We start from the raw sequence: 60948 nt of genomic DNA on the forward strand, positions 1-60948 counted from the left end.
ATTCTTTGAAAATAAGAAATTAAAACAAAATCTTTTTAATAAAAGGATATGACGCATGAGGCTCTTTTGATGTCGAGATGCAGCTCTTCAGCTCTATGCAAAAATATTAATAACGAGACAAATGGCCCGTTGAGGGAGAGATACAACGGGCGCTAGGTTGATAATGTCTTTTCCTCTAAATCGAAACTAAAAACAAAATCATCACCTCAACTTTAATTTTAACCAGAAACGAAAAATGTCATTGAAAACGGATTTCTGATCAGAATCGGCATTATTACCGGAATTAAGCTTGATCTGCGCGTAGTTATTGCTGCATATTGATACTAAACATAGTCGAAGTCATACCCCTAAACCTTGCACCTTTTGAATTTTCAAATCCCTCAGTGAGCTCATACTTTGTTTTGTTTATAGTAATGCTGAAGTAATTAATGTTAATAGTAGCGTTGGTTATTTTTCGAAATAAAGTAATTTACCGCTCTCTGTTTTTTCAACAAAATTAAGTAATTTTATTTTAACACTTTTCATGCATGGCATATGCTGGGTTTTCCTTTCTTTGCAGTTTTACATTTACCTCGTTTACTTTGTGATATAAAAAAAAATAATTAAAAAATCAGACGAACATAGAATAATAGGATACAAATTGTTAAGAGTGAGAAAGGGATATTCTAATCTTAATTGTTTTTAAAAGACAGAGGCCTAAAAGAAATAGGTTTTTTCTACTAATGAGTCAGTCTTTTGACAAATGTTAAAAATACAACGGAACTAAATGATTATTCAATTGGGATCTTAAAATTTTTCGATTAAGGCTAAAAAAGCAATGATTTCATTTTTATACATCTACCTAGACTGGAGGTCTCGTGTTCGAATCCTTGGTTCAAGTAAGTAGAACATCCCTGAGTCTAACCAGTGCTGATGGGTACCTAACTCACGATAACGTAGTTAAAGGCGGCTGGGCAAAAGATCGTTTGATCTAAAGAGGAATATTAACCAAAAGTAAATCTTTTAAAATGTAGCAGGCCTATCATAACAATCATTTAAAAAATTAAAACATACGACTTGATTAAAATAAGGCACTGAATTTAAAAACTAATGTAGATTATATTTCTGTAGTATTCAAATTTAAATCAACAATATTTTGATAGGTAAATCATAAAAGTCTATTTAAAAACCATACGAAACATATACTCGTAAATAAGCCGGGGTTTGTTACAAAATGAAAATAAAAATATAGACAATAGAATTATAATAATTTCTGATACGGACGTAAATGATTTCTTAAAATATCTGCGAACGAGAACATAAGACATCACCCCCATCTAACCCTTATGATGTAGCAATTTGAGCTCGGTAAATTGTCTTGAGTGTAGGCGATATTTTCCTGAAAACACACGAATAATTTCATGGATTGCCTAATTAAGAGCAGTTAATTACCTCCCATATTTAAATATAACAATGTTAAAGTGAAAGGTAAAATTATTCTCGGTAATATTTAATTAACACTTCAAAAAATACAATGCTTATATAAAGTTTATAAGTCTAAGTACTTTTTTATCAACAAAAGAAACATTTTGTTGTTTAATTTAGTAATAAGAGTATTTTGTGTCCAAAATTAATTAACAAAATGACAATATAAGAAAACAAAAAACCTGATGATTTTTTACATTATTATTGTTTAAAATTAAGCGATACAATTCTAAGTGCGAATGGTCTCCGTTGTTCGCTAATCAACAATTTTTTTTAAATCTTCAAATACAACAAGGGTTCCCAACCCTGTGCCCGATAGAGACAGAATTTTTTTCAAAAACATTATTTTAAATTATGATTTATTTTTTTATTCATTTGTTACAGTTTTAATTTTTTTAACTGCCTAGGTTTATTAAATATGTTCGATACTTGTCCCAACTTGTCTAGCGGCGAGCCAGACTGCACCATTTACGTTTTGTAAATACATTTCTCTGTGTGTGTGCAATTTGAAAAAAATACCAAATAATTTTATTATTTTGAAACATTTTTGTTTATCATTTATTAATACATTATGACTATAAGAAAATAAGAAAATAAATAAGGGAAAATGACAAGTTATGGAAGGAGTTTGTCGATTTAAAATAGGTGGTGTCCGCCACCCTACCGATATTTTAGAATGTGCTCTAGAGTAAAAAAAAAGGTTGGGAACCTCTGAAATACAAAATAGCATTCATACAAAAAAAGAAAAAAAAACTAAAAAGGCACTACAAACTAAGTATATTTCAATTCATATTAATAACATTACTAGTTAAATAACCAATTTAAAAACCTTTAAAATAATGAAAATAAGAAATTAAATCAAACTCTTTTTAATAAAAAATAATGTTGCTAAAATATGTACTTTCACATCTCCCATTATTGCATTTATTTTCATGATCAAACAAATAATCAGAAGGCTGTAGTCCCAAATTTACGCATTAGAAGTTATCTCACTTGAATGTCGGTGGTGTAAAGGTTAGCATGGTTGCCTTCAAAGCAGTCGATCCGGTTTCGATTCCCGACTAAGGCATTGATTTTTGATAAAATGTTGATTCCCAAATGCTATAAAGGGAATTTTAAAACATTGGTTATCCTACAAGAAAACAATAACGTTTTGTTGAACGTTCAACCTACAGATAATTTTAATTTTACATCATTTATTTAAATATTTGACTGATTTTATTTAGCTTTTTACCGCTTATCTGTCAAAATCATCTTTTTTTTTTTCATCTGCCAATGACAATAGTTGTCTTCCAGCGTGCCACTGGAAACACTGACACCACCCCCATCGCCCCTCCCCCGCTTCCCCACGCCCACCCTGTAACTGACGAATATGTGGGGAAAAAATTAAAACCTGCCATTTTTATCTTAGACCATGTCAAATGTTCACCTTATTCCAGACTAATGTTAAACAGTCTAATCTCAGTGTAGTCCCGTTCTAGTGTTTATGTCACCAGTAACCTACTTTACTAGGTCTCCTTCAACCTCTCTATTGTCAAATCAGTCCTCCATCCGCCCTTGTCACACATAGTCCAAAAACGTTTATCCTCCATTCCCCATTGTCACAAATAGTCCCAAAAAGTCAGTACCCCATTCCCCATTGTCAATTATAGTCCCAAAAACTCAGTCCTCCATCTCCCATTGTCACACATAGTCCCAAAAACTCAGTCCTCCATCTCCCATTGTCACATATAATCCCAAAAACTCAGTCCTCCATCTCCCATTGTCACATATAATCCCAAAAACTCAGTCCTCCATCTCCCATTGTCACACATAGTCCCAAAAACTCAGTCCTCCATCTCCCATTGTCACATATAATCCCAAAAACTCAGTCCTCCATCTCCCATTGTCACATATAATCCCAAAAACTCAGTCCTCCATCTCCCATTGTCACACATAGTCCCAAAAACTCAGTCCTCCATCTCCCATTGTCACACATAGTCCCAAAAACTCAGTCCTCCATCTCTCATTGTCACATATAATCCCAAAAACTCAGTCCTCCATCCCCACTTATGCAGTCACACCTCAGCCTATACCCCCACTATGCCTGCAAATCGCTATTCAAAAAAAAAATCAAGTCCTTTCTTAAATATATTATGAGCTTAATCAACTACAACTATTAAATTTTACGAACATTTCTTTTTAAAAGCGAGTTAATAGCTCAGTATCAAGTTTCAAAATTTACTTTAAAAAAAAAGTGGTCCTCAAAACAACCATTCCCTACAATTCAGATAAAATTAAGTCACACGTCAGCTAACATCATCTCTCTTTCTCTTACTCAACATCCCCCTCCCCCATACACACCCACCTTTAAAAGTGCCGTTTTTGTTTTTTAATTAATTATTTAATTGATTTATTTCTAACATATTGACTGAGCTCTACTATCAACAATGAGTATATTAATATGAATCAATTATCGCTTATACATCCGATAGTGTCAATTGTTGATTTGCAAGAACTTGAAACTTCAAGTATAATATATATATATATATATATATATATATATATATATATATATATATATATATATATATATATATATATATATATATATATATATATGATCGTCGTCATCTTTGTAAAAGCCTATATTTGTCGGGTGTGATTCTCAATAAACGTACAGGTATATTCTCAAATGAGATTAAGGGAAATAATATTTCAAGTCCAATCGGGCGATAAAAATATAGATCTAGAAACTGGTAACAAAAAATCGCTAGTTTTTCCAAGAAATAGAAACACATAGAAGTGGAAATGTCTGAAAGAGGTGGAGAAAGTACAACTTCCGTGTTTCGGAAATTGCTCAAAAATGGATTGAAAATCTTTGATAAAAAACTAATATAATTAAAAAGTTCGTTCAAATAAATAAAAAGGTACTCAATTTATCGTGTTTACAGATGAACACAATTAGACTAAATTGCTACTTAATCAGGTGAAAAACAATTTTAGCCCTTTTTACAAGACGTCTTCTATACTTGAAACTGCGTAAACGACAGGGTTAAGAATGTTGAATCTTTTTGGAGATTCAACTTTGAACGATGCAATTAAAAAATGTGCGTCAGCAGGGAATCGAACTTGGATCGACTGCTTGGAAGGCAACCTTGCTGACCTTTACACCACCGACGCCGATGCACGTTACCAAAACGGAAAACAAAGAAATGTGGAATTAATTCACGAAGTGTGATCACTGATCAGGGGTAGAGGGAAGGGGGGGGGGCACTTTGCCATTTTAGAAAGTAATATTTGGAACTGAATTTCAGCATTTATTTTACTTTTTGAAAGACTGTTTTTGTAAACTGTAATAGAATTGTGTAACCTATTAGTGTTAAAGAGCTCAGCCTATATTTCAGAAAGAAATCGATATATTAAAAACAAAACTGCAATTTCAATGCGATGGTTGGGTGAGGGGGGTGGGCAAAACTGGTTTGCTTAGGTATGACGACATTTTATGGAAGGTGTGGGGGGGGGGGGGGTCCAATTCGGGACTTTTTATCTACGTGATAACGGGCGTTGATGTTATTATATTTCCTAGTATCATTAAAAAAAAATTAAAAATTACGATTCACGACTTTTGTAAAAGTAAAAATGAAAATTGCGTCAGCCGGGAATCGAACCCGGAACGACTTCTTGAAAGGCAACCATGCTGACATTTACACAACCGACGCCGATACATAGCTACGCTCAATTCCATTCAAATTCAAATCGGATAGTAAATTAGTTCGAAGAGCCTGGTATGTCGGACTCCCAAGTCCCCTATATGATAATGAGCCAGGAGATTTGTCCGCACTAGACGGGTGAATCTCTGTTGCTTGCTCCAAATAGCGTGGGGGAGGAGAGGTGCAATACTGCCGGGAACCAAGAAGGGTTTTGCTCTCGCCCCTTACCAGATGTCTTGACTTTAAGCTGCGGCCTTCACGTGGCTTCGGATGTGTGCCACTAGTCGGACCTAGCTCATGACCCCCCTAGTGGGTGCGGGATGGCTAGTGGTAGCCAACAGCAGCTAGAGGTTTTTGATCTTGCCGAGTAGAACTGCTGTATGCGTTCGGCTCTTCCCAAGAGCCTGGTACGTCGGACTCCCAAGCCCCCCACATAACAGCGTGGGGGAGGAGAGGTGCAAGACTGCCTGGAACCAAAAGAGTCCGCCGCCAAATCTTTCTTTTGACTTTAAGCGGCGGCCTTAACGGGGCTTCGGAATAATGCCACTGGTCCGACCAAACTCATGTCCCCCCTAGTGGGTGCGGAATGGCCAGTGGCAGATAACAGCAGCTAGAGGGTTTTGATCTGGCGGAATGCCCCCCCCCCCCCCCCCCCCACGATCAAGCTGGGTACCAGGCGGTTGGACGACGTCCCACGTCTGGTGGGTGGGGAAGGAAAGCCCGGTGAGAGCCCACGGAAGTAGCGACCGAGGTGTGGGGAACTCTCTCGGGGTTTGCCACACTGAGGCCTGCCTGGCTAATGGAAGTGAACATTCTGAGCCGGTTTCCGTATAAGGAAGGAAGTAAATAAGCCGTCTTTGTTACAAAATGAATATAAACATATAGACAATACAATTATAATAATTTTTCGATAGGGACATAAATGATTTCTCCCCCATCTAACCCTTACGATGTAACAATCTGAGCGAGGTAAATTGTCCTTAGTACAGGGGATATTTCCTGACAACACAACAAATAATTTCAACGAGCCGACCCGCTACGTATCCTACGCCGCTATTTAGTTGGTTTTTTTTTTCTACTTTTCAGTAATTTATAATTTGTGAATTCGACAGTACCAATGCTGCCACTGAAAATATTTGCTTATAAACACTATAAGTAGCTCGTTAAGGACGATAACCCCCCCTCACCCCCCTCCTCCCCCCCCTTCTCCCCCCCTCATATATAGATGATTGTCTAAGTGCAGTCAATTATCTCCCATATTAATATACAACATTGTTAAAGGGAAACTAGAAACGTATTTTCATTAATATTTTAATATTAATACGTCGCCAAGTCCAATATTTATATAATATTTATGAATGTTTACTTTATTAACAAAAACACTATTTGGTTGTATAATTTAGTAATTGGAGAATTTTATTTTTGAAATCAATAAACAAAGTGACTACATACGAAAACAAAAACGCGTTGTTTTATTGCATTTTTATCCTTATAAATTAACACGATACGCATTTTCAGTTGATGGGCTCATATCTCAAAATGGAGTGCTAATACATTTGTTTTAAACTACAAGTAAATATACGACATCTTAATCAAACAACAAGCGACACCCTTATACACGAGAATTAGTTGGGCCAGGGAACACAATATAATAGACATTAAAGATACATTTAGAAACCTACATAATAAACGCATTACACCAAAAGAAAGGGAAATAGCATACAGACTGATTTTTAACACAACTCCAGTTTCACGAAATACAAAGTCAAATCAAAATGTTAAAATAACATATCAAACGTGTAAACAAAATATACAAGAAACTGAGAAACACATTTATTTAGATTGTATATTAGTACAGAAAACAAAGCAAACACTTGCGAAAATATTAAACACCACCAATCAAACAGCCACAACAAATAAAGCAATCAAACTTAATTTAATTAACACGACTAGACAAAGAACAGAAGACGAAAACAGACTAGTAGCAATGGCTATTTATAGATCGACTATATGGCAAATTAGGAATAAAGTCAGATATTTTTTCACAAAATACACGGACATCGAGTTAAAAGAAATATTTCAAGCAAAGCTAAGACATAGACTGGGAACTCTCACTTAACTGAGAAAAAAAAGAAATATACAGGAAAGAAATAAATAAAGTATTAATTTTAATTTAGACAGTCTCAAGCCAAACATCACTCGATCAGCCCCCAAGTAAATTAACATTAGAACAGTCTTCTGTTTCCCGGGCTTTAAAATGCACAACCTGAATGGTAGAAAGAGATACCCACCTCAACCCCCCTCCAAACACACACTTCCCCCCCCCCCCACTCAACCGGACTGGCGGACATTTCGAGGTAGCGTGCCCTCATTGCCAAGGGTCAATTTTATGTCATGGAAAGTTTTGGAATGATAGATCAGTACGTGATTACAGAGACCCTTCTCCTACAGTCGTTTCTATTTCTGTCCATGGCTACAGTGTGAACTTTTGACTCCGCAGCACACTAAACTAAGCAGTGAAGAGAAACCTAGTTTGCACACCTTATTTTAATCTAGTTCTTATGCCATTTTATTTTTTCCCTTTGATTATTATATATGCAATTGATGTTCATTGTTCATGTCTTTGATGCTATGTAAAATCTATCAAATATATTATTATTACTGATTTAAATGTTTAAAACAATTGAATTAATAAAAATAAAAATAAAAAAAACTACCCCCTCCTCTCTCCCCCTCTATCCACTTTACCCCCAGACATGATAACCCCACAATCCCTTTAACTGTTCCAACGACCCCACCACCCACCGCAACATCAATATCCAGAACTTATTTAAAGTTCTAAATCTTGTCTCTTTCCCCTCATCTTTCACACTGCAACCTTTTGAAAACTCAATGCGACCACTACAACACCCTTTCAACTAGTCAACTTAAGTTGTTTCACTACATAGAAAATGCTTCACTGTCCCATTGACCCTCTCTGAAAAATTTCCTTTCCTCTCCCCACCAAGACTTCTGACACTTTCATTTGACCTTCACCTCTTTTACAGTCATCCTTTGCAATTTTTATAATCAAATACATGACATCATGTAAATATTCATCATGTACATTTGCAAAACCTGTCGTTTTCATTTGGTGTTCAAAATTATGTTAAAAAAATTGATGTTGATGTACTTGTTTTAATTGCAAATAAAAGTATTAAAAAAAAAAAAAAAAAAAAAAAAAAAAAAAAAAAAACAGCCACAACAAAACAATCGCGTTATCAACAAATATTAACTACTTTATTATATAACAAACTTTGTATATGCAATTAGAATAAGAAATTAAAACAAACTTTGTCCTTTTAATAAAAGCTTGTGTTGCTAAAATATGTAATTTCCCATTTTCCATTTTAGCATTTATTTTGGTAAACAAACATTTTATTAAAAACAGTTCGTCAGCCGGGAATCGAACCCGGATCGACTGCTTGGAAGACCCCATGCTGACCTTTACACCACGACACTATGGGAAAAGATAATTTCTAATGCGCAAATTTGGGAATACAACCTTCTTGTCATTTGCTGACGGTGATTGAGTATTCTTACCTTCAATTGACGTCACACGCCTTTAAGTCTAGCTGAAGTGTACGTACGACTACAGACTAGAGCCATTGAACAACTAGAAATAGAACTTTACTGTGTTACCAAAGTGATTGATTTAGACAATGACGACATCAATACACCACTGAAAATATCAAATTCTTGAAAAACAACCATTGACACTTCCAGACGGTAAAACGATGATTTCTATTGACCTGTTTGGGGTCAACCAAAAACCATATCACACTAGTGGGGGATAGGGAGGTAAATTTTAAAAAATACTATTCGTCAGCCGGGAATCGAACCCGGATCGACTGCTTGGAAGGCAACCATGCTAACCTTTACACCACCGACGCCGATATTAAAGTGTGGCCTCCCTTTGACTTATAGGAAAACCAATCAGTAGCTATAGACATACAACATTATAATCAGTCGTTGACAGTGATTGATTTGAGCATTTACGTCGTCAATAAACCACGTCACATTTCATGGCGGGCGGAGGGGCTGGCGGAAAATTTCTCAAATCATAAAGTAATGTATGAATCTGATTCTCAATATGTAGGTCGATTTTTTTTAAAACTATTTTGGTAATAAAGAAATTCTGCATCATAATATACTCAATGTTGTCGGAGCTCAGTCAATATTTCAGAAAGAAATCAATTTATTAAGAAAATAAACTCTGCAGGGGTGGAGTTGTAAGCATCAGCGTGACGTAACTTTATGGGATGGGCAAGATGGGGGGTGGGAAGTTGGTGGAAGGCGTTTTGGGACTATAGGGCTTCGTGTTAATAGAGTGAAGGTTCTTGCTTTTTTTTTAAACACGTTTTTCTTAACTCAGCTTCGCGTTTGTGGATTTGTTTGTTTGTTGTTAAAATTGACATCGAAAATTAGCCCACTTCTGATTGCTCTATAGATCTGAAATTTGGCATGCAGGCTACTTTCGCCTAACAATTTCAGATGCAATCATAAAAACTAGCAATTAGAGACCGTAATTAGCTTAATTTAATTACGCCCCAAGGACCATAAAATTGAGGACATGATTTCTAAAGATACCGACAAGACTGGAGGCCTATTGACACAGTTACTTCGGCCCCAATCGATGTGAGCGCGCTGGCCGTGATCGTATAGTGGTTAGTACTACGCGTTGTGGCCGCGACAACCCAGGTTCGAATCCTGGTCGCTCAAGATTTTTAGTCCGTGTATTTATAAACACTTTCAAGTCATACTTAATCAAGTCATTAGATAAAGTAGAAAATAAACTATATAAAAATCTTTCTTAAAAAACACGTTTTTCATGTGTAACGGACTAAAAAGGAGAAAATAAAATACTTAAAAAAAACTTTTTAAAAAACCACGTTTTTCTTGTGGACTAAAAAGTAGAAAATAAATTTTTCTTTTGTGCTTCCTCGAGCTGTGCAGATTCTTCTGATGACTGACAAAAAACGTGGGTCGGGCAGATGGGTCGGGAAATTTGATGGTGAACGTAAAGTTGTGATATATTATAATAAAAAGAAAATTTGATTATTTTGAAGAAACTATCTATGCAATTATTAAAAAAAAGAACGCCTTATAATTCACAAGTATCAGATGCGTAGCGATGTGGGGGGGGGGGGGGGATGCGGGCCGCACCGGGTATTTATTGATGCATTTATTGATTATTTAATGCATTGATTTATATAGTTGTTGAATTTGTTTTCATTTAACATCTAAATTTAAATTTAAAAAAAGAAACATTTTTATTACCATGTGCCTTTGAAAAAGGAAACCCACTTTATTTTACTGGCTCAACGCTTTGTTACGTTAACTAAAAGAATTTATTCTCTTAAAATACTTTCTTTAGTTTTACAGTCTATGGGAAACAGCCGCGTAAAATTGCGTAGCTCAAAAAAGTATTATATCCCTCCCCTATAATTGGTAACATTTTACATCTGTCGTTTTCGAATGCAGTAGGCCTATCTAATCATAAAGTTATTGAGATAATCTCATTGAATGATTTTCTGGATATGCTTGTATTTTTGTTTGATTGTTTTAGCTTAAAAAATAAAGTTTTACTTAAATATCGAAAACAATAGAATTTCAGACGATACAAAAAAAAGCGTTAACTCAGTGCATTGAGTACAGATTATTCCTTTGGCAAAATAGCAGTAATCCAAGAGATTTACTTAATTAATTGCCAATTATTTACTAGACTCACCATGTGATGTTTACATTAAAAGTTGACGAGCTTAATTAAACGTCTTGAGCGACTTCGCGTATGTCCGTGCATTTAACACGTTTTAGCAGTGAGGTTGTTATCATGAGATACAAGGGTTTAAACTAAAAAGGTAACCAAAAAAATAATTTAAAAACTGTGAAGAATGAGAAAGGTATATCATATTATTAATTGTCTTCAACAGAAAAAAATACTTTGTGTTTTGTTAGTGAGTCAGGAATTTTAAAAACTAAGTCTTTAAACAAATGTTTAAAATGTAACGGGATTCAATTGGGATCTTTCATTTTTTTCGATTTAGGCTAAAAAAAGCAACGATTTGTTTTTATACACCTGCCTAGTGGTAGGGCACTAGACTACTAACCAGAAAGTCTCGTGTTCGAATCCGGGTCAAAGACAGTGGAACACCCTGAGTCCACCCAGTTCTGGTGGGTAACTCACATTAGGGAAAGTAAAGGCGGCTGGGTATAGTGCTAACCACATTATCCCTTCATATGCCGAGGTCAAGAAACATATGAACTCTACTTCATCTGCCCAATGGATCGTTTGATCTAAAGAGGACATATTTACCAAAAGTAAATCTTTTAAAATTTAATAGGCCTATCATAACCAACATTTTAAAGAGCAAAACATACGACTTAATTAAAACAATGCACTGAATTTAAATACTATCATATATTTATTTCCTTTGTATTACAATTTAAATCAACAATATTTTTATTTAAAAACCATACGTAACATATACTCATAAATAAGCCGTCTTTGTATAATAATTTATAATAATTTCTGGTACGGACGTAAATGATTTCTCAAAATATCTGAGATCGAGACGATAAGACATCTCCCCCATCCAGTGGCGTAGCGAGGTCGGTGTCACCCGGTGCGGAACTTAATGGTGTCACCCCCAGAGACGTAGCGACCCTTCCCGGGGACAAACTTTCAATTTTCAATTTGCACCCCAACCTCAAGCTTTCGATTTGCACCTCTTAAAAGACTATTTAACACTCTAATTAATCACTTCATTAAGTGGAATTATCATTTTTCTCTATATATTTTGCTTTTTTTTGCCTTGGTGTCACCGACCTAAATGGTGTCAACCGGTGCGGTCCGCACTCCCCGTCCCCCCCCCCCCCCCCTCGCTAAGCCTCTGCGCCCATCTGAGATGGGTTAATTGTCTTGAGTGTAGGCGATATTTTCCTTGACAACACAACGAATAATTACAATGATTGCCTTACCACGAATAAATTTATTATCTCCCATGTTAGTGTGTAACGATGTTAAAGGGAAGCTGAAATGTATTCTCGTTAATATTTTAATTAATACTTCGGGAACTATAAAGCTTATATAAAGTTTATAAGTCTAAGTGTTTTCTTTATTAAGTAATAAAAAAAGTTATGTTGTTCAGTTAGTAATTAGAACTTTTTGTCTAACATCAATAAACAGATTGACCATATAAGAAAACAAAAACGATGTTGTTTTATTACATTTTTTAATTGTGTTCTTCAGCGTTGTCGAATAGTCACCAATTCTCTTTTATCTTCAAGCAAACAGCCACTAAAAATAAAGCACATCTCAATTCATTTTAATAACATTACTAGATTCTAGTTCAGGGGTCGGCAACCTTTTGAAGCGGAAGAGCCAAAAGTTACAATTTTCAAAATTTCCCTGGTTTTATAGAGCCACTAACATTTTTTTATTTCAAATATTTTATTTTTTGATTAAGATTATTAGTATTTGTGCAAGGAGCTGGAGAGCCGCATCTTGATATCAAAAGAGCCGCATGCGGCTCGCGAGCCGCAGGTTGCCGACCCCTGTTCTAGTTCAATAACCATTATAAAAACCTTATAATAACAAACTTTTAGCATGCAATGAAAATAAGAATGTAAAACAAACTTTCTCTTTTAAATAAAAACATATGTTGCTAAAATATCTAATTTCCCATTTCCCATTATTGCATTTATTTTGGTGATCAAACAAATCATCTGAAGGCTTTAGTCCCGAATTCACGCATTAGAAATTGAACTCATATTGAATGTCGGTGGTGTAGAGGTAGCATTGTATAAACTAATGGAGTAGTTTGAAAAGATCAGTTGTCAGTGAAGCAGAAGTAGCCGAAATGTCATGGAGCAAACTTGGAGGAATCGCCCTAAAACCTACTGAGATGGAGAGATATAAATGTGTCCATTTTCCACAAGGGGCCTCAGGGATGATGATGATGATAATGATGATGATAATGATGATGATGATGATAATAATGATGATGATGATAATGATGATGATGATAATGATGATGATGATGATGATGATGATGATGATGATGATGATGATGATGATGATGATGATGATAATGATGATGATGATAATGATAATGATGATGATGATGATAATGGAGTAGTTCTCACACCTATCATGGACAAGCCAACACTTGATGTTATGGGATGGCATGGTTTGGTGGTAGAGCGCTTGACTGCTATCCCAACGGTCTCGAGTTTGTATTATTTTTACTTGACAAAATGACAAAACATTACAAAACTGTTGAAAGAAGTGGCATATAAAATACTTAAAAAAAACTTTTTAAAAAACCACGTTTTTCTTGTGGACTAAAAAGTAGAAAATAACTATTTACATACATTTGATGACAAAAAACGTGGGTACGTTCACCATCAAATTTCCCGACCCATCTGCCCGACCCACGTTTTTTGTCATCAAATGTATGTAAATAGTTATTTTCTACTTTTTAGTCCACAAGAAAAACGTTATTTTTTTTAAAAAAAATTTTTAACTATTTTTTTTTCTCCTTTTTAGTCCGTTGCTACACATGAAAAACGTGGTTTTTAAAAAAAGTTTTTTATATAGTTTATTTTCTACTTTATCCAATGACTTGATTAAGTATGACTTGACTAAGTGTTTATAAATACACGGACTAAAAATCTTGAGCGACCAGGATTCGAACCTGGGTTGTCGCGGCCACAACGCGAAGTACTAACCACTATACGATCACGGCCAGCGCGCTCACATCGATTGGGGCCGATTAACTGTGTCAATAGGCCTTCAGTCTTGTCGGTATCTTTAGAAATCATGTCCTCAATTTTATGGTCCTTAGGGCGTAATTAAATTAAGCTAATTACGGTCTCTAATTGCTAGTTTTTATGATTGCATCTGAAATTGTTAGGCGAAAGTAGCCTGCATGCCAAATTTCAGATCTATAGAGCAATCAGAAGTGGGCTAATTTTCGATGTCAATTTTAACAACAAACAAACACACGCGAAGCTGAGTTAATAAAAAACGTGTTAAAAAGTAAACAGCTATCATTACCCTACGTCAATAACCTCCTGAGTACATTGAATCAACTTCTAATCAGCTTTAAAAGATGGTGTAGCAACCATCTATATACACATTCTAGAACAGTGGTTCTTAACCTTTTTGGAGGTACCAGTTTCATAAGCGCATTCACCGAACACTTGGGTTTCGATCGAACTCAGGTTAAGAACCACTGCTCTACATTGCAAAAGATAAACTTGTTCAGAAAACTGCATTTGTTATAGTTAAATGATGTACGTAGATATTTATGTTTCTAAACTAAACAGTATTACACGTTTTTTTAACATGATTTGGGTTGTTTTGTACGCGATGTTTTATGTACACAATGAACAATAACAAAATTAAATCAGCAACTGTTTCATTTACTAATAAATTATTGTTCACTGTTCAGTTTTCAACATCAAGTTCTAAAAAGGCTAATAATATTCTTCACTGGTGTATTTCATTCAAAAGACTTGTGAAATGTAACTCCGGGAGAATGGTTTATAGTTACAGTTTAAACTTGATTTATCACAAGATGTTGTTTAAAAAAAAACATGCATGCATCAGCCGGGAATCGCACCCGGATCGACTGCTTGGAAGGCAACCATGCTGACCTTTACACCACCGACGCCGATATACAACTAGAAGAAAAACAGATTTAAACGCAGATGTATAATCATTTGTTAATAGTGATTAAATAATAAACACGAGCCGGCCCGCGGCATAACATACGCCGCTATTTAGTTGTTTCTAATTTTCAATAATTCATAATTTGTGAATTCGACAGTACCAACGCTGACACTGAAAATATTTCTTTAAAACACTATAAGTAGCTCGTTAAGGACCATAACCCCCCCCCCCTTTCCTTCCCCCCCCCCCTCACGATTAAAATCGTTGGCTCTGCTTGTAAACATTTAGAGTGAACACAGCTCACTAAAACCATGTAGGGGTGGGGAGGTAGGGAGAGCGTTTGCAGCTTGTTTTCTAACGGCTCGAAGAGGAGAATTATATATATAGATTTTTATTTCTTTTAGATGTCATCTATAAATGACATTAATCTTTTTGGACGATTTTTACCTGCCTCCGTCACAAAAAATGACGTCACACTTCAGCCTTCAAACGCCTTCACACTTACATTGAATTTTTCTTAATACATCGGTATGTTTTTCAAAATCCTGTCTAAACTCTGTCAAAATAAAGTATTCTAATTAACTTCTATTACGATTTTAAAAAAAAGTTTTCTAAAACAAGAAATAAAGTAAAAAAATATATATATAATTGCGTCAGCCGGGAATCGAACCCGGATCGACTGCTTGGAAGGCAACCACGCTGACCTTTACACCACCGACACCGATACATATACCAACTTAGATTTATTTAAAATTTCGATCGGACAGTGGTTGAATCGACGATGATTGATTTGAAGATTGACCTGTTTGGTGTCACAAGTCAGTGGAAAGCCCCTGAGTCCAACCAGCTCTGATGGGTACCTGACTCACGATAAGGAAGCTAAAGGCGGCTGGGCATAGAACTGAACACATTAAAGCTTTTAAAATGTAATAGGTCTATCATAACAATCATTTAAAAAAGTAAAACATACGACTTGAATAAAATAAGGCACTGAATTTTAAAAAAAAGATAATGTAGTTTATATTTCCTTAGTATTCAAATTTAAATCAACAATATTTTGATAGGTAACCCAAAAAATTCTATTAAATAACCATTCGTAACTTATACTCGTAAATAAGCCGTCTTTGTGACAAAATGAAAATAAAACAGACAATAAAATTGTAATAATTTCTAATAGGGACATAAATGATTTCTTAAAATATCTGCGAATGAGACCATAAAACATCACCTCCATCTAACTTTTATGATGTAACAGTCTGAGCGAGGTAAATTGTCTTTAGCATAAGGGGTATTTTCCTGACAACACAACGAATGAGTTCAATGATTGCCTAACTTCGAATAAATGTATTATCTCCCATGTTAAAATATAACCATCTTAAAGGGAAGCTAAAATGTATTCTCGATAATATTTTTAATAATACTTCGGAAAGTATAAAGCTCATATAAAATGTATAAGACTAAGTGTTTTCTTTTTAAACAAAAAATAAAGTTTTGTTGCGTAATTTAGAAATTAGAATATTTTTGTCTAATTTAAATAAACAAGTATACAATATAAGAAAACAAAAACGCATTTGTTTTATTACATTTTTATTGTTGAAATTTTAACGATACGCCGTCAACGATGATCAATACAGTTCAAAATATTGGCAACCTTTTTTAATTCTTCAAGTATACAGCTGATTGTATGTAAAAAAAAAAAATTTAAAAATTTTTTTTAAAAAAATCAGGAGGAAAGTTTTATATTTTTTTGAGGCTAACCGCTTTCTTACATAAGTTAGTAACCCTGTGAAACTTGAGTACCCTAATTATCTTAAATCACAATTGTGCCGTAAATAAAAGTACTGAATATTTAGATATATGGGAAGTGATAGATTTAGATTTTAGATCGTAAGTCACATGATGAGGAAAGAAAAACACGATCTCTTGAAAACTATCAAGGTATCTAAAAAAGTTACAGTAATTCTTTGCTGAATAGAGAGAATCACATGAACAGCTAAACAGTAAATATGTCCTTTGTGGACGATCAAGCAGACACATATGTAGGATCATTCCCCAAAGGGTTTGGTTATGGACCTGAAGAGACTGACATTGAAGGAGCAGTGAGTCCTGGGGATGTGAAGCCAAGGATTTTGTTAATGGGTCTTAGAAGAAGTGGCAAGCAGAGGCGTAGCGAGGGGGGGGGGGGGTGGGGGACATATGTACCCGGGCGCCGACCTTAGGGGGGCGCCAAATTGAAAGTGTGAGGGGGGTGCAAATGAAAAGTTCGAGGGGGGGGGGGTGCAAATCGAAAATTTGCTCCCGAGGGGGGTGTCAAATTGAAAGTATGTCCCCGGGCGCCGGGAAGGGTCGCTACGCCTCTGGTGGCAAGTCATCAATACAAAAGGTTGTCTTCCATGAAGTGTCACCAAATAAGACTTTGTTCCTGGAGAGTACCAATAAAATTGTCAAAGATGATATTTCCAATTCATCATTTGTCCAGTTTCAAATCTGGGATATTCCTGGCAAAATTGATTTCTTCCATACTGCCTTCGACTCAGAATATATCTTTGGTGGATGTGGTGCCCTAATTTTTGTTATTGATGCTAAAGATGACTACATGGAAGCATTATCCTGGTTACAAATGGCAGTGAGCCGTGCCCACAAAATTAATGAGAATATAAAATTTGAAGTGTTTATCCACAAAGTGGATGGGCTGTCTGATGACAACAAGATAGAAACACAGAGAGACATTCTGCAGAGAGCAACAGATGAGCTAGCAGACGCGGGGATGGATAATCTCAGACTAAGTTTTCACTTAACCAGCATCTACGAGCATTCAATATTTGAAGCCTTCAGCAAGGTTGTGAAGAAGCTGCAACAAGTTGGACATTGTCATCTCTAACTCAAAAAATTGAGAAGGCTTTCCTCTTTGATGTCGTTAGTCAAATTGACATCGCCACAGACAGTTCACCAGTAGATATGCAATGTTACGAATTGTGCTGCGATATGATTGACGTTGTCATTGATATGTCTTGTATATACGTGCTCGTGATGATGGTGCATTTGACAATGAGTCGGCTTCATTTATCAAACTAAACTCCAGTACAGTGCTGTTTCTTCCTGAGGTCAACCGGCACTTAGCACACTTATGTATACTCAGAGAGGATGGCTGCGAGAACAGTGGTTTCATTGAGTTCAACTTTAAGTGTTTTTGGGCAGCTATTCAAGAAGATTTTGTGGCTCGCAATAAACAGGCAAACAAAAGCACTGGCCATCCACAGATGGACCTACTTGTAAATGAAACGGATGGCTTGCTGGACTCTTCATTGGGTGGACAAACAAATGGGATACCTGGAGCTATCGGACTTTCGTCATTAAATGGCTCTGTTTTACAGGAGGACTATGGTGATTAAGTGAATTCCTAAATCCTTTCAACAGGTGAATGGATGACAATGCTATGAACCTACATTTTAAAATCTCTGTTCTCTGATGATAATAATTTAGAAATGGAACAGTGTGTGCCAAGAGTTCAATAAATCTCTCATGAAATGTCACTCTAGAATTTGAAGCTGGAGCTAGAAGAAAGAAATATGCTTTATTATTATTAGTAGCTTACATAAGCTTCACTTTATAGCTGCCACTTGTTTTTACCTGTTTTTTTTTTCTTTTTTTTTTTTTTTTTTTTACCTCCTTACTGAATTTCTTGGTTTAGATGTATCAAAATGAAATAAAAATTCAACTTTGTTTAGTTTTAATGCTAAAACCTCATGTGTTTACCTCTGTTTACTAATGTTTTTTGACTTAAGTAGCGATTGTCCAGACAAAATAATTTCAGATTACCCAAGGCTATCTCAGATTTTTCCGAGCATGTTTCTTATGCATGTCTTTAAAACATGATATCCAAGAAGACATTACATGGATTTCTTATTTAAAGCTGCTAATTACATTAAAATGGGATAGATTTTATTGTCCAAATATTATGTCCCCTGCAAATGTTTTTAAAATTTTGCATTTGTGGTTTTAAATTATTGAATAATAAATTCTGTTGCTATAAGGAACTCTAGCATAAAATGTGCTTGGATAAAGATTCTGTTGGGTTTAAGTCAGATTAGTCACATAATGATATAATTAATTATTAAGCCATCTGTATTGGCTGAATTGTTTGTATAAGATTTAGGTTCACAAATACAAAGAACTCACTGGTGTGTGTATTATTTTCTAAGATGAGTTCAACTTTTACATTTTTAAAAGCTCTCCTGTGTGCGAAGCAACAGAATGTTTTTCTTCACCATGTTTTTCATAAACTTAGTCAGCTTAACAGTAAATTCTGCTGATGTTTAATTTATAACTTGTGTTTTGTTTTTATGCTGAGTGATTACGCTTGGTTTTTTGTTGTTTTTCATGTTTTCTCTAGGTTTGTGCACTATTTTTATCCAGTTTCTTGAAAAAAGTTTGTTTTAAATGTCTTTAATAAGAAAACATTGGCAGCTTGTAAGATCAAGATGAATATATATTCCAACGTTGAGTTGATGTAACTCCCTCCCCCCCCCTCGTCGTCACCCCGAAGTGATTGCTTTAAACTGTGCTCAGATAATACTAACGATTTGCATCTAGATTTGGTTATAAATTCAGCTGGGTGTTGCATGCTTTCTTTATCATTAGCAGGTTTACGTCAAGGTGTTACCCCCCCCCCCTCCACCCGTGTCGGGATTTGTCCACTTTGTTCTTAACAGACTATTTAATTCACTCTAATTAATCATTTAATAAAGTGAAATTATAATGTTTATGTATATATTTTGCAATAATATTTTGCCTTGGTGTCACCCCCCTATATGGTGTCACCCGGTGCGGTCCGCACCCCCCCCCCACCCCCACCCCCATCGCTACGCCACTGAGCTTAGGTATGATGTCATTTTATGGAGGGTGTGGGGGTGACATTGCGACTTTCAGTCTATGTGATAACTGGCTTGTTGAAGTTATTATATTTCCTGGGATCGTTAAAATTATTTTTTTTTAAACTATTAACGACATTTGTAAAAGTAAAAAAATTAAAAATGCGTCAGCCGGGAACCGAACCCGGATCGACTGCTTGGAAGGCAACCATGCTGACCTTTACACCACCGACGCCGATACATTGCATTGCTCAATTTCATTCAAATCCAAATCGGATAGTGATTAATTAGACAGTGATTGATTCGAAAATTAACCTATTTGTAGTCACACACATGGAAGGGGGGTGGGGGTGGAGGAGAAACTTCAACCGGAAATTTCAATTTTCTAGAATTCAAATATTGACACTTGAACAATGAATGTGAGGAATCTGAATATTGACTTGTATAAGGTCATCCATAAACCATATCACAATGGGGGTGTGGGGAGGAAGAGGCGCGCTATATAGTGACGAAGTGTTGCCATTGATCAGAGCTAAATGGTAGAGTGGGGTCCAGGAAGCAAAGACCACTTTATATTTTTTAAAAATAACTTTTGAAACTTGCTACTCAGCTGTTAACTCGTTTTTAAATTGTAGTTTTTGTAAAATTTAACCTTTACACCACCGACGCTTTCATGTAAAGGGCTAAAAATACATTCTAGACCGTTCGGATCAGTTGATGTCTGTGATTGAGTAATATTACGTCCATATGACGTCACACATCTCCATCGTACTCTGTTTTGGGCAGCCCTCTTTATAAGCCCGGCAACCCTTACCTCTTCTATTGTCCTTCCTCAGGATTTTCTTGGCCTGTCTACTGTCCTCTCCCTCTCAGAATTCCAGTTTAATGCTTTTGATAAAATTAGACTGGTCTAAAACTTTACAAATTATTGGATAAAACATAAAACAAGTAAGACTGGTACGGGTTGTGGAGTCAATGACATGTAAATAAAGTTAAAACCCGTAAATGCTACTATTATTAGTTTAGCATTAAGCCTATCTTTATTGAAAAATGCAAGACAATATAACTGTATGTTACGTGTATAATGTCAACATTGTTAAAATATCGAATAATCCCAATAAGAATGAATACAAAGATAACTTCATCTTACTTTATACATTCGTAAGTCAACTAGTATGATTTATAACATTAAACACCTGATAATTAAAAGTCTATTAAAAACCATATGTAACATACAATCGTAAATAAGCCGTCTTTGTTACAAAATGATTATAAACATATAGGCAAAAAAATTATAATAGGGACGTAAATGATTTCTCCCCCATCTAACCCTTATGATGTAACAATCTGAGCTATGTAAACTGTCTTTAATATAGGGGATATTTTCCTGATAACACAACGAATAATTTCAATGATTGCCTAAGTGCAGTCAATTATCTCCCATATTAAAATATAACTTTGTTAAAGGGAAACTAGAAGTGTATTCTCGTTAATATTTTAATTAATACTTTGGGTAGTACAATGGTTATATAATGTTTATAAGTGTTTTTTTTTTATTAACAAAAACAATATTTGGTTGTTAGATTCAGAAATTAGAGTATTTTGATTTTAACATTAATAAACACACGACTATTACGAAAACTAAAACGCGTTGTTTTATTGCATTGTTATCCTTATAAATCAACACGATACACCTTTAAGGTTGTTCTGATTTATTGTCATATAAATCCTTTTTTTTAAACTAGTAGTGAACGGCCACAACAAAACAACCGCACTTTATTTTATTAACATAACTAGTAAATTAACAAATATAAATACCTTTTTAATAACTAACCTTGTACATGCAATGAAAATAAGAATTAAAACAAACTTTCTCTTTTTAATAAAAACTTATGTCGCTAAAATATGTAATTTCGCATTTCCCATTATAGAATTTATGTTGGTAATCAAACATTTTATTAAAAAACAGTTTGTCAGACGGGAATCGAACCCGGATCGACTGCTTGGAAGACCCCATGCTGACCTTTACACAACGACACAATATGGAAAAAGATAATTTCTAATGCGCAAATTTAGGAATACAGCCTTCTGATCATTTGCTGATGGTGATTGAGTATTCTTACCTTCAATTGACGTCACACACCTTGAAGTCTAGCTGAAGTGTACGTACGACTAAAGACTAGAACCATTGAACAACTAGAAATAGAACTTCACTGAGTAACCAAAGTGATTGATTTGAACATTGACGTCGTCAATACACCACTGAAAATATCAAGTTCTTACAAACCAACCATTGACACTTCCAGACGTAAAAATGATGATTTTTATTGACTTTTTTGGGGTCACCCAAAAACCAAAGAATGTCTGTTGAAAATTTGACCAATATGTACCAGGCTATTGAAATGTCTCTATAGAGAAGCTTTAGAAGACCTTGTCTAACACATGCTATATAAATAATAGAATTGTACAGTAAAAGAAATAATACAGTTAAAAAAAAATGTAAAACACGATTATTGCGGGCCCAAAATGAGTTCAGACTTATTGTCAAATATTGTTGTCTGGTTCGTTATCTCAGAGTGGTTATACATTGCAATAAAATAAATTAAAATACTCAGGTAATAGACTATTTAAAATTTAGAGAAGCGGGCTACTTATATATATATATATATGATATATATATATATATATATATATATATATATATATATATATATATATATATATATATACATATATATATATATATATATATATATATATATATATATATATATATATATATATATATACATATAGGGGGGGGCCCAAAATTTTTTTTTGCGGGGGAGCCTTTTTTTTCTAGTTCCGCCACTGATTTGTAGTCACACTCCTGAGAGGGGGGGGGGGGGGAGGAGAAACTTCAACTGGAAATTTCAACTTTCTAGAAGTCAACTATTGACAATAAAACAAGGAATTTGAGGAATCTGAATATTGATCTGCGTATGGTCATACATAAACCATATCACAATGGGTTGAGGGGGGGGGAGGAGGAGGTGGGGTGGAATATGGTGACAAAATGTTGCCATTGATCAGAGCTAAATGGTAGCGTGTGGTCCAGGAAGTGAAGACCGCTTTTTATTTAAAAAAATAATTTTTGAATCTTGCTACTCTGCTGTTATCCCGCTATTAAATAAACGTTTTTATAAAATGTAACCTTTACACCACCGACGCTTTCATGTAAAGGCAAAAGATAAATTCTAGAACGTTCGGATCAGTTGATGACAGTGATTGAGTAATATTTCGTACATATGACGTCACACGTCTCCGCCGTACTCTGTTTTGGGCAGCCCTCTTTGTAAGCCCGGCAACCCTTGCCTCTTCTATTGTCCTTCTCCGTTATTTCCTTGACCTGTCTACTTTCCTCTTCCTCTCAGAATTCCAGTTTAATGATTTTGATAAAATTAGACTGGTCTAAAATTTGACAAATTATTGGATAAAACATAAAACAACAAAGACTGGTACCGGTTGTGGAGTCAATGACATGTAAATAAAGTTTAAACCCGTATTTGCTACTATTATTAGTTTAGCCTGAAGCCTATCTCTATTGAAAACTGCAAGACAACATAATTGTATGTTCCGTATATAATGTCAACATTGTTAAAATATCGAATAATCCCAATAAGAATGAATACTTCATCTTACTCCATACATTCGTTTGTTAACTAGTATGATTTATAACAGTAAATACCTGATCATTAAAGGTCTTTTAAAAACCATACATAACATATAATAGTAAATAAGCCGTTTTTTACAAAATGAATATAAACATATAGACAATAAAATTAAAATAATTTCTGATAGGGACGTAAATAATTTCTCCCCCATCTAACCCTTATGATGTAACAACCTGAGCTAGGTAAATTGTCTTTAATTTAGGGGATATTTTCCTGACAATCAAACGAATAATTTCAATGATTTCCTAACTAAGTGCAGTCAATTATCTCCCATATTAAAATATAACCTTGTTAAAGGGAAACTAGAAATGTATTCTCGTTAATATTTTAATTAATACTTCGGGAAGTACAATGCTTATATAATGTTTATGAGTGTTTACTTTTTAACAAAAAACATGTTTGATTGTTTGATTCAGTAACTGGAGTATTTGTTTTTAAAATCAATAAACAAGGTAACTACATACGAAAACAAAAACGCGTTGTTTTATTGCATTTTTATTCTTATAAATTAACACGATATGCTGTATAGGTGTTTGGCAGAAGGATCCGAATAGACACCGATATTTTTTATTTAACTACAAGTCAACAGCCACAACAAAACAATCGCGTTTAAGTTTATTACTTTAACTAGTAAAATACCAAAATATAAACTCCTTTATTATAACAAACTTTGTATATGCAATGAAAATAAGAAATTAAACACACTTTCTCCTTTTAATAAAAGATTATTTCGCTAAGATATGTAATTTCCCATTCCCATTATAGGGGGGGGGGGGGGGCTAACAAACTTTTAAAGCTCTAAAAATTAACCATAGACCCTACCAGACGTAAAAACATTAATAATGAGGGATGGGTTGGGGGTGGATCACTGATCAGGGGTAGAGGAGGGAGGGGGTGCAAGGTGTCAAGACCACTTTTGCGTTGTAGAAAGTAATGTTTCAAACTGAATCACAGCATTTATTTCACTTTTTGAAAGACTATTTTTGTAAACTGTAATAGAATTGTGTAACCTATTGATATGCTTAGTGTTGAAACAGTTCAGCCAATGTTTAAGAAAGAAATGGATATATTAAAATAAGAAAAACAGCGAATTTATAAATATGGTAAACCAGGGGGGGGGGAAGTAAAGAAATGATTAGCATATGTATGACGTCATTCTATTGTAGGTGTGTGTGTGGGGGGGGGGGGTAACTTTGGGACCTTCAGTTTATGTGATAACTGGCATGTTGATGTTATTATATTTCCTAGGATCGACATAACAAAACGGGTACTCAAGTTATCGTGCTTACAGATGAACACAATTAGACTAAATTGCTACTCAATCAGGTGAAAAACGATTTTAGCCCTTTTTACAAGACGTCTTCTATACTTGAAACTGCGTATACGACAGGGTTAAGAATGTTGAATCTATTTGGAGATACATCTTTGATCTATCTATGCAATTAAAAAAATGTGCGTCTGCCGGGAATCAAACCCGGATCGACTGCTTGGAAGGCAACCATGCTGACCTTTACACAACTGACGCCGATGCACATTACCAAAACGGAAAACAAAGAAATGTGGAATTAATTGACGAAGTGTGATCACTGATCAGGGGGTAGATGGAATGGGGGGGGGGGGGCACTTTGCCATTTTAGAAAGTAATGTTTGGAACTGAATCTCAGCATTTATTTCACTTTTTGAAAAACTATTTTTTAAAACTGTAATAAAATTGTGTAACCCAGGGGTTCCCAACCTTTTTTTACTCTAGAGCACATTCTAAAATATCGGTTGGGTGGCGGGCACCACCTATTTTAAATCGACAAACTCCTTCCAGAGGCGTAGCAACCCTTCCCGTCACCCGGGGACAAAACTTTCGATTTGCACCCCCTCCTTCAAATTTTCGATTTGCACCCCCCCCACCTCACCTCATACTTTCGATTTCCATCCCCTTCAACCTTTCAATAATGTTTATGAAAAAAATTCTGTCTCTGTCGAATAGTGAGAGGCGGGTACATACGAATCGTTCGGCGGGCGACATAGCGCCCGCGGGCACGGGGTTTGGAACCCCTGGTGTAACCCATTAGTGTTAAAGAGCTCAGCCTATATTTCAGAAAGAAATCGGTATATTAAGAAAAACAAAACTGCAATTTTAATTCGATGGTTGGGTGAGGGGGGTGGGCAAAAGTGGTTTGCTTAGGTATGACGACATTTTATGGAAGGTGGGGATGTGGGGTACAATTCGGGACTTTCAATCTATGTGATAACGGGCGTTGATGTTATGATATTTCCTAGTATCATTAAAATTATTTTTAAAAATTACAATTCACGACTTTTGTAAAAGTAAAAACGAAAATTGCGTCAACCGGGAATCGAACACGGAACGACTTCTTGAAAGGCAACCATACTGACATTTACACCATCGACGCCGGTACATAGCTACGCTCAATTCCATTCAAATTCAAATTTGACAAACATATAATCGTAAATAAGCCGTCTATGTTACAAAATGAATATAACCATAGACAATGAAATTATAATAATTTTTTGTTAGGGACGTAAATGATTTCTCCCCCATCTAACCCTTATGATGTAACAATCTGAGCGAGGTAAATTGTCCTCAGTACAGGGGATATAATAATTTCAATGACTGCCTAAGTGCAGTCGATTATCTCCCATAATGAAATATAACCTTGTTAAAGGGAAACTAGAAACGTATTTTCGTTAATATTTTAATTAATACGTCGCGAAGTACAATATTTATATAATATTTATTAGTGTTTACTTTATTAACAAAAACAATATTTGGTTGTTTTATTAAGTAAAAGGAGTATCTTATTTTTGAAGTCAATAAACAAGGTGACTACATACGAAAATAAAAACGCGTTGTTTTATTGCCTTGTTATCCTTATTTATTAACACGATACGCCTTTTCAGATGCTCAACTCCTGTTTTAAAATCGAGAGCTGATAATTATTTTTTTAAACTACAAGTCAACAGCCACAACAAAACAATCGCGTTATCAACAAATATTAACTCCTTTATTACAAGCTTTTATTTAACTCAATTCCTCTGTCTGTCTGTCTAGATCGAAACGCTGGAGTGAAAATTCGGACAGTTCTACTTGACCGAGACGATTCACATTTGACACGTGGGTCAAGACATGAAGACAATGCAATCTGAAATTAAATTTGACTTAATTGGATGCCTAATTAATTTTTTATGAATTAATTAAAATTTGGACCGAATTAGTAGGCATGTCTATCCAACCACACCACATGCGTCATCACTTTCAATAGCTGCGCCATCAGGTTTAATAGCTGCGCCATCACGTTCAATAGACGCGCAATGGTTTTTAGTCATGTAACACTATTGTAAATAAAACATGTAAAGTACTGAAAAAAAATAATAAAAAAAAGTTTTAATAACAAGCGTTTATGTAATAATGCACTAAAAAGAAGAAAATAAATTATAGAGTACTATTTAAATAACTATAAAGAAAAGCGTGGGTGTCTTCCATAACATTAGTAAATGTATCCAATAGATACTAAAGTGACCCACGCTTTTCTTTCTAGTTATTTAAATAGTAGTCTATAATTTATTTTCTACTTTTTAGTGCATTATAACATAAAAGCTTGTTATTAAAACGTTTTTTTTTATTAATTTCTTTTATAACAAACTGTGTACATGCAATTAGAATAAGAAATTAAAACAAACTTTCTCCTTTTAATAAAAGTTTGTGTTGCTAAAATATGTCATTTCTAATTTTCCATTTTAGCATTTATTTTGGTAAACAAACATTTTATTAAAAAACATTTCGTCAGCCTGGAATCGAACCCGGATCGAATGCTTGGAAGACCCCATGCTGACCTTTACACCACGACACTATGGGAAAAGATAATTTCTAATGTGCAAATTTGGGAATACAAACTTCTGATCATTTGTTGACGGTGATTGAGTATTCTTACCTTCAAATGACATCACACACCTTAAAGTCAAGTTGAAGTGTACAAACGACTACAAACCAGAGCCATTACACAACTAGAAATAGAACTTTACTGAGTTACCAAAGTGATTGATTTAGACAATGACGACGTCAATACAATACTGAAAATATCAAGTTCTTGAAAAACAACCATTGACACTTCCAGACGTAAAAACGATGATTTCTATTGACCTGTTTGGGTTCATCCAAAAACCACATCACAGTAGTGGGGAATAGGGAGATAAATTTAAAAAATACTATGCGTCAGCCGGGAATCGAACCCGGATCGACTGCTTGGAAGGCAACCATGCTAACCTTTACACCACCGACGCCGACATTAAAGTGTGGCCGCCCTCTGACAAACCCAATCAGTAGCTAGAGACGTACAACATTATAATCAGTCGTTGACAGTGATTGATTTAGGCACTGACGTCGTCAGTAAACTACGGCACATTTCAAGGCGGTGGGAGGGGGGAGGGTGGCGGAAAATTTCTCATTTTATAAAGTAATGTATGAAGCTGATTCTCAATATGTAGGTCGATTTTTTAAAAACTATTTTTGTAATAAAGAAATTCTGCATCATAATATACTCAATGTTGTCGGAGCTCAGTCAATATTTCAGAAAGAAATAAATTTATTAAGAAAAATGACGTCACACTTCAGCCTACAAACGCCCTCACAATTACAGTTGAATTTTTACTTAATACATCGTTATGTTTTCCAAAATCCTGTCTGAACCCTGTCAACATAAAGTATTCTAACAAATGTTTCTATTGCGATTTTTTAAAATAACAAAAGTTTTCAAAAACAAGAAATAAAGTAAAAAAATAAAAAATGTATTTGCGTCAGCCGGGAATAGAACCCGGATCGACTGCTTGGAAGGCAACCATGCTGACCTTTACACCACCGACGCCGATACATAGCGATCAATTTCATTCAAATTCAAATCGGATAGTGATTATTTTGTGATTGATTCGGATATTGACATATTTGTAGTCACAGTCCTGGGAGGGGGGGGGGGGGGAGTTCAACTGGAAATTTCTATTTTATAGAAGTGTGTTTTGTTTATTAACAAAAAACAATGTTTGGTTGTTTGATTTAGTAATTGGAGAATTCTTTTAAATCAATAAACAGGGTGACTACATACGAAAACAAAAACGCGTTGTTTTATTGCATTTTTATCGTCATAAATTAACGCCTTTATATGTATTAAGACTTTCCGGATTGTACATCTAAAACATTTTTTTTAAAACTAGAAGTCAACAGCCACAACAAAAATATCGCACTTTATTTTATTAACATGAACAGTAAAGTAACAAATATAAACACGTTTATAATAACAATTTAACCTAGTACACGACTACACAACCTGCCAATCACACTTTGACCGTGCCTGAATAATTGTCAATTGTTTTAATTTTTTTTAATTTATCCTGTTTATTAAGAACTAATTTAAGCCAACTTTTATCCGATATAAAAATAATGTAAAACTAAATTATTTTTTGGCTTATTAGGGCCTGAAATTAGAATGCCTAAACAGAGGCGTAGCAAGGGGGTGGGCGGGGGCTGGGGATAGCACCGGTTGACACAATTTAAGGGGGGGGGGGTGACACCAATGCAAAAAATAGGAAAATGTATAGAGAAAAACTTGAGCTGGGGGGGGGGGGGGTGCAAATCGAAAGTTTGAGGGGGGGGGGGTGGGAAGGGGGGGTGCAAATCAAAAATTTGAAAGTTTGTCCCAAGGGAAGGGTCTATACGTCTCTGGGGGAGGGGGGGGGGGTGACACCATTAAGTGCCGCACCGGGTGACACCGACCTCGCTACGCCACTGTGTCTAAACATGCTGGAAGAAATTTGTCATTTGAAAATTCAAAATAAAAATCTTTCAGATAAACCTGTTTATCAATATTTGAACTTACGTATTGTATTTCAGTAAATGCTCGGAGATTTTCATTTATAAAAGAAATATTGGAATCTTTTGGAGCTAATATCTATGCAGTTTCAAAAATCAACTGCGTCAGCCGGGAATCGAACCCGGATCGACTGCTTGGAAGGCAACCATGCTAACCTTTACACCACCGTTGCCGATATACAGCTAAGCTCAATAGTGATTAATTCGACAGTTATTAATTTGAAAATAGACCCGTTACTAGTAAATCGTTGTTTGGAAATACAAAATTAAAAAAAATAAATTAAAAAAAAATATGCAGATAAACTAGTTGATCAATATTCGAACTTACATCATGTATTTCTGTGAAATACAAAAGTTGTGATATATTATAATAAAAAGAAAATTTGATTATTTTGAAGAAACTATCTATGCAATTATTTAAAAAAAGAACGCCTTATAATTCACAAATATCAGATGCGTAGCGATGGAGGGGGGGGGGGATGCGGGCCGCACCGGGTATTTATTGATGCATTTATTGATTATTTAATGCATTGATTTATATAAATGTTGAATTTGTTTTCATTTAACATCTAAATTTAAATTTTAAAAAAGAAACATTTTTATTACCATGTGCCTTTGAAAAAGGAAACCCACTAAAATTTATTTTACTGGCTCAACGCTTTGTTACGTTAACTAAAAGAATGTATTCTCTTAAACTACCTTCTTTAGTTTTACAGTCTAGGGGAAACAGCCGCGTAAAATTGCGTAGCTCAAAAAAGTATTATATCCCTCCCCTATAATTGGTATCATTTTACATCTGTCGTTTTCGAATGCAGTAGGCCTATCTAATCATAAAGTTATTTAGATAATCTCATTGAATGATTTTCTGGATATGCTTATATTTTTGTTTGATTGTTTTAGCTTAAAAAATAAAGTTTTACTTAAATATCGAAAACAATAGAATTTCAGACGATACAAAAAAAAAGCGTTAACTCAGTGCACTGAGTACAGATTATTCCTTTGGCAAAATAGCAGTAATCCAAGAGATTTACTTAATTAATTGCCAATTATTTACTAGACTCACTATATGATGTTTACATTAAAAGTTGACGAGCTTAGTTAAACGTCTTGAGCGACTTCACGTATGTCCGTGCATTTAACACGTTTTAGCAGTGAGGTTGTTATCATGAGATACAAGGGTTTAAACTAAAAAGGTAACCAAAAAAATAATTTAAAAACTGTGAAGAATGAGAAAGGGATATCCTATTATTAATTGTCTTCAACAGAAAAAAATACTTTGTGTTTTATTAGTGAGTCAGGAATTTTAAAAACTAAGTCTTTAAACAAATGTTTAAAATGTAACGGGATTCAATTGGGATCTTTCATTTTTTTCGATTTAGGCTACAAAAGCAAAGATTTGTTTTTTATACACCTGCCTAGAGGTAGGGCACTAGACTACTAACCAGAAAGTCTCGTGTTCGAATCCGGGTCAAAGACAGTGGAACGCCCTGAGTCCACCCAGTTCTGGTGGGTAACTCACATTAGGGAAAGTAAAGGCGGCTGGGTATAGTGCTAACCACATTATCCCTTTATATGCCGAGGTCAAGAAACATATGAACTCTACTTCATCTGCCCAATGGTTCGTTTGATCTAAAGAGGACATATTTACCAAATGTAAATCTTTTAAAATTTAATAGGCCTATCATAACCAACATTTTAAAGAGCAAAACATACGACTTAATTAAAACAATGCACTGAATTTAAATACTATCGTATATTTATTTTCTTTGTATTACAATTTAAATCAACAATATTTTTATTTAAAAACCATACGTAACATATACTCATAAATAAGCCGTCTTTGTATAATAATTTATAATAATTTCTGGTACGGACGTAAATGATTTCTCAAAATATCTGAGATCGAGACCATAAGACATCTCCCCCATCCAGTGGCGTAGCGAGGTCGGTGTCACCCGGTGCGGCACTTAATGGTGTCACCCCCCAGAGGCGTAGCGACCCTTCCCGGGGACAAACTTTCAATTTTCAATTTGCACCCCACCTCAAACTTTCGATTTGCACCTCTTAAAAGACTATTTAAACCTCGAATTAATCACTTAATTAAGTGGAATTATAATTAATCTGCATATATTTTGCTATTTTTTGCCTTGGTGTCACCCCCCTAAATGGTATGACCCGGTGCGGTTCGCATCCCCCCCTCGCTACGCCCCTACGCCCATCTAACCCTTATGATGTATCAATCTGAGATGGGTAAATTGTCTTGAGTGTAGGCGACAACACAACGAATAATTTCAATGATTGCCTTACCAAGAATAAATTTATTATCTCCCATGTTAGTATGTAACAATATTAAAGGGAAGCTAAAATGTATTCTCGTTAATATTTTAATTAATACTTTGGGAACTATAAAGCATATATAAAGTTTATAAGTCTAAGTGTTTTCTTTATTAAGGTATAAAAAATAAACTTATGTTGTTTAATTTGTAATTAGAATTTTTGTCTAATATTAATAAACAGATTGACCATATAAGAAAATAAAAACCTAGTTGTTTTATTACATTTTTATTGTTTAAAGTTTAACGATACGCCTTCGACAGCGCTTCCTTGGAATTTCGAATAGTCAACAGTTTTTTTTTTATCTTCAAGACATGTAATGACAATTTTTATTAATGTTTGAACTATGTTAAATACACACTAAGTCAAGCACACACACATTTGTATATATTGATGTAATGATTTCTATTTGAAAATAAAGATATTAAAAAAAAAAAAAAAAAAAAAAAATGAAGTTAATAGGAATGGCCAAGAAAATTAAAACAATGGTTTTCCATAATAAAATACACAATAGAGGTCAATGAATGGGGAATATCCTGGTTGTTTATTTGTATTAAACAATATAACATCCTCTAAAAAAAAAAAAAAAAAAAAAAAAAAAAAAAAATCTTCAAGCAAACAGCCACTACAAATAAAGCACATCTCAAATCATTTTAATAACATTACTAGATTCTAGTTAAATAACCATTGTAAAAAACTTTATAACAACAAACTTTTAGCATGCAATGAAAATGAGAATGTAAAACAAACTTTCTCTTTTTAATAAAAACATATGTTGCTAAAATATCTAATTTCCCATTTCCCATTATTGCATTTATTTTGGTGATCAAACAAATAATCAGAAGGCTGTAGTCCCACATTTACGCATTAGAAATTGAACTCATATAGATGTAGCATTGTATAAACTAATGGAGTAGTTTGAAAAGATCAGTTGTCAGTGAAGCAGAAGTAGCCGAAATGTTCTGGACCAAACTTGGAGGAATCGCCCTAAAACCTACTGAGATGGAGAGATATAAATGTGTCCATTTTCCACAAGGGGCCTCAGGGATGATGATGATGATAATGATGATGATAATGATGATGATGATAATGATGATGATGATGATGATAATGATGATGATGATGATAATGGAGTAGTTCTCACACCTATCATGGACAAGCCAACACTTGATGTTATGGGATGGCATGGTTTGGTGGTAGAGCGCTTGACCGCTATCCCAACGGTCTCGAGTTTGTATTATTTTTACTTGACAAAATGACAAAACATTACAAAACTGTTGAAAGAAGTGGCATATAAAATACTTAAAAAAAAACTTTTTAAAAAACCACGTTTTTCTTGTGGACTAAAAAGTAGAAAATAACTATTTACATACATTTGATGACAAAAAACGTGGGTACGTTCACCATAAAATTTCCCGACCCATCTGCCCAACCCACGTTTTTTGTCATCAAATGTATGTAAATAGTTATTTTCTACTTTTTAGTCCACAAGAAAAACGTTTTTTTTTTTTTTTTTAAATTTTTAAGTATTTTATTTTCTCCTTTTTAGTCCGTTGCTACACATGAAAAACGTGGTTTTTAAAAAAAAAGTTTTTTATATAGTTTATTTTCTACTTTATCCAATGACTTGATTAAGTATGACTTGACTAAGTGTTTATAAATACACGGACTAAAAATCTTGAGCGACCAGGATTCGAACCTGGGTTGTCGCGGCCACAACGCGAAGTACTAACCACTATACGATCACGGCCAGCGCGCTCACATCGATTGGGGCCGAAGTAACTGTGTCAATAGGCCTTCAGTCTTGTCGGTATCTTTAGAAATCATGTCCTCAATTTTATGGTCCTTTGGGCGTAATTAAATTAAGCTAATTACGGTCTCTAATTGCTAGTTTTTATGATTGCATCTGAAATTGTTAGGCGAAAGTAGCCTGCATGCCAAATTTCAGATCTATAGAGCAATCAGAATTGGGCTAATTTTCGATGTCAATTTTAACAACAAACAAACACACGCGAAGCTGAGTTAATAAAAACGTGTTAAAAAGTAAACAGCTATCATTACCCTACATCAATAACCTCCTGAGTACATTGAATCAACTTCTAATCAGCTTTAAAAGATGGTGTAGCAACCATCTATATACACATTCTAGAACAGTGGTTCTTAACCTTTTTGGAGTTACCAGTTTCATAAGCGCATTCACCGAACACTTGGGTTTCGATCGAACTCAGGTTAAGAACCACTGCTCTACATTGCAAAAGATAAACTTGTTCAGAAAACTGCATTTGTTATAGTTAAATGATGTACGTAGATATTTATGTTTCTAAACTAAACAGTATTACACGTTTTTTTAACATGATTTGGGTTGTTTTGTACGCGATGTTTTATGTACACAATGAACAATAACAAAATTAAATCAGCAACTGTTTCATTTACTAATAAATTATTGTTCACTGTTCAGTTTTCAACATCAAGTTCTAAAAAGGCTAATAATATTCTTCACTGGTGTATTTCATTCAAAAGACTTGTGTAATGTAACTCCAAGTTTTCAGAAATGGTGTTGGAGGGGGGGGGGGGGAGAATGGTTTATAGTTACAGTTTAAACTTGATTTATCACAAGATGTTGTTTAAAAAAAACATGCATGCATCAGCCGGGAATCGAACCCGGATCGACTGCATGGAAGGCAACCATGCTGACCTTTACACCACCGACGCCGTTGTACAACTAGAAGAAAAAAGATTACAACGCAGATGTATAATCATTTGTTAATAGTGATTAAATAATAAACATTTTTATTTCTTTAAGATGTCATCTATAAATGACATTAATCTTTTTGGACGATTTTTACCTGCCTCCGTCACAAAAAATGACGTCACACTTCAGCCTTCAAACGCCTTCACACTTACATTGAATTTTTCTTAATACATCGGTATGTTTTTCAAAATCCTGTCTAAACTCTGTCAAAAAAAAGTATTCTAATTAACTTCTATTACGATTTAAAAAAAAAAGTTTTCTAAAACAAGAAGTAAAGTAAAAAAATATATATATAATTGCGTCAGCCGGGAATCGAACCCGGATCGACTGCTTGGAAGGCAACCACGCTGACCTTTACACCACCGACACCGATACATATACCAACTTAGATTTATTTAAAATTTCGATCGGACAGTGGTTGAATCGACGATGATTGATTTGAAGATTGACCTGTTTGGTGTCACAAGTCAGTGGAAACCCCCTGAGTCCAACCAGCTCTAATAGGTACCTGACTCACGATAAGGAAGCTAAAGGCGGCTGGGCATAGAACTGAACACATTAAAGCTTTAAAATGTACTAGACCTATCATAACAATCATTTAAAAATGTAAAACATGCGACTTGAATAAAATAAGGCACTGAATTTAAAAAAAAAAAGATAATGTAGTTCATATTTCCTTAGTATTAAAATTTAAATCAACAATATTTTGATAGGTAAACCAAAAAAATTCTATTAAAAAACCATTCGTGACATATACTCGTAAATAAGCCGTCTTTGTAACAAAATGAAAATAAAACAGACAATAAAATTGTAATAATTTCTAATAGGGACATAAATGATTTCTTAAAATATCTGCTAATGAGACCATAAAACATCACACCCATCTAACTGAGCGAGGTAAATTGTCTTTAGCATAAGGGGTATTTTCCTGACAACACAACGAATGAGTTCAATGATTGCCTAACTTCGAATAAATGTATTATCTCCCATGTTAAAATATAACCATCTTAAAGGGAAGCTAAAATGTATTCTCGATAATATTTTTAATAATACTTCGGAAAGTATAAAGCTCATATAAAATGTATAAGACTAAGTATTTTCTTTTTAAACAAAAAAAAAAAGTTTTGTTGCATAATTTAAAAATAAGAATATTTTTATCTAATTTAAATAAACAAGTTTACCATATAAGAAAACAAAAACGCAGTTGTTTTATTACAGTTTTATTGTTAAAATTCTAACGATACGTTGTCAATGACGGTCGTTAACGTTCACAATATTGGCAACCTTATTTTTTTAAATCTTCAAGTATACAGCTAATTTTATGTAAAAAAAAAAATTTAAAAAAAAAAGTTAAATTACGGAGGAAAATTTTATATTTATTTTTAGGCTAACCGCTTTCTTACATAAATTAGTAACCCTGTGATACTTGAGTACCCTAATTATCTTAAATCACAATTGTGCCGTAAATAAAAGTACTGAATATTTAGATATATGGGAAGTGATAGATTTAGATGTTAGATCGTAAGTCACATGATGAGGAAAGAAAAACACGATCTCTTGAAAACTATCAAGATATCTAAAAAAAAGTTACTGTAATTCTTTGCTGAATATAGAGAATCACATGAACAGCTGAACAGTAAAATTGTCCTTTGTGGACGATCAAGCAGACACATATGTAGGGTCATTCCCCAAAGGGTTTGGTTATGGACCTGAAGAGACTGACATTGAAGGAGAAGTGAGTCCTGGGGATGAGAAGCCAAGGATTTTGTTATTGGGTCTTAGAAGAAGTGGCAAGCAGAGGCGTAGCGAGGGGGGGTGGGGGGACATATGTACCCGGGCGCCGACCTTAGGGGGGCGCCAAATTGAAAGTGTGAGGGGGGGTGCAAATGAAAAGTTCGAGGGGGGTGCAAATCGAAAATTTGAGGGGGGGTGCAAATGAAAAGTTCGAGGGGGGGGGGGGGGGCGGGTGCAAATCGAAAATTTGCTCCCGAGGGGGGCGCCAAATTGAAAGTATGTCCCCGGGCGCCGGGAAGGGTCGCTACGCCTCTGGTAGCAAGTCATCAATACAAAAGGTTGTCTTCCATAAAGTGTCACCAAATAAGACTTTGTTCCTGGAAAGTACCAATAAAATTGTCAAAGATGATATTTCCAATTCATCATTTGTCCAGTTTCAAATCTGGGATATTCCTGGCCAAATTGATTTCTTCGATGCTGCCTTCGACTCAGGGTATATCTTTTGTGGATGTGGCGCCCTAATTTTTGTTATTGATGCTCAAGATGACTACATGGAAGCATTATCCAGGTTACAGATGGCAGTGACCCATGCCCACAAAATTAATGAGAATATAAAATTTGAAGTGTTTATCCACAAAGTGGATGGGCTGTCTGATGACAACAAGATAGAAACACAGAGAGACATTCTGCAGAGAGCAACAGATGAGCTAGCAGACGCGGGGATGGATAATATCAGACTAAGTTGTCACTTAACCAACATCTACGAGCATTCAATATTTGAAGCCTTCAGCAAGGTTGTACAGAAGCTGATCCACCAGTTGGCTGTCCGGGAGAACAAGTTGGACATTGTCATCTCTAACTAAAAAATTGAGCAGGTTTTCCTCTTTGATGTCGTTAGTCAAATTTACATCGCCACAGACAATTCACCAGTAGATATGCAATGTTACGAATTGTGCTGCGATGTGATTGACGTTGTCATTGATATGTCTTGTATATACGGTGCTGGTGATGATGGTGCATTTTTCTAACTCAAAAATTGAGAAGGCTTTCCTCTTTGATGTCTTTACTAAAACTTACATCGCCACAGACAGTTCACCAGTTGATATGCAATGTCACGATATGTTCTGCGATATGATTGACGTTGTCATTGATATGTCTTGTATATACGGTGCTGGTGATGATGGTGCATTTGACAATGAGTCGGCTTCAGTGTTTCTTCCAGACTTTTTTCTCCGGGGGGGCACTTGAAATTTTCGGGGGGGGGGGGCGGTAGACTTTCTTCGAGGAGGGGCGGACACTGTTAAAAGTATATATTTTCTATATAAATTATATAAATTTCATTTCGTTCGGAATAAACTCAGGTCGGCTTCATTTATCAAACTAAACTCCAGTACAGTGCTGTTTCTTCGGGAGGTCAACCGGCACTTAGCACTCTTATGTATACTCAGAGAGGATGGCTGCGAGAACAGAGGTGTCATTGAGTACAACTTTAAGTGTTTTCGGGCAGCTATTCAAGAAGTTTTTGTGGCTCGCAATAAACAGGCAAACAAAAGCACTGGCCATCCACAGATGGACCTACTTGTAAATGGACAAACGGATGGCTTGCTGGACTCTTCATTGGGTGGACAAACAAATGGGATACCTGCAGCTATCGGACACTCGTTATTAAATGGCTCTGTTTTACAGGAGGACTATGATGATTAAGTGAATTCCTAAATCCTTTCAACAGGTGAATGGATAACAATTCTATGAACCTACATTTTAAAATCTCTGTTCTCTGATGATAATAATTTAGAAATGGATCAGTGTGTGCCAAGAGTTCAATAAATCACTCATGAAATTTCACCCTAGAATTTGAAGCCGAAGCTAGAAGAAAGAAATATGCTTTATTATTAGTAGTAGCTTACATAAGCTTCTCTTTATAGCTGCCACTTGTTTTTACCTTACTGAATTTCTTGGTTTAGATGTAACAAAGAGAAAAATAAATTATACATTGTTTAGTTTTAATGCTAAAACCTCATGTGTTTACCTCTGTTTACTAATGTTTTTTGACTTAAGTAGTGATTGTCCAGACATAATAATTTCAGATTACCCAAGGCTATCTTAGATTTTTCCTAGCATGTTTCTTATGCATGTCTTTAAAACATGATATCAAAGAAACCATAACATGGAATTCTTATTTATAGCTGCTAATTACATTAAAACATTCCAAGCATGTTTCTTAATCATGTCTTTAAAACGTCTGATATTGTCAATAGTTGACTTATACAAATTGGAAATTTCCAGTTGAAGTTTCTCTTCCCCCACCCCCCCCCACCCCCCACCCGCACCCCACAGTGTAATGTGGTCGATGGAGGACCACAAGGTCAATACCCAAATCAATCACTGTCAAATCATTAGCAAATCATAATTTAAAACAAACTGAGCGTGACCACGTATCAGCGTCGGTGGTGTGAAGGTCAGCATGGTTGCCTTCCAAGCAGTCGATCCGGGTTCGATTCGCGAAGCTTACTTTTTTAAATTCCATAGTTATTACAACCAAAACAATCAGATTTTTCTGTTATATATTACAACTTTCGAGCATTAACAGAAATACAGGATGTAAGTTCAAATATTGATCAACTGGTGTTTCTGTAGGATGTTTTTGTTTTGTTTTTCCAAATGACAAAAATATATAAGGATGTACCTAGCCGACAATATTTTAGTTTTACAGTTTTTCACTTCGGATAAAATATAGATTAATTAATTCATAATAAACAGGATAAATCAATCAATTAATCATTCAATCATTATCAACGTGTGATTGGTAGGCGGTGTAGTCATAAATCTGAGTTTCACATTTCTTTTCCATTTTTCAAACTTGCATACGCGTCGGTGGTGTAAAGGTCAGCATGGTTGCCTTCCAAGCAGTCGATCCGGGTTCGATTCCCGGCTGACGCAAGCTATTTTTTATATTTTGCTCTTTTTTTTAAATCTATAATAGTTAATTTGAACTTTTAATGAGGCTAGAATAATAAACTAATATCCGCATACCTCACTGTCGATTCGGGTTCGATTCATGGCTGACGCATGCTATTTTTTATATTTTACTATATTTAAAAAATCTATAATAGTTAATTTGAACTTTTAATGATCCTAGAATAATAAACTAATATCCGCATACCTCACTGTTGATACGTAGACCGAATGACCAAAACTACCACTCCCTACAATTCACATAAAATTAAGTCACACGTCACATAACAACTCCGTTCTTTCTCTTAATCAACCCCCCCCCCCCTCCCACAGACATAAACACTCGGCTTTAAAAGTGCCAGTTTTTGTTCTCCTATTAATTATTTAATCGATTTATTTCTGAAATATTGACTGTCTTAATGAGGTGTAAAACGATTTTAGCCCTTTTTACAAGACGTCTTCTATACTTGAAACTGCGTATACGACAGGGTTAGGAATGTTCAATCCATTTGAAAATACATCTTTGATCTATGCAATTAAAAAATGTGCGTCAGCCGAGAATCGAACCCGCATCGACTGCTTGGAAGGCAATTATACTGACCTTTACACGCTCACATTTAAATGGTTGAAAATAAATTCTTGACCCTTCGGATCAGCTGATCACAATGAATGACTAATATTACTTTCATTTGACGTCACACGTCTCCATCCAACTCGCTTTTGGGCAGCTCTCTTTATAAGCCCGGCAGCTCTTGCCTCTTCTATTGTCCTTCTCCAGGATTTCCTTGACCTGCCTACTTTCCTCTTCCACCGGGGATCCCAGTCTTGGGCGACTATTGAAATTATACAGGTCTAAAGTTTGATATACGATAAAGCAACACTGACAAGACTGACAATTGTTGTGGAGCCAATAACACCCAAATGAAGTTTAAACCACAAGCAGTATGAGATTATTAGTAGTTTAGATTGTTCCTGTTTGGAAAATGCAAAAAGCCATAATTGTATGTTCCGTGTATAATGTCAACATTGTTAAAATATCGAATAATCCTAATTAGATAGAAAGATGACCACACCTTACACCATACATTTGTAAGTTGACTAATATGACATATAACATAATATGACTGATAAATTGTAACATATTTTCGAAAAAAAAATCACATTTCTAATACGTTTATCCAGAAAAAAACTAGTTTTAATGAAATAAAAAAAAAAACTATTATAATAAAAAGCTTTTTGTATGCAATGAAAAGTAAAATAAACTGATTTTCTTTAAATTTATAATAATTCACAGCCATTTCAGTAAATCAAAAGTATGGGTCTTAAGTCTTTGTAATAAATCCTTTACAAACATTTTAACGCTGAGGATAATGTAGCAAAAATATTTTATTTTAACTATACAGTCAACATATCCATGTTGCAGACCCACTGAAGACTTCCGCATGACTCAAGACACGTAAAGTGGTTTCCCCTTACTTCTCTTCACTTGAGGAGTTTGTTTTGATTTTGCAATAAAATTTGAATTAAAAAACTTTTTATTATCACAATTTGCCGTTGGCCCTGGAATGCCCCTTTTGCTTACTTTCTCAACCCCTTTTTTGAGGTAACTAAACTAAAAGAACATTTCTTTCCTTCTCGAAGTACATTCTTTAAATTTACAGTCAAAGGGGAACAACCGCAAAAATATTTCGTAACTCGAGACAGTATTAATATCCTCCCCTACATTTGTGAACAAAATATAATCTTCTAACTTAAAATCTAACTTATTTTCGAATTAACTACCTAACAATATCTAATCCCAGAGTTTTTTTAATTAAACTATTTGCATAAGATGTTTTGCATATGCACATACTTTTGTTTGATTATTTTATCTTGAAAAAAGAAAGTTTTACTTAAAATCGAAAAGAATAGAATTTCAGACGATACAAAAAAAGCGTTTAATCAGTTCACGGAGCGCAGATCAGTCTTTTGGCAAAATAGTATTAATCGAAAACATTTACTTAATTACTTGCCAATTATTTACTAGACTCAATTTCAATGATTGTCTTACTTGGAGTAATTTTTTATCTCCCATGTTAAAATGTAACTAAAAGACTAAAGGGAAACTAAAAATTATTTTCGTTAATTCTTTCATTAATACTTCGGAAAATATAATGTTTATATAAAGTTTATTAGTCTAAGTATTTTTTTTTTATTAACAGAAAACAACGTTTTGTTGTTTAAATAGTGTTAAGAGTGTTTTACGTCTAACTTTAAAAAACAAAGTGACCATATAAGAAAACCGAAACGCTGTTGTTTTATTACATTTTTATTGTTTAAAATTAAACGATGCGCCTTCAGTTATGTTATGCTATTTTTATTTATTTGCTAGCTATTATTTTGTTAATCTTTAAGTAAACATCTTGTGTACTTCCGGTTCTGCTAAAATAGCTTATTTTTCTGATATTTCGTTGGCGCTAATTAAAATTCCAAAAGTTCTAAAATGAGTAAAGCTCATCCACCAGAGTTGAAAAAGTATATGGAAAATGTTTTAACATTGAAGCTGAATGGTAACAGAAAAGTAACAGGTACTCTCAGAGGCTTTGACCCTTTTATGAATCTTGTTGTTGATGATGCTATTGAAGAAACAAAATCAGGAGAAAAGAGAAACATTGGCATGGTGGTCATTCGTGGTAACAGTGTTGTACTGTTAGAGTCTCAAGAAAGAATCTGATCAGTCCATCTATTTCACCACTGACTTCATTTGTATAAAGGTTCATTATCATCTCAACATGTGTGGTTCAAATGTTTCATCCTTCATGCTGTATTGTGTATATATCTAACATAAAACAGCCTCACCTTTTTTTGATCATGTATGAGAGGTTTCTTTTGTAAATTTTTGTTGTCATCTAATTTGATTTTAAAAATTAAAAAAAAATTTGTTAAAAAAAAAAAGTAAACAGCCTCAACAAACAAAGCAATCGCAATGCAGTTTATTAACCTTGCTAGATAAATAACCAATATAAAAACCTTTATAATAACAAAATTTGTGTATGCAATGAAAATAAAAAAATAAACAAACTTACTCTTTTTAATAAAATCTTAGGTAGCTAAAATTTGTCATTTTCCATTTCCCGTTACAGCATTTATTTTGGTGATCAAACAAATCATCAGAAGGCTGTAGTCCCAAATTTACGTATTAGAAATTTTCTCTCATTTGAATGTCGGTGGTATAAAAGTCAGCATGGTTGCATTCAAACTTCAAAGCAGTCGATCCGGTTTCGATTCCCGGCTAACGCATTGATTTTTGATAAAATGTTGATTCCCAAATGCTATAAAGGAAATTTTAAAATGTTGGTTAACATACATGAAAACAATAACGTTTTGTTGAACCTACAAATAATTTTAATTTTACATCATTTATTTAAATATTCGACTGTTTTTATTTAGCTTTTTACCACTTGTCTGTCAAAATCATCGGGTTTTTTTCGTCTGCCAATGACAATTAGTTGTCTTCCAGCGTGCCACTGGAAACACTGACCCCCCCCCCCTCCCCCGCTCCCCCACACCTACCTCGTTACTGAGGAATTTGTCCAGACTAATGTTAAACAGTATGTTAGCCTTCTAAGCAGGCGATGCGGGTTCGATTCTCGGCTGACGCACATTTTTTAATTGCATAGATCAAACTGATCAAAGATGTGTTTTCAAATGGATTGAACATTCCTAACCATGTCGTATACGCAGCTTCAAGTATAGAAGACGTCTTGTAAAAAGGGCTAAAATCGTTTTCCATCTCATTGAGACCGTCAATATTTCAGAAATAAATCGATTAAAAAAGTAATAAGAAAACAAAAACTGGCACTTTTAAAGCCGGGTGTGTGTGTCTGTGTGTAGGAGGGGGGGGGGGGGATGTTGAGTAAGAGAAAGAAAGGAGTTCTTATGTGACATGTGACTTAATTTTATCTGAATTGTAGGGAGTGGTTTTTTTTTTTGGGTCATTCGGTCTACGTATCAACAGTGAGGTATGTGGATATTAGTTTATTATTTTAGGATCATTAAAAGTTCAAATTAACTACTATAGATTTTTTTAAAAGTAAGATATAAATAATAGCATGCGTCAGCCGGGAATCGAACCCGGATCGACTGCTTGGAAGGCAACCATGCTGACCTTTACACCACCGACGCCGATGTACGTACCAACTTAGATTTATTTAAAATTCCGATCGGACAGTGGTTGAATCGATGGTGATTGATTTGAAGATTGACCTGTTTGGTGTCACAAGTCAGTGGAAAGCACCTGAGTCCAACCAGCTCTAATGGGTACCTGACTCACGATAAGGAAACTAAAGGCGGCTAGGCATAGTGCTTACCACATTATCCCTACATAGGCCGATGTCAAGAAACATGAACTCTACTTTATCTGCCCAAAGATCGTTTGATCTAAAGAGGAATATTAACCAAAAGTAAATATTTTAAAATGTTATAACCCTATCATATCAATAATTCTAAAAAAGTAAAACAAAAATAAGACACTGAATTTAAAAACTAATGTAGATTTTTTCCCTTAGTTTTAAAATTTAAAAATACAATATTTTGATAGGTAAACCGAAAAATTCTATTAAAAAAAACGTACGTAACATATACTCGTATATAAGCCGGTGATACAAAATAAAAATAAAATAAACCGGGAGTGATCTCCCCTAAACTTTCTCGAATATCCTAATTTATAAAAGGCCATGTGCGCTCTTCTCTCTCTCTCTCTCTTTCTCTGTCCGCAAAAAATTTTCGCCGGACATCACGTCAGAATCGGCAGCGATATATCGAGAACTTTTTACGGACTTTTGTTGAAAATAATATGTTAGATGTTTTAAATGTATAACCACAATTTTACTTAAAGAAGAAAAATAAAAATTAAAGGCGTATTCGAATGTAGAGAAACAGTATTATTTATGCAACCGGAAAAGCATTAATACATGTGAAAAAGAACGCATAAAACTGTGACGTCGCTATTGCTTATACATTAACTAATGACGTCATCTGCTGTGTTTTGAATAAAAAGAAATGAACTATTTCATTCAAATTTGATTTAGATCTACGTACACTATGAAATGTATACAATACAGTTTTTCCGGCCTAAACTCATAAAATTTATTTTATTTATTTGGATTCTAGATCTAGAGATTCTAGATCTAGACTAAATCTAAATCTACGCAATAACTAGATCTATAATCTAGACGTAGACGCTAAGATCTAGATTTAGACTCTAACTTCTCTAAAATCTATTCCAAAAATAAATTTCTATATTAGGACTAAACTATTTCAAGACTTATTTATTTTATACAAAATCTTTGTTTGGAACTGGCTAATTTGGGATAAAAAATTAATTTGAAAGAATAGGCATATTCGCGTAAGTTAAGATTTTAAAATACGTGTTTCATTCTCCGTATTTTATAAGGTGCTTCAATAGCGGAGATGTTAGTGTACATTAAACCACGCAGGTGGTGCGGGTTCGAGACACAGCAAGTCAACTTGGTTAATGTATTCTTTTTTATTATGCTCGGGCTAAACTTAAAAAAAAAATTCTTTTAGGAATCTAGCTCTAGATCTAGATTGTCGGGTGTCCGATAGGGCACTTCCCGGCGCCGCAGGCGCTTCAAATTTGGCATGATCTTGCCTTGGTGCGACAGAACACGGGGGCCGGTTGGCCGAAAAGTCTACGATGTGGGGGTCAAAACTGACCTCGACTGACCGGTACCTTATATGAGCTATAAATCGAAAAAAAATGTCCACGGAGGAACCTCTTCATAACTCTTGAGGTCGTAGACCGACCTTCGGGCGAATTAATTAAGCATTCAAATTCTCAATGTTTTCGAAAGCCTAAGCGAAGCTGGGCAGCATGCCTAGTTCTTATATAACTTGGAATATAAACATGATTTTTAATTACTAAAACTTTTAAAAATAGAATAGAATCTCATAGAAAAAAGAATTGCGCACCTAGTGAACGCCAAAACAAAATGTGCATAATAGTGCGCAATATAATTAATACTTTATAAATTTACATGCGTTTTTTTGAGAAATCGGAAATAGCGTAAATTAGTACTTCCGGTCAACGGAAATTACTCAAAATTTGACAGAAGATAGAGAATTAGATCTTTTACTTACATGTGAAATTTCATTGATCTATCTAAAATAGTATTCAAGTTATAGGCTTTTGAAAAATTCAAAGTAGAAAAAGTACCACTTCCGGTTATCGGAAATTGCTCAAAAGTTGATCAGTATCTACGATTTTGATAAAATACTTATATATGAAATTTCATCAACCTAGCTGTAACGGTACTCAAGTTATCGTGTTTACACACAGACAGATACACAGACAGACACACAGATATACGGACAAGATTGCAAAATTATGATTTTCCGTATCAGCGAGTTGTAAAACGTCGAGATTTGTAAAAATCTCTATTTTTTTTTTTTTTTTTTTTTTTTTTTTTTTTTTTTTTTTTTGCACGATTTCAATACTTTCTCTATACTTCGTATATACGAGAAAGTAAATATAGACAATAAACTTATAATAATTTCTGATAGGGACGTAAATGATTTCTCAAAATATCTGCGAACGAGACCATAAGATATCACCCCCTTCTAACCCTTATGATGTAACAATCTGAGATGGGTAAACTGTCTTGAGTCTAGGGCAGAGGATATTTTCCTGACAACACAACGAATAATTTTAATGAGAAGGTAATTACCTCCCATATTCAACGACAACTTTGTTAAAGGGAAAATATAAATGTATTCTCATTAAAATTTTGATAAATACTTCGGGAAGTACATTGCTTATATAAAGTTTATTAATGTTTTTTTTATTAGCAAAACACACTGCTGGTTGTTTGATTCAGTAATAAGAGTATTTTATTTTTAACATTAATAAACAAGGTGACTATATACGAAAACAAAACAGCTGTTATTTTATTACATTATTATCCTTTAAAATAAAACGATACACCACTTATTTTATTCTCCACGCATATTCCAATGTTTTGATGACTATTTTTAAAATCCTCAATTAAACGGAAAGGAAAAAAAATGGAAAGTTAAAGATAATTGCATCATGTAAATATTCATTATGTACATTTGCAAAACCTTTCGTTTTCATTTGGTGTTCAAAATTATGTTTAAAAATTTGATGTTGATGTAGATCTACTTGTTTTAACTGCAAATAAAAGTATTTTAAAAAAATAATAATAATAATAATAATAATTACAACAAATTAACAGACAAACTCAGGATTTATGGAAGAACTTATAACAGTGATCCCACAAAAGACGACCAAGAAACTTGGGCCACACTGAACAATAAAATAATTCTCAATCCGGAAAAATACCAATACTGTAAAACAACCATCTTTGCCAGAGCTGCATTAGTAAACAGATACATCACTACAAAAATAATTTTCGCAGCGACAAACTCTACAATTCCCAACTCGTTTAATAAACAAACAAACAAGCACATTAGAGAGTTCATTTTCAAAAACACTATTAGAAACATTAGCCACACAACCTTAATACAAAACAAATTAAAAGGAGGTATAAGGCTACACGACATTCATACTAAAATAAATACATTCCGATTAAAACATCTGGATAGAATAAGGATAGATCCACATTATCATCCATTAGCACAATACTACATAGGGTTAAACATAAAGATAATTCTAAAATTAAACATTACAACACTACACTATGGAGGAAATAGCAACATTCCAAGGAAACAAAAGCATTATTGGGGAAGACACACAAACAATATACGATATCCTAATCAAACAACAAGCGACAACCTTATACACCAGGATTAGTTGGGCCAGGGAACACGATATAACAGATAGATAATTTAGAAACCTACATAATAAACTCATTACACCAAAAGAAAGGGAATTAGCGTACAGACTGATTTTTAATACAACACCAGTGTTACGAAATACAAAGTCAAATCAAAATGTTAAAATAACATGTCAAACGTCAAACAAAATATATAAGAAACCGAGAAACACATTCATTTAGATTACAAATTAGTACAGAAAGCACAGCAAACACTTAAGAAAATATTAAAAACCACCAATCAAACAGCCACAAGAAATAAATGAATCACACTTAACTTAATTATTGTAATTAACACGACTAGACAAAGAACAGAAGACGAAAACAGACTAGTAGCAACGGCTATTTATAGATCGACTATGTGGGGAAATATGAATAAATTAGTAATAATATAGTAGAAAATAGTAATAAATTCAGATTTTATTTTAAAAAATACACTGACATCGAGTTAAAAGGAATATTTCAAGCAAAGCTAAGACATAGACTGGGAACTCTCAACTAACAAAACAAAACAAAAAAAATTAATCAGCCACAACATGGCGACGCAGCACAACATCCAGTAACAAGCATGTATGCAGTCATCACACAGATATCGGCACCAAAGAAAGAAACATCCGACCCTCAAATCTCACAACAACAAACAATCTTGCTGACATCAACAACCAAAAGGAAGAAAGAGGACAGCCCAAAACCGGAGAAAACATCAAAAGCAGCTCAAGTTAATGAAGGAGACAACGAGTCAGCAGCCAACACCCTGTCCAAAACACCGACTGAAGACCGACTCAACAATTGCCTACTCTGCTTTTGTTTGTTCTTCGGACCACGGGCAAACCTTATGGTTAAGGAACACTTCGACGCCTTAAACTGTCGCATATGCAAACTTACAAGATACAAACATGCTCAAACATTTTGCAACGAAACACCCACAGGACATTTAAAGACAAGTGCTCGTATTGTGAGGCTACAGACACCCACTTTACCACAAAAAACAGCTAAAAACGCATCTCAAAAGTTGGCACTCAGACAACGACCCAGCACACACCAAAGTTTATTGTAGACAAGACTCAAACAACGAAGTAACATATGTCTACATAGATGAAGAGGACTAGTCCAACCCAGAGGCGCTGCGACGGGGGAGGAGGGGGGTACATATGTCCCCGAGCTCAGACCCTAGGGGCGCCAAAATAAGCTCATTTTAGCTGCTATTTTGAATTATAAATATAAAATATATATGAGGAGGGGGGGGGGGGAAGACGCCAAATTGAAAGTTTGTCTCCGGGAGGGGTCGCTACGTCTCTGGTTCAACCAAAAATGAAAAATAACAGCAATGTTTCAAATGACAACCAACCAACACCATAAGAGCTTAAACAATCGTAAATTTTGTGTATTAAATCCAAGCTTTTTATCTGGTAAAAAGCAATTTTAAAATATTGCTCGTTTTGTAATTCTATGAATTAGAACCACTACGCATTTAATTTATGATCATATCTTTGAAATTGTATTTAAATAAATCGGGAGTGATCTCCCCTAAACTTTCTCGAATATTCTAATATAACACTACGGGGTATGGCAACTCGGGACAATATTTTTAATCCATTTTTAATTACTTAATTTTTTTCTAATAGAATAGAATCTCCTCAAATAAAACGTTCATTGAAAATGTATAGTTCCAAAAATGAACCGACCATTGACACTACCCGACGTAAAAACAATAATAATGAGGGATGGGGTGGGGATGAATCAGGGGATAGAGGTGGGAGGGGGTTCAGGGAGTCAGGACCACTTTTGCGATGTAGAAATTAATGTTTCAAACTCAATCGCGGCATTTATTTCACTTTTTGAAAGACTATTTTTGTAAACTGTATTAGTGTAATAGAATTGTGTAACCTATTGATATGATCAGTGTTGAAACAGCTAAGCAAATATTTCAGAAAGAAATCGATATATTAAGAAAAGAAATGCTGCGATTTTAAAAATATGGTTGGGGGGGGGGCAAGGAGTGGTTAGCATAGGTATGACGTCATTTATGAAAGTTTTGAGTTTGTAGGGGGGGGGGGGGGGGGGGTAACATTCAGTCTTTATGATAACTGGCATGTTGATGTTATTATATTTCCTAGAATCATTACAATTTAAAATAAAATTAAGCTATTAAGGACTTTTGTATGGTAAAAAGAAAAGGAAAAAAAATGTAAAAATGAGCCTTGCGTCAGCCGAGAATCGAACCAGGATCGACTACTTGGAAGGTAACCATGCTGACCTTTACAACACCGCCGACGGTAGCTCAATTCCATTGAAATTCAAATCGTATAGTAAATAATTTGACAAACATATAATCGTAAATAAGCCGTCTTTGTTACAAAATGAACATAAACATAAAGACAATAAAATTAAAATAATTTCTGATAGGGACGTAAATTATTTCTCCCCTATCTAACCCTTACGATGTAACAACCTGAGCTAGCAAATTGTCTTTGGTTTAGGGGATATTTTCCTGACAACACAACGAATAATTTCAATGATTGCCTAAGTGCAGTCAATTATCTCCCATATTGAAATATAAATTTTTTAATGGGAAGCTAAAAATGCATTCTCGTTAATATTTTAATTAATATTTTGGGAAGTACAATGCTTATATAATGTTTCTGAGTATTTATTATATTAACTTAAACAATATTTTGTTGTTTGAATTAGTAATTGGAGTATTTTTTTTTAAATTAATAAAAACTGTAACCACATACGAAAACAAAAACTCGTTGTTTTATTGTATTTTTATCCTTGTAAATAAATACGATACGCTTTATAGGTGTTGGAAAGTTTAATCAAATTATAACCTAATAATTAATTTTCATGTCCAAACAATGAGTGGATTAATCGAAGCAAGTGTTCTTAAAGCTAATATGGTGATGGATCAATTTCAAGTTTTGGTAGCAGCCAACAAAGCAGTCCACCTTCAGCGTACAAACTCAATGGTAACAAAGAATGTGCACTCAGAGATTTTATATAGTCTTTCATCAAGCAAACATATTTCTGAATCTTTTCGATCTTTTTGTGCATCAGATTCAGACAAAAGTGTGTTTGTAGCTATTGTGGATGACACTGATTTCAATACATTGAACAAAATATCTGAATTGCTTGGGAAAGATCCATCTGATTTAGATCAACTTCCGAAAATAGCAGACACAAAATTAATCACAAAGGTATATAAACTAACAGAAGAGGAGTTATCAAACTTTTCTTTACTGGATTCTCTTGTGGCCAGCATATCTTCGAAAGAAATAATAACAGCAGGGAAAGGAAAAGACTAAATGTTATTATCATCTCATCTTAATAAATCTTGCTTGTAAAATGAAAAAACAAACAAAAAGTCAACAGACACAACAAAACAATTGCGCTTTATTTTATTACCTTAACTAGTAAAATAAAAATTATAAACTCCTTTATTATAACAAAGTTTGTACATGCAATGAGAATAAGAAATTAAAACAAACTTTCTCCTTTTAATAAAAGCTTATGTGGCTAAGATCAAATTGTTGTATCTGTTATGGATCTACATGGATCTTAGCTATTTGGTTGGTCAGCCCTTTTTAGGGCTGGCTGCCGGGGCCGAGAGGCGGTCAATCTACTACTCAACTGCAAATCTCGCCAACGATCGCTGTGGGGTTGCGCCCACACATCCCTCGAAGTGCACATGCCCTCGAGATGAGTCACCCAGTACTTGTATTGGGTGGCTTCAAATGTACGAGTGGCTAATTTTTCAATTTCTATTCCTCAGCCTGACGACACCAACCTAGGAGAAATCTTAGGTGGGAGGCTCCGTCACAATCGCCAGCAAATCAACTCATCATCTCTCAAAGATCAACTACGCAAAACACAACTACCTCGCTATCAACAACCTCACTATCACTCTGACCACACCCACCTAGGAGAAATCTTAGGTGGGAGGTTCCATCAAATACCAGCAAACCAACTAACCACCTCTCAAAGGTCAACCACTCAACTTACCTATAATAAACACTCGTCAACAGCTTCACTTTGCCCATTTCAACTACTTGACCAAGCCCAAATTCTTCACATCTACAATCCTCGACTCAGCAATATAAGGAAAACTTCATTCTTCAACGTCATCTCGCCCACCTCAATTACTCGACTACGAAAAAATTTCACTCTTTTTCAAACCACAATAAACAATAATTCAAAGCAACCCATTTTAAACGATATCTCAACACAAGGACCCCAACTCAACTATTCTCTCCAAGCTCCACTCCATCGAACAACTCTACTATCAACGACAATACACGAGACTCGCCCTTTCACCAATGCATCATACCTCATCGATTCAACTCTACCATCACGCCACGACACCAAACTCATCCCTTCATCAACGGAACATCCATCATTGATACTCTCGAACTACATCTACCAACTAAGATTCAACCACTACCTAATCAAGATTGTTATACACGCAAAAACAAAGGCCAAGAACTACGAGAAGCGATCATGTTTAGTCGTGTACTCTATGTTATTTGTAAAGAAACCGGAAATGAAAACAAGAAATCAGAAGAAGATGGAAAAATGAAACCAAGAAAACAGAAGGAAAATCAAGAAAATTACATTGTAAAATTGTATGTATGCAATGCTATGTATTGTATGTATTTTATCATGTAACCTGTCCACACAGCTAGCTCCTGGCTCGAATGGAGTGAGATGTGTGGAAGGAAATATATTAAACACACAAAAAAAAAAAAAAAAAAAAAAAAAAAAAAAAAAAAAAAAACAGCGACAACAAACTAAGCAATCACACGTTATATCTTTTAACATGATTAGTAAAATAACAAACATTTGGCATGCAATAACAATAAGAAACTAAAACTAACTTTCTCATTTTAATAAAAGATTATGACGCTAAAATATGTAATTTCCCATTTCCCACTATAGCATTTATTTTGGTAATCAAACATTTAATTAAAAAACAGTTCGTCAGCCGAGAATCGAATCCGGATCGACTGCTTGGAAGACCCCATGCTGACCTTTACACAACGACACTATGGGAAAAGATAATTTCTAATGCACAAATTTGAGAATACAACCTTCTGATGATTTGTTGACGGTGATTGAGTATTCTTACCTTCGATTGTCGTCACACACCTTGAAGTCTACGACTACAGACCAGAGCCATTCAACAACTGGAAATATATCTTCTTTTAGATAACTAAGTGATTGATTCGAACAATGACGTCGTAAATACATCACTGAAAATATCGAGTTCTTGAAAAAAAAAACATTAACACTTCCAGACGTAAAAATGGTGATTTCTATTGACCTTTTTGGGGTCACCCAAAAACCACATCACAGTAGTGGGGGATGGAGTGTTAGAAAGTAAATAAAAAATAGCATGCGTCAGCCGGGAATCGAACCCGGATCGACTGCTTGGAAGGCAACCATGCTGACCTTTACACCACCGACGCCGATGCATAACGTAGCTCAATTTGATTGAAATTCAAATTGGATTGTGATTATTTTGACAGCTTCGAATATTGACCTATTTGTAGTCACACTACTGAGAGGGGGGGGGGAGAAACTTCAACTGGAAATTTCAACTTTCTAGAAGTCAACTATTGACAATAAAACAATGAATTTGAGGAATTTGAATATTGATCTGCGTATGGTCATCCATAAACCATATCACAATTAGTTGAGGGGGGAGAGAGGAGGAGGTGGGGTGGAATATGGTGACAAAGTGTTGCCATTGATCAGAGATAAATGGTAGTGTATGGTCCAGGAAGTGAAGACCACTTTTTATTTTTTTTTAAATGTTTTGAAACTTGCTACTCAGCTGTTAACTCGCTTTTAAATAGAAGTTCATGTAAAATTTAACCTTTACACCACCGACGCTTTCATGTAAAGGCTAAAGATAAATTCTAGAACGTTCGGATCAGTTGATGTCTGTGATTGAGTAATATTACATTCGTTTGACGTCACACGTCTCCACCGGACTCGGTTTTGGCCAGCCCTCTTTATAAGCCCGGCAACCTTTGCCTCTTCTATTGTCCTTCCCCAGGATTTCCTTGACCTGTCTCTACTTTCCTCTTCCTCTAAGGATTCCAGTCTAACGCTTCTGATAAAATTAGACTGGTCTACGATTTAACAAATTATTGGATAAAACATAAAACAAGTAAGGCTGGTACGGGTTGTGGACTCAATGGCATGCAAATAAAGTTTAAACCCGTATATGCTACTATTATTAGTTTAGCCTGAAGCCTATCTTTATTGAAACAAAATTGTATGTTCCGTGTGTAATCTCAGCATTGTTAAAATATCGAATAATCCAAATAAGAATGAATACAAAGATAACTTCATCGTACTCCATACATTCGTTAGTCGACTGTATGATTTATAATATTAATTACCGGATAATTAAAAGTCTTTTAAAAACCATACATAACATATAATCGTAAATAAGCCGTCTTTGTTATAAAATGAATATAAACATATAGGCAATAAAATTATAATAATTTCTGATAGCGACGTAAATTATTTCTCCCCTATCTAACCCTTATGATGTAACAATCTGAGCTAGGTAAATTGTCTTTAGCATAGGGGATATTTTCCTGACAACAACAACGAATAATTTCAATGATTGCCTAAGTGCAGTCAATTATCTCCCATATTAAAATACAACATTGTTAAAGGGAAAATTGAAATATATTCTCGTTAATATATTAATTAATACTTCGGGAAGTACAATGCTTATATAATGTTTATGACTTTTTTTTTAAAAAAAACAATGTTTGGGGGGTTGATTTAGTAATCGAAGTATTTTTTTAAAAAATCAATAAACAAGGTGACTACATACGAAAACAAAAACCCGTTATTTTATTGCACATTTAACCTTATAAATTAGCAGGATACGCATTTATTGGTCCCAGTTCAGGTCTACGATTAAACACTTAAAACTTTTTTTTTTAAACTAGAAGTCAACAGCCACAACAAAATATTCGCCTTTTATTTTATTAACATAATTAGTAAATTAAGAAATTTAAACCACGTTGTGATAAAACATAGTACATGCAATGAAAATAAGAAATTAAAACAAACTTTCCCTTTTTAATAAAAGCTTATGTTGCTAAGATATGTAATTTCCCATTTCCCATTATTGCATTTTTTTTGGTAATCAAACATTTTATTAAAAAACAATTCTTCAGGCGGGAATCGAACCCGGATCGACTGCTTGGAAGACCCCATGCTGACCTTTACACAACCGATACTCAATATGGGAGAAGATAATTTATAATGCACAAATTTGGGAATACAACCTTCTGATCATTTGTTGACGGTGATTGAGTATTCTTACCTTCAATTGACGTCACACACCTTAAAGTCTAGCTGAAGTGTACGTACGACTACAGACCAGAGCCATTGAACAACTGGAAATAGTTAACTAAGTGATTTATTCGAACAATGACGTAGTTTAAACACCACTGAAAATATCAGTAAACTACGGCACATTTCAAGGCAGGGGGAAGGGGGGGGGGGATTTCTCATTTTATTAAGTAATATATGAAACTGATTCTCAATAAATAGGTCGATTTTTTAAAAAACTATTTTGGTAATATAGAAATTCTGCATCATAATATATTTATTGTTGTCATAGCTCAGTTAATATTTCAGAAAGAAATATATTTATTAAGAAAATAAACTCTGCAGGGGTGGAGTTGTAAGCATCAGCGTGACGTCACATTATGGGATGGGCCAGATGAGGGGGGGGAGGGAAGTTGGGTGAAGGCGTTTTGGACCTGCCCTCCGTCACAAAAAAATGACGTCACACTTCAGCCTACAAACGCCCGCACAATTACAGTTGAATTTTTACTTAATACATCGTTATGTTTTCCAAAATCCTGTCTGAACCCTGTCAACATAAAGTATTCCAACAAATTTCTATTGCGATTTTTTAAAATAAAAAAAGTTTTCAAAAACAAGAAATAAAGTAAAAAAAAAAAAAATGTACTTGCGTCAGCCGGGAATCGAACCCGGATCGACTGCTTGGAAGGCAACCATGCTGACCTTTACACCACCGACGCCGATACATAGCGATCAATTTCATTCAAATTCAAATCGGATAGTGATTAATTTGTGATTGATTCGGATATTGACCCATTTATAGTCACAGTCCTGGGGGGGGGGGGGGCGGGGAGTTCAACTGGAAATTTCAATTTTATAGAAGTGTGTTTTGTTTATTAACAAAAAACAATGTTTGGTTGTTTGATTTAGTAATTGGAGAATTTTTTAAAATCAATAAACAGGGTGACTACATACGAAAACAAAAACGCGTTGTTTTATTGCATTTTTATCGTCATAAATTAACGCCTTTATATGTATTAAGACTTTCCGGATTGTACATCTAAAACATTTTTTTAAAACTAGAAGTCAACAGCCACAACAAAAATATCGCACTTTATTTTATTAACAAGAACAGTAAAGTAACAAATATAAATACGTTTATAATAACAATTTAACCTAGTACACGACTACACAACCTGCCAATAACACTTTGACCGTGCCTGAATAATTGTCAATTTTTTAATTTTTTTTTTAATTTATCCTGTTTATTAAGAACTAATTTAAGCCAACTTTTTTTATCCGATATAAAAATAATGTAAAACTAAATTATTTTTTGGCTTATTAGGGCCTGAAATTAGAATGCCTAAACAGAGGCGTAGCGAGGGGGTGGGCGGGGGCTGGGGATAGCACCGGTTGACACAATTTAAGGGGGGGGGGGTGACACCAATGCAAAAAATAGCAAAATGTATAGAGAAAAACTTGAGCGTAGGGGGGGGGGTGCAAATCGAAAGTTTGAGGGGGGGGGGGTGCAAATCAAAAATTTAAAAGTTTGTCCCAAGGGAAGGATCTATACGTCTCTGGGGGGTGACACCATTAAGTGCCGCACCGGGTGACACCCGACCTCGCTACGCCACTGTGCCTAAACATGCTGGAAGAAATTTGTCATTTGAAAATTCAAAATAAAAATCTTTCAGATAAACCTGTTTATCAATATTTGAACTTACGTATTGTATTTCAGTGAATGCTCGGAAATTTTAATTTTAAAAGAAATATTGGAATCTTTTGGAGCTAATATCTATGCAGTTTCAAAAATAAACTGCGTCAGCCGGGAATCGAACCCGGATCGACTCCTTGGAAGGCAACCATGCTACCCTTTACACCACCGTTGCCGATATACAGCTAAGCTCAATAGTGATTAATTCGACAGTTATTAATTTGAAAATAGACCCGTTACTAGTAAATCGTTATTTGGAAATACAAAATTAAAAAAAAATAAATACATAAAAAATATGCAGATAAACTAGTTGATCAATATTCGAACTTACAAAAGTTGTGATATATTATAATAAAAAGAAAATTTGTTTATTTTGAAGAAACTATCTATGCAATTATTAAAAAAAAGAACGCCTTATAATTCACAAATATCAGATGCGTAGCGATGGGGGGGGGGGGGGGATGCGGGCCGCACCGGGTATTTATTGATGCATTTATTGATTATTTAATGCATTGATTTATATAAATGTTGAATTTGTTTTCATTTAACATCTAAATTTAAATTTTAAAAAAGAAACATTTTTATTACCATGTGCCTTTGAAAAAGGAAACCCACTAAAATTTATTTTACTGGCTCAACGCTTTGTTACGTTAACTTAAAGAATTTATTCTCTTAAAATACCTACTTTAGTTTTACAGTCTAGGGGAAATAGCCGCGGAAAAATTGCGTAGCTCAAAAAAGTATTATTCCCCTCCCCTATAATTGGTAACATTTTACATCTGTCGTTTTCGAATGCAGAATAAAGTTTTACTTAAACATCGAAAACAATAGAACTTCAGGCGATACAAAAAAAAGCATTAACTCAGTGCACAGAGTACAGATTATTCCTTTGGCAGAATAGCATTAATCCAAGAGATTTACTTAATTACTTGCCAATTATTTACTAGACTCACCATGTGATGTTTACATTAAAACTTGACGAGCTTAGTTAAACGTCTTGAGCGACTTCGCGTATGTCCGTGCATTTAACACGTTTTAGCAGTGAGGTTGTTATCATGAGATACAAGGGTTTAAACTAAAAAGGTAACCAAAAAAATAATTTAAAAACTGTGAAGAATGAGAAAGGGATATCCTATTATTAATTGTCTTCAACAGAAAAAAATACTTTGTGTTTTAATTAGTGAGTCAGGAATTTTAAAAACTAAGTCTTTAAACAAATGTTTAAAATGTAACGGGATTCAATTGGGATCTTTCATTTTTTCGATTTAGGCTAAAAAAAGCAAAGATTTGTTTTTTATACACCTGCCTAGAGGTAGGGCACTAGACTACTAACCAGAAAGTCTCTTGTTCGAACCCGGGTCCACCCAGTTCTGGTGGGTAACTCACATTAGGGAAAGTAAAGGCGGCTGGGTATAGTGCTAACCACATTATCCCTTCATATGCCGAGGTCAAGAAACATATGAACTCTACTTCATCTGCCCAATGGATCGTTTGATCTAAAGAGGACATATTTACCAAAAGTAAATCTTTTAAAATTTAATAGGCCTATCATAACCAACATTTTAAAGAGCAAAACATACGACTTAATTAAAACAATGCACTGAATTTAAATACTATCGTATATTTATTTCCTTTGTATTACAATTTAAATCAACAATATTTTTTATTTAAAAACCATACGTAACATATACTCATAAATAAGCCGTCTTTGTATAATAATTTATAATAATTTCTGGTACGGACGTAAATGATTTCTCAAAATATCTGAGATCGAGACCATAAGACATCTCCCCCATCCAGTGGCGTAGCGAGGTCGGTGTCACCCGGTGCGGAACTTAATGGTTCACCCCCCAGAGGCGTAGCGACCCTTCCCGGGGACAAACTTTCAATTTTCAATTTGCACCCCACCTCAAATTTTCGATTTGCACCTCGATTTGTTGCTTAAAAGACTATTTAAACCTCGAATTAATCACTTAGTTAAGTGGAATTATAATTAATCTGCATATATTTTGCTATTTTTTGCCTTGGTGTCACCCCCCTAAATGGTGTGACCCGGTGCGGTTCGCATCCCCCCCCCCTCGCTACGCCCCTACGCCCATCTAACCCTTATGATGTAACAATCTGAGATGGGTAAATTGTCTTGAGTGTAGGCGACAACACAACGAATAATTTCAATGATTGCCTTACCAAGAATAAATTTATTATCTCCCATGTTAGTATGTAAAAATATTAAAGGGAAGCTAAAATGTATTCTCGTTAATATTTTAATTAATACTTTGGGAACTATAAAGCATATATAAAGTTTTTAAGTCTAAGTGTTTTCTTTATTAAGGTATAAAAAATAAACTTATGTTGTTTAATTTGTAATTAGAATTTTTGTCTAATATTAATAAACAGATTGACCATATAAGAAAACAAAAACATAGTTGTTTTATTACATTTTTATTGTTTGAAGTTTAACGATACGCCTTCTACAGCGCTCCCGTGTATGTATCTAATAGTCACCAGTTTTTTTTTGTATTCAAGCAAACAGCCAAAAAAAAAAAAATAAATAAAAAAAAAAAAAAAAAAAAAAAAAGCAAACAGCCACTACAAATAAAGCACATCTCAAATCATTTTAATAACATTACTAGATTCTAGTTAAATAACCATTATAAAAAACTTTATAACAACAAGCTTTTAGCATGCAATGAAAATAAGAATGTAAAACAAACTTTCTCCTTTTAATAAAACATATGTTGCTAAAATATCTAATTTCCCATTTCCCATTATTGCATTTATTTTGGTGATCAAACAAATCATCTGAAGGCTTTAGTCCCGAATTCACGCATTAGAAATTGAACTCATATTGAATGTCGGTGGTGTAGAGGTAGCATTGTATAAACTAATGGAGTAGTTTGAAAAGATCAGTTGTCAGTGAAGCAGAAGTAGCCGAAATGTTCTGGACCAAACTTGGAGGAATCGCCCTAAAACCTACTGAGATGGAGAGATATAAATGTGTCCATTTTCCACAAGGGGCCTCAGGGATGATGATGATGATAATGATGATGATGATGATGATGATGATGATGATGATGATGATGATGATGATGATGATGATGATAATGGAGTAGTTCTCACACTTATCATGGACAAGCCAACACTTGATGTTATGGGATGGCATGGTTTGGTGGTAGAGCGCTTGACCGCTATCCCAACGTTCTCGAGTTCGTATTATTTTTACTTGATAAAAATACAAAACATTACAAAACTGTTGAACGAAGTGGCATAAAAGTAAACAGCTATCGGTACCCTACATCAATAACCTCCTGAATACATTTAATCAACTTTTAATCAGCTTTAAAGGATAGTGTAGCAACCAGCAATATACACACTCTAAGAAACTAAATCAGTGGTTCTTAACCTTTTTGGAGGTAACGAACCCCACCTGTTTCGTATGCGCATTCACCGAACCCTTTATAATAGTTCTATGATCAGCATTGACACATTACAATCGTGAGTCGGGGGTGTGTCTCAACCTCCGCCGAACCCCTAAGACTCACTCATCGAACCCCATGGGGTTCGATCGAACTCAGGTTAAGAACCGCTGCTCTACATTGCAAAAGATAAACTTGTTCAGAAAACTGCATTTGTTATAGTTAAATGATGTACGTAGATATTTATGTTTCTAAACTAAACAGTATTACACGTTTTTTTAAACATGATTTGGGTTGTTTTGTACGCGATGTTTTATGTACACAATAAACAATAATAGAATTTAATCAGAAACTGTTCCATTTACTAAATTATTGTTCACTGTTCAGTTTTCAACATCAAGTTATAAAATGGCTAATAATATTCCTCACTGGTCTATTTCACTCAAAAGACTTGTGAAATGTAACTCCAAGGTTTCACAAATAGGGGGGGGGGGGATCGGTTTATAGTTATAGTTTAAACTTGATCTATCACCAAACGTCGTTTTAAAAAAAAACCAACATATGCGTCAGCCGGGAATCGAACCCGGATCGACTGCTTGGAAGACAACCATGCTGACCTTTACACCACCGACGCCGTTAGCAATTTGCGGCCTCCCTCTGACTTATGGTAAACCCAATCAATAGCTATAGACATACAACATTATAATCAGTCGTTGACAGTGATTGATTTGGGCACCGACGTCGTCAGTAAACTACGGCACATATCATGGCGGGCGGAGGGGGTGGCGGAAAATTTCACATAATATAAAGTAATGTATGAAACTGATTCTCAATACATAGGTCGATTTTTTTTAAAAACTATTTTTGTAATAAAAAAATTCTGCATCATAATATACTCAATGTTGTCGGAGCTCATTCAATATTTTAGAAAGAAATCAATTTATTAAGAAAATAAACTCTGCAGGGGTGGAGTTGTAAGCATCAGCATGACGTCACATTATGGGATGGGCAAGATGGGGGGTGGGAAGTTGGGGGAAGGAGTTTTGGGACTATAGGGCTTTGTGTTAAAAGAGTGAAGGTTCTTGTTTTTTTTTTAGGTAATTTAAAATTTACCATAGAAGACTTAATTGGTAATAGGTGTAAAGATAAATGAACAATGCGTCAGCCGGGAATCGAACTCGGATCGACTGCTTGGAAGGCAACCATGCTGACCTTTACACCACCGACGCCAATACAATATAGCAATCAATTTCATTCAAATTCTAATTGGATAGTGATTAATTTGACAGGGATTGATTCGAATATTGACCCATTTATAGTCACAGTCCTAGGAGCGGTGGGGGAGGGAGAAACTTCAACTGGAAATTTCAATTTTCTAGAAGTCAACTATTGCCACTAAAACAATGTATTTGAGGAATCTGAATATTGACCTGTGTAAGGTCATTTATAAACCACATCACAATGGGGGTGGGGTGGGGTGGGGGAGGAGGATTGGGGTAAGATGGGGGTAAGGTGA

At 34.7% G+C, this 60948-nt stretch overlaps 2 protein-coding genes, 5 non-coding genes and 2 pseudogenes across 7 annotated transcripts; 5 read left to right on the top strand and 4 right to left on the bottom strand.

Moving 5' to 3' along the window:
- The first annotated feature begins 16671 nt into the window (after positions 1-16671).
- LOC131949501 (ras-related GTP-binding protein C-like) lies at positions 16672-18266 on the top strand (annotated as a pseudogene).
- A 9416-nt stretch (positions 18267-27682) lies between these two features.
- On the bottom strand, positions 27683-27754 carry Trnag-ucc (transfer RNA glycine (anticodon UCC)). Its single transcript has one exon. It is a non-coding gene; the product is annotated as a tRNA-Gly (tRNA).
- A 7094-nt stretch (positions 27755-34848) lies between these two features.
- On the top strand, positions 34849-37986 carry LOC131949503 (ras-related GTP-binding protein C-like; annotated as a pseudogene).
- Positions 37987-39021: 1035 nt separating this feature from the next.
- On the top strand, positions 39022-39093 carry Trnag-ucc (transfer RNA glycine (anticodon UCC)). Its single transcript has one exon. It is a non-coding gene; the product is annotated as a tRNA-Gly (tRNA).
- Positions 39094-41515: 2422 nt separating this feature from the next.
- LOC131949512 (small nuclear ribonucleoprotein G-like) lies at positions 41516-41936 on the top strand. The gene has a single exon (XM_059311405.1). It carries the CDS (start codon positions 41591-41593, stop codon positions 41819-41821), a length of 231 nt encoding a protein of 76 aa, XP_059167388.1. The 5' UTR covers positions 41516-41590; the 3' UTR covers positions 41822-41936.
- Positions 41937-43200: 1264 nt separating this feature from the next.
- Trnag-ucc (transfer RNA glycine (anticodon UCC)) lies at positions 43201-43272 on the bottom strand. The gene has a single exon. It is a non-coding gene; the product is annotated as a tRNA-Gly (tRNA).
- Positions 43273-49822: 6550 nt separating this feature from the next.
- On the top strand, positions 49823-50269 carry LOC131949504 (EKC/KEOPS complex subunit TPRKB-like). Its single transcript, XM_059311396.1, has one exon. The coding sequence runs from the start codon at positions 49823-49825 to the stop codon at positions 50267-50269; it is 447 nt and encodes a 148-aa protein (XP_059167379.1).
- Positions 50270-52357: 2088 nt separating this feature from the next.
- Trnag-ucc (transfer RNA glycine (anticodon UCC)) lies at positions 52358-52429 on the bottom strand. The gene has a single exon. It is a non-coding gene; the product is annotated as a tRNA-Gly (tRNA).
- Positions 52430-54970: 2541 nt separating this feature from the next.
- Trnag-ucc (transfer RNA glycine (anticodon UCC)) lies at positions 54971-55042 on the bottom strand. The gene has a single exon. It is a non-coding gene; the product is annotated as a tRNA-Gly (tRNA).
- Between the last annotated feature and the right edge of the window lie 5906 nt (positions 55043-60948).

This window comes from Physella acuta, unplaced genomic scaffold (genome assembly GCF_028476545.2).
Source record: "Physella acuta isolate Inbredline_101_S28 unplaced genomic scaffold, ASM2847654v3 ptg000699l, whole genome shotgun sequence".
NCBI classification, from domain to species: domain Eukaryota; kingdom Metazoa; phylum Mollusca; class Gastropoda; family Physidae; genus Physella; species Physella acuta.

Excerpts from the sequence above, each read along its gene's own strand:
- LOC131949512 (XM_059311405.1), top strand. The coding sequence starts at position 41,591 with ATGAGTAAAGCTCATCCACCAGAGTTGAAAAAGTATATGGAAAATGTT.
- LOC131949504 (XM_059311396.1), top strand. The coding sequence starts at position 49,823 with ATGAGTGGATTAATCGAAGCAAGTGTTCTTAAAGCTAATATGGTGATG.